We start from the raw sequence: 72,089 nt of genomic DNA on the forward strand, positions 1-72,089 counted from the left end.
GAACATCTCAAACCGATCTTGTTTGCTATCTCAAACATTGACTGAAAGTCAATCCATTGTAAGTGGTCAGGAAATGCTTTTTTTTTTTTTTTTTTTGACAGAGGTGAAAAGATGTATTACATAATGTTCAGGCTGTGTGAGCCTATGATACATCCATTATTTAAAACTAATACAGCATCAGTAGGACAAACTAAAGAAACTAAGGCAGTATGGGATTGAACGGAAAATTGGCCACAAGCGATTGAACCAGCTTCACCATCAGCAGCACAACTGACTTCCAGAAACCATTGATACATACAAGCCGCAGAGTGACGAAAACAAGGTGTACTTACGCTCTTACGAAAAGAACGTAGAAAGAAAGGGTGAAAAGTAAGACGACGAAGTCTGCCATCGATGGAGATAACTCTCCTACACCATAGAGATCGAACCCTTTGTTCATAAGACCAGCAATCCGAGAGAACCAGCATGCAGAAAGATGAGAACAAGGACAAACCCTCAACCACTCTCCTATCCACAGATTCGAAAAGGCACCGACTTTTAACGAATCCAACCCACACTTGACATAAAGGGGCCATACCAATTTTATTAATTCCATAATTGGTACAAGCACAGACATACAGCGACAATCCCGAAATAACATAATCTAGTTGGTTCCAAAAAGGAAGCAAACCCCAAATAGTAGAGGGACAGGACACCCTAGACCAAATGAGGAGACACTTCCTGAAGGAGGCCTTTATAGATAGTAAGTAAAGAAAACAAGTAAACAGGACACTTATAACCGATAACATGGAAATTAAGAGGAAGACAACCACCACAACCAACCTACCCAATCACTACACAATCCGGCCTATATTAATACTACCCAGACCAACACATTAAACACTGATTAAGACCAAGAGCAAGGATGAAACCCATGTCAATCAACAGATGAAAAAGTCCCTACCATGTCACCAAGAGCAGATCATAGCTCACCCCAATAAAGACATGAAAATGTAGCGTACCAGACTCAATAGAAACTCCAAATCCTCAAACGGAACTTAAAACAGACAGACACACCCAAAGTGACCGAGAACCTAAAAAGACACAAACAGACCCGACAATCAAGGGGACATGCAAAACCGAAAAGACACCCGTTTCAACAAACGACACCTCCCAGGACCACCGCCTTACAAGCAACCAGACCACGCTAAAGACGATACTGACGAAAACAAGAGAAAAAGAAAAAGGGACTGATTGGTGGGGGGAATGGGGGGATCACCAAATCTGACCCAAAACACAACCACATAGACACATACAGACAAAACCAAGAAACAAGGAAGCCAAACCAGGAGTGGGGGGAATGGGGGGATCACCACTTGGTTGGAATCCAAACCAACGGTGACAGGACAAGGGAACGGAGGGACGGAAAAGCCAAACGGCCAGATGCATGTAAAATGAACCATAGAAAGACCATCGACACAAAAACCGAGAACCACAAAGGGACATGCAAGACCATCAAGAACCCGGATGAGGAACGGAAACGGCAGCGGTAAGACATGCAACTAACAACAGACTAAACAAGGATCCGACATGGGAAAACAGAATCGGACGAAACTATGATCTGATCGGCGACGACATCGGAGAAACGAAAGCTCATCCGGAGAAGACAACTGGGAATCAAAAGATGAGAGGCCTAATCAGAAGTGAGGGTCTGACCTCCGGGAATGGGCCAAAGCGTGGCCACATCCCCGGAGAGGCAGTAGAAATATAGGGGAAGGTGAAGAGGTAGGCAGCAATGGTGGAACAATATGAAAAGGCTGGGTGTTTTGTGGGATTTTTAGGGAGAAAAAAAAGTTAGAGAGAGAGTTTTTGAACGTGATTTTTAGGGAAATGCTTTAAGTTGACGGAATTCGGCCAAAATGTGGTGTTTGACGAAAAAAGTTATATTAAAGGTTGTGTTTAACATTCCTTTTAAAAATTTTGTTTGAAAAAACCTTTTTTTTTCAAAAGTTGTGTTTGACAAAAAATCTTTAATAATGTCGGATGTATTCTCATGATGATTGTTGTTCTCATCTAGACATCAATTACAAAAGATAAAAGGTACCTGCTTTGTTATTGTTTAGGTCACTTGTATAGTTCAATGGGTATATTGGACAATTATCCCACAACGGTAGAATAAGAGTGAAGAAACTAGTTTATAAGTAAGTTGGTTACTCCTCTTATCATCAATTGGTTTTAAGGTTGAACCTCACTTGCTTGTGACGAGTGAATGTCAGAACCTCTAAAAGGATACATTTAAGCTTTAATTTAAATCGAAGATTAAATTCCTCCAAATTACTACTCATAATAAAACATCTTTTTTTTTTCCTTAAAAGTCTACTGTACTAATTAGAAGATCCTCATTATTACTACATATTTACATCATCCAAATCCCCTCATTTGAGAGTCGGCAGGACACTTGAAGCAAGCACATGACAAAATTCTATTTTCCAAATTTGACACTAATCTATAACTCTATAAAGTGGTCATTAGCTTGAAAAACAGAGCTAATGCTATTAATAAAGAAGCCAAATAGACGGTAGAAAGAGGACAAAGGAGGCAAAATGAAGTATAGTGGACCAATTGAAGAGGAATAATGATTCACGAGATGCCGGATTAAAGCGATTGGATAAGTAAACGAGCAACATCCTTTTTTACACTTTTTCCTTTCATCACAAAAGGCAAAGGGAGACAAGGCCCAACTCTCTTTTGTACCTCAATAAATAGTGACTCAAACCGGGATTGGCGTTCCACAAAGTGTCATCTAGCAAAAAAAAAAAAAAAAAAAAAAAAAAAAAGAAAGAAAAAAAAAGTGTCATCTAGCTTTGTACAATTGTACAAATCCAACAATTCATGAGCTTTCTTGTACCCATGATATGTACGTTTAGAAGTTAAGAACTCTTCGTGGTCACCCCTCTTAGTGTACTCGGGTCACGGATCATCCAACCTGTAGATGAGTGGATAAGAACCGAAATAAATTTATGATATGTACATTACAAGTTTAGAACCCTTCATGGTCGACCCTCTTAGCGTACTCGGGTCACAGATCATCCACCAATAATAGAGTGGATAGATATTCGAAATAAACAATGAACCAATCACATGTTATACTTCTTTTAGATAACAAAAAAAAAAAGAAAAGTAAATATAATACAGTACATAAACTAAATTGCAAACTACTCTACTACGGGTTTCTATCTCATTCATTCTTTACGGTTTTATTCACTGGTGAAGAGTATTCTAAAAAAAGGTCAAGAATCAAATTCAGACCCCCTCTAAATACACACTTCGTTAATATGAGTAGATGGGTGAAGTAAAATTTCATTTCAAAACAATAACACCCATGACTTAATAGAATTTTTAAAGTGAAAGTAATTTGAAAATAGAAAAAATAAATAATCAATTAAGGGGTTACCCAAGTGCCTGCGAATGGGGAAGGAAAATACCCAATCAATGAAAGCACATGAAACCTCAATCACTTGGTCGTTAACATGTCCACTGGTTTCATCCATCAAAGGGAATGATAAGCTATGAATGACGTTTGGTCACGTGAAGTTGTTAAGCGGTTGATAAACGTGGGTGAAGGCATGGTTTGAGACTATGTTACTCAGACTCGGCTGCAAGTATCAGATACGTGCTGAAAGTCGTGTGCCCACCAAAGTAATCTAATACCGTCTCATCAACACACGCGTCATGCGACCAAAGTGACATGTTGGAATAACATAGTTTTGAGACTTGAGGCTCAGACTAAATCACTGCAGCCTTGTAACCCACAAATGAGGCTGATATTGTTTCAAAATAAGGCCACAAAACCTTCAAACCATGATAGCACCAAACTTGAGATGGGTGAAAGGTTTACCTGATCGAAACACAAACACAAGAAGCTAATTTTCAACACGAAAAAGTCATCTCTACATCTACCACCCTCAATTCCCTTTGAGGAGATATACCGGACTTGAGTTTATTAAAGGATTAATTTGGAAAGGTACATAAACTTTCGGATTATTTGTGTGAAATTCAACTAATTACAATCTCAACAAAAATGATGCTCCTGGAGAAACCCTGCAAATTGCTTTCCAAAACAATCATCTCTTCTCCTACCACTACCTTTCAAGTCTGATTTTCTCCAACTTCATCTACTTGTCCCCTAATAATACTCTTCATCTCAAGTCTGGTTAACTTCTCTCATGAACCTGATTTTCTTCCCTCCACCTAACTCACATTTCCTGAACTTTCGTCTCTTAGCTAAGCCTTGACCCTTGACCTTCAGGGACTCACAGTAGGATATATGAGATCATCACTATTTTTACCACTTGAAACTTGGAGGGAGAGATGAACTAAAAAGACTAACGGAGTGAAACAAGTAAAGAGAAGACAAGGTTTGATGGAGTATGAGTCTATGAGAACAATAGGGAGGGGGAGGAGCATAGTTATTAGGGAGAGGCAGAATTGATGGTAAAAATGGATACAAAATTTAAAAGGTCAACAAAAAAAAGTTTTTCATAAGGTGTTTCTACAAAATCATAACCTATAATGGTTCTTTTCCAAAAAAATAATAATTACCCAGAATTTGATATCTTATCACGAGATACAGTGATACACCACATTTTCTGCTTATAAATAGTTATATACGGAGTACTTAGATTTCACTCAATTCTCCCTTCTCCACCCCTAATTGTCATCAACACCTAAGCGAAAGAGAAGATATATGGATATCTTGTGATCACATTCTACAATAATAAATACTCCGCATAAAACAAGGAAGACATGCTATAGAGTAGAGACTAACCACAAGTCAAGTTCAGACTTCCTCTTCTTGCAAAATGCCGGACAGCGCGTGGTCCGTCTCTGTGGTTAAAGTAGAAAATCAATTGCACATCAGTTCAGAGATTTAATCACGAAATTATACACATTCCCGTAATGCTCAAAGTTCTATTCCATAGAAGCTTGGTTTTATTAGTTAAATAGTAGGTCTAGATGATGAGAGAGCACCTTAGAAGAATAACATGGATTCCCATTTCAAAATCTGCACTTACTTCCCATCATTTCTGAAATAATTTTCCAGATATGCGCGGCAACTTCACTTGATTATGATGAAAATTGTTTAGCTGCAAGAGAAAGTGTCCCTGAATTAAAGAGTAATGCAGTTAAGTGAAACAACTGTCTAGACTTAAACATTGAAATGGCTACATTACCACTCAAATGGGAAGCTTTCTCAGAATAAAACGATCAAGCTGAATCCACACATGAGCCAAAACGCCACTAGACAAAGCATTGAATGCCTGTTCGGCAGCTGACTGGCGAGCTTCCAAGGTAACAGGATCACTTAAAAGTTCATGAAGCGCTGTTATTAGCTCAGATTCTTTGGAAACCTATTAGATTGATCGAATAGTGAGTTTAGTAACTCTACAACACATTTATGACGATCTCCATAACTGAAAACAAATATTTTCTATTTTCTTTCATCTTTTCTTCTTATCATAGTCCCTCTCCTTCTTTCTTCAAATTTTTTCACTGCCGTACCTCTCATCAAAGATTTCCAAGGACGATTCATGTCAACCAACCCTAAATCATATTGAGACTAAGACTTTGTTGGTGGTGCAGTCGATATCAACTGAGTGATATAAGATCAAACGGTTAAGGCAACAAGCCATTTCTTTGCTAACCTCTCCTCCAATATTTTCATAAATGGCCCCACAAAGGCATTCGCTACTTGCCTTATAAGACATTTAACTCTAAAGCACAATCCACATTTGACCCCATGAGTTCATTAAGTTGGAATCCAGATCTTGAGAATAATACAAAAATGTGAGGCAAGAATCATATTTCCACAGCCTCATTATTAATAAGACTCTTTGAGTTCCTTTCTCAGAAGAAAAGAAGGTCAACATGAATAAAAAACTGTACATATCATGTAAACATAACCATAATCAGCCAGTAACCTTAGATACCAATACTCCGTAGTAAAGTATAGAAGAATGTAACTAACCTGGAGAACAGATAAATTATTGAATCGCTGCATAGCAGATACCATGTGTGAAAAGTGTCCAATATGAGGTCCTGGCGTTCAAAAGGCAATAATATGTAGGCTAGAAAATGGACATAATAAACCACAAATACACAGATAACACAAAAAGAACCACTAAAATATTAACTAATTTTTACTCAAATCATTTGAGGTGGTCAGTAACATAATTGGCAGAGCACTATTTCTTTTCGGTTGAGCTAGTTTTGGGATCCATAAATGAACATCAGAGTAGCAGATAGAACCTGTCAGAACAGCACATCCAGACGCCATTGCCTCTGAAATATTATGACCTGCTAAATCAGGCAGGAATGATCCTCCTACGACAGCAATGGGCATCAGCCTATAAAATTCTCTTAGTTCACCTGCAACATCAAAGAAAGAGAAAGTTCAAAATACATGGCATATACTAGAAGACTAATTGCCATCATGGAAGATGAAAAATATCTGATGCACAATTTTTCCTTCACAAAAAGATGCATGAGAATATTGGTATGCTTCAAGGCTTCAAGCGTAGTATTAAATGGGTTTTGGTCGCGGTATGGGTTTTTGCAGCCTAGTCTAGCTAAATGCGGCTTATATCGTCTCCAAATGCGGTTGCAGTGACGTCCAAAACCTTCGATCGCGCATCAATATCGGGTCCGGTATTTAAAACCATGGCTTCAAGGGCTCATATAAAGGGACTGAAACCATGGTTTACAATTTGAATAATGGATGATGATGATAATGTTTAGCACACCAGACTCACTAGGATGCTTCAAGAGCTCATTAAAGGGATTGAAAACATGATTTGAAAAATGAATCTTATGTACCAACCATATGATTTTGCATAATAGCGTGTCAAGATACACTCTACACTCTACAGAACTTGTAAGTCCTGATCTATGTTACTCCGACACTTCACTTAGCTGCCGTGTCGAGTGTCCGACACCTATGTGCCCGACACCGACACGACACTTCAACACTTCATTTTAGACCTAAAATTTGAAATATTCGCACAAAATAGCCGTATCCGACACTCGACACGTGTCGGACACGACACCCGTGTCGGAGAGTCAGGGTAACACAGGTCCTGATTGTTAAAAATATTTCATGTGTCTTGATCCTCGAGTATGCCAGCTTCTACTTTCAGAATAATTTTCCGCAAGGATGTACTGCGAGGAAGTTCTACACTATTACATTTCCTCTGACCAATCCAGAGGTACCAAATAAACAGGATTGCTAAACTGTCTTTAAATTCAGTTTAAGTGTTCACAAATGCAATGCAGTTACATGTTTAAGAGCTTCTGGAAGCGCTTATTGGTGTACACTACTGATTCAAGTCTGCTATAAAACAGTCACACTTGTGAAGAATTGGGGATACACTCAGTTCTCATCTTTTGTTTTAGAAAACAAAACAGCATAGCTAGTACACCATTAAATTGGGAACTGCCCCAAGATTTGGCCAAATAGGATAAAGAATTTTGAGCAAAAGGATTCTAAAAGGCCTAGTCTAACAATCCTTAATGAGGATTACAATTGACTAACAATATCATGTTTACTCTTAAACTATACAGCAGGCTCTTGTACCTCCCTCCCCATATCGAATCATTCTCGAAAGTTTCTTTTATTTTTCACATTTTTAACCTGACAGCTAGGGCAGATACTCGTATACAGAAATAAGAGAAAAAATGCCGAAAAGAAAAAAAATCCTAAGGTGCTCACCTAATGTGTTGACCATATATACGTTTGTTGCTGATGTAAGCTTACCACCATCAGGCCTAACAGCTACATCAAATCCTTCTTCTCTCAGTCTCTACGCAATATCATAAAGGCATCTAGTAAATCACGTGAATGAACATAATGCTATAGGAACTCACACTCCACCACTTATATAAAAGTACTTTTTAATAAACCCAAAAAATTTATTGGGCTGATGTTACTGGAAAGCACCACACTGAAGAAGAACAGAGAGTATTATTCTGCTAGCAAACATAGCCATCTGATCATGAACTTATACAGGGACTTCAGTCCACAGTCCATTCAAGAGATAGATTTATCTAAGTTGTAAAGGTAAAAAAAGTGGATGGATGGGGTCCAAATAAATTTAAAGTGCTTAATTACCACCAAGTTGAAAGTCACTGCATTATAGAGAGACCTGAGCGAATTCGTAACCATGTTGTGGATGTCGTGGCACAATAACGGTCAGCAAACTGTTGTGGTTTTGTAGCAGTTTCTTATGAGCTTGGAGTATCACTGCAGAACAATATAGGATATTGGTCCAATTAACAAATGACTGAAGACAAAGGTCTTACGGGAAACGAAGAAGTAGCACAAAAGACTTGAAAAACCGTTGTAGCAAATATTGCATAGTTTGTTTGAAAGCTGATGCTAATGATATAAGTCTCAAACACTACCAACTTTCCAAATTTGACCTCATTTTAAGAAATAGAGCCGGAAGAACCCAAAACCATTTCTAGAGGAGCTAAAGATACACTATTCTTAGAATTTGGAGTATTGAATAAAGCAAAACGCCTTAGTTAATCATATGTGTTTCTTAGAATGTAGAGTAGCAGTTAGTGGACATAGTTGTCATCTACGATCATCTGATGAGAATGTCTTCTCAATACAGGGAATGTTTCATACATCAATCCTCGTGTAAACCCGCCAAAAGGCATATACAACATTACCCCAGTGCCACAATCGCTCCCGCAAATTGTGGGGTTAGAAGGGGTGGAACTTACGCAGTCTTACCCTTGTGTTAGCAACACAAATAGGCTGTTTCCGAATGACCCAAGATGAAAATTGCGTCAAGAACATCATCTATGGACTGCTACTTCACAATAGAGAAGAGCAGTCACTTTAGTGAGCCATTTTGATTTATTCCATCATAATCAAGAACCAGAGTAAAAAGTCTTTGGAACCATTGGAAATGGAAACAAGGGAACAAAGTATATCTGAAAAGAAAATCACCCTTCAGATGAAAAAAATGAAACTCCTGTTTCTGATTCCAGGGCAGGGCAAACCCAAATAAATTACTCTGTAATAGACCAGAAATGAAGTTATTACACCAACCTTCATGTTCTCCTTTATGAATAGAGGAAGCCATCCAAGACGGCCTGTGACTAAGTTGAAGCCGCAGATCTTCGACATCTTTGAGGGAATTCTTTGACATTGCACATCTCCCAACAGCTGGAAACAAAAAATTAACATCAAGTCGGTCCAAACACATTCCCATGTCAGAAATTAAGAGTAAAGTGATATTGGTAGGAGTAGTAACACTGATCAACTTTAGTGTAGCCATCTAACTTGAGAGTTGTCCCCGGACATATACGTCAGGTCTCACGTGTAAATAAAATGAGGAGACTAAACATGTCATGCTATTCTTATATTGTGTGGTTGCTCAGCTCTTGAAAGGCCTCTTTTTGGGTTGAAAGGGGAAACAATCATGATATCAATTATTGGTTTCATTCTTGATCACGAAATAGGTAGTTGCATGGCAAATACTGCCTCACAATGTGGTCCCAGCGACCCTCAGAAGCTTAACAAAATCGGCACTGTGAGTGCCGCGGTCCAGGTTAAAAAGCAGAGCAACTGGTCTGTCCAAAAGAGGACGTTAAGTCTTTATAATTTGTTACGCACACCTAGAGCCTTACAAGGATATAGAAACTTTGTGCAATAAGCTTGAGAGGCTATGTTTAATGCCTTCGGTAAGGGATAAAGTCCCACATAATATGCGAACTGCTTAACTTCAGTACCCATGTAGACATCACTTGAGATTTGTTGAAGTATCTCAACGGGCTACAGTTTACAGCATCAGGGGTCTCACAGATACAAGTTAAATAACTATCAGTTCATAACAGTTTTTTATTAATGTGTGAATTGTTTTCATTAGAGGATTCTAAATTTCTAACACCCCCACCCCACACATTAGAAGCGTACACTAAAATACTTGTAATGAATGGCATAACGGCACACCCGAAGAAGTGAACCCATACTAGAAGTCTTGATACATATAAATTTACTACAGATCGAGTTTTCAGAGAATGAAACAGAGCCAGTAGTCCAGCAAATAAGGTGAAGAGTGTTTTACCATATTTCAAGTCAGCAGAAGAGCTGATTATCAATGGTGGAGCTTGCAATAGCTGAAAACGAATGGACTCGGTGGTGCTCTGTGGTACAGAAATAATTCAAATACAAATGGACAGCAGACAGCAGGTACAAGAATGAAGCATGGCAGTTTACCAAAGGCGAAATCAAAGAGAACTTTGACAACATCAAGGTGATCAACGGAAGTACAGACGGTGCTGACCACCGTCTAAAAGACTTTTCAGACATTCGAGCATTCAGCAAAGCCAAAAATATCTGGACGATGAAAAGAAACAACCTTTCTTAGATATTAGGACAACCACCACAATCATGACTAACTGCTCAAAGAGAGTAAATATACACTTCTGAATGAGAAAAAAAGACATTTCTTAAATAACGTAGATGTTCTCTTACTGACGCCACAATTCACAAGGAACCTTTTGATAACGTTATGCCATTAAATTTTGATCCTGTCCTATTTAAAGTACAGAAAATTAATGTTTCAGAAGTAGGATCCAGAAACACCACTCATTGCTTTTTAGCACACTCCTTATGATCTAAGATACGGCATCAAGGAGACAATGATATTCTATAACAATCTAAATTCAGTCAAGGAATCACTGCCCCACAAAAGAAAGTCAATGCCACAACCTACATGCAAAGTTGCTGCAAAGAAGAAAAAGGAGACGACGACTTCCAGAACTTCTCAAACCCTCAACACAAACAAAGAGACAAAAAGCAATGTTAGAGGCAGATATCTTAAAAGTAGAATTCCCAAGAAAACCATTGTCCAAAAGAAGCCCCGAACTATGAGTGGATTTTGTATTCCATTTCTAACTGATAGCAAAACTAGCAGGATAAGCTGGCCTAGTTAAAGTCATTACTCAAAAAAAAAAAGGATTACGGTTAAAAGGTTTCTAAAGTATCTGGCTTTCAAAATCTTAGCATCCTAATTCTGAGATGATGGCACTGCATTAGGAGTAGCAATAAGCCAACAAGGCTGGCCAGGCAATCTAACTCCTACAAATAATAAGCCCTTCTAAAGTGAAGATTCATTCCCTCATAGATTTACAACAATCTACTCCTTAGTGACCACTACTTAGTCTACAACAAAAAACAACAGAGCCTAAGACCCAACATGATTTGGGGTCAGCTAATGATAGTAATGTTTTGTGTCGGTCTAAGAGGGTGATTTTATCACCCTCGTGTCTTTTAATATGGGTCTTTTAGTATGCTTTTCCTAGCATTTGGCAAACGGGTATGATGTGGTTGAACTTGTGTAATTTACCTCGGTTGGACACTTGATCTTCATGCACGGAACCCGGGAGGCAAAGAGCACCTTTCAAAGGTCAAGACAAGGCACAAGAGGTTCACATGTAACCTAGAAATCAGCTGGGAGAAGTAGGAGTGAAGATTAGAAGAAATGAAGGCTTTTGAAGAGGTCTAACTCTTGGAAATTAGAAGTCCAAAAATGCGAGCCTGTGCGCAGCCTGCGCAAACAGGCTCGCATTTTTGGACTTCTAATTTCCAAGAGTTAGACCTCTTCAAAAGCCTTCATTTCTGGTGTGCAGGCTAGAACAGTTTAAGCGCACTCCTACTTGTGAAGGTTGTTTTTGTTTGGTGCGCAGGCTAGAACAGGCTAGATAGGAACGTTCCCGGAGCATTACAAAGACCGAAAGGCATCTTTCTATAGGCAAACGTTCCAAAGGGACATGTGAAGGTTGTTTTTGTTTGGTCCTCGGGTGCAATTGGGATTTGAAAATAACCCGAGTAGCCATCCAAAAAACAATAAAAAGCTTTTCCCGCTAACCTTTCCAACATTTGATCCATGAAGGGAAGCGGGAAATGATCTTTTCGGGTCACGGCATTGAGCCTACGGTAGTCGATACATACCCTCCACCCATTTTGAACTCGAGTGGGGGTCAAAACACCTTCATCATTCTCGACTACCGTTAGCCCGGATTTCTTTGGGACAACTTGGGTTGGACTAACCCATTGACTATCGGAGATAGGATAGATCATACCTACATGAAGGAGTTTGAGTACCTCTTTCTTCACAACATCCATCATTGGAGGATTCAAACGCCTTTGTGGTTGTCGGATGGGCTTTGCTTCATCTTCAAGAAGAATCCGGTGCATGCATAAAGTGGGACTAATGCCTTTGATGTCGGCCATTGTCCACCCAATTGCTTCCTTGAGTTGCTTAAGAACCCGGATGAGAGCCTCTTCTTGCTCCTTAGTAAGTTTGCTTGAAATAATTACCGGCAAAGTTTCTTCACTTCCTAAAAATGCATACTTCAAGTGGCTTGGTAAGGGCTTCAATTCAACAATAGGAGGCTTGACAATAGAGGGAACGGGTTTCTCTTTTGGTAGCTCTTCTAATAATTTGGAAGAAAGGAAGAAAATCTCCTGGACAGCGAGTTTCCCATCCCCAGAACTCGCACGGTGCGAGTTCTCTGCTGCCTTCCGGATTTCTTCCTTTTCTTCCCATTCTTCCATTGGGGGATTTTCCTCTAAGTCCTTGATTGTTTCCTGCAATTCACAAGACAAAGCATACCCCGTATCCTCTCCAACCAATCCATTAGTCAAAACAACATTTAATGGATCAACTTTGCACAATTCATACACGGTTTGCACAATTGGCTCAAAAATTTCAAGAAAACACAAAGATGAAGTCTCGGATGGGTATTTCATAGCCTCATGTATGCTATACTCAATCTTTTCCCCCTCAAATTCCATTGTGAGGCGTCCACTAGATACATCAATCTTGGTGTTAGAAGTTCTCATGAAAGGCCTTCTCAACAAAATGGGAGTGGAGCCTTTCTCGGGTTCCATTTCAATCACATAGAAGTCGGCGGGGAAAAGCATTTCCCCCACCTTCACCAAGACATCTTCCACAACCCCCTTAGGATAGATATTGGACCTATCGGCCAAAGAAATGACCGTACGAGTCGGTTTCAAAGTCCTAACTTGAGTGACTCATAAAGGTAATTGGGCAAGACATTAATGGATGCACCTAAATCAAGCATAGCATGTTGACAATCCAAATCACCAATTTTACAAGGGATGGTGAACATGCCCGGATCACTACATTTTTGTGGCAAACGTTTTTGAAAAATTGCCGACACATGTTCACTAGCCCTTACCTTTTTCATGCTTTTTGCCTTGTTGGTCCTCTTAGTAGTGCACAATTCTTTCAAAAACTTTGCATGCTTTGGCAAAATACTAAGAAGATCAAGGAGAGGAATGTTTACCTCCACTTTACGAAAGATATCATAAAGGTTTGAAGTTTTCTTGTCAATTATCCTTGTATCATTCAAAGCACTTGGAAATGGAGCTTGTGACTCATATTCCGGAAGAGGTTCATGGATCCTCACTTGTTGAGGTGTAGATGTTTCCCCTTGTTCCACTACCACTTCAATTTCATCTTCAACCACATCCTCCACTTCATGAACAATAGGAAGTGGTCTTGTCTTCTTAGGACCCTTGGGTGCCTCTACCAACTCTCTACCATTCCTCAAAGAGACCGCTTTTGCTTGTTCCTTGGTGGGTGGAGGAATGGTGTGAGAAGGAAGGCTCCCTCCTTGGGTGGGTTGAGAATTGAGTGTAGTGAGGATTTGACCAACTTGGGTCTCAAGGTTAACAAACCTAGAGTCGGTGAGTCGGTTTTGTTGAAGCACGGCGGTTTGAAATTCCTTGGTATTTTGTTGCATTGCCATTTGATTCATGGTAAGAGTTTTCATCATTTCTTCCAAGGAATTTTGTGATTGGTTTTGGTTTTGATTTGGCTTTTGAAATAAAGAGTTTGAAGCCCTTTTTGATTTTGGTTTTGGTTATGATTTTTTGACATGGCTTACGGTTTTTTTTTTTTTTTCCGAAATGAAATACAATGCATGGAATTGAATATATAACAATATATACATGATACCAACTCATGCCCACCCCACACTTAAATCTTCACTTTGTCCCCAAAGTGTGAGGTGAACACCCTAAACTCACTCAAGAGTGTGAGCTTGAGGCACTTCCAAAGTCCGGAGGTCCTCCTCTTCTTCTTGATTCTCTTCTTCTTCTCATCCTAGCCCTTTCGGCTCTTGTTTCCTCAACCCTAGTCTCACTATACCCTTGGTATTGGGTGGGGAATTGTCGCATGAATTAAGCATTCATCGCGGCCACCATATCAAAAGTTGCGTTTGAAGAATAACGCATCTCTTCCAAATCTTCTTGATAATGGTGGTAGCGGTTTTCGGTGATTCCCCACCGAGCATTCTCCGTTAGTTGCATTTGGGAGAGGGTAGATTCAATGTTTGAGACACGGTTGGTGATGTTGGTTTGCCATGTGTTGAAGGCCGGATAGCCGAATTGAGGGCCCGGAAAAGGATATTGTGGTTGTTGTTGTGGCATTTGGGGAGGAGTGAAATGTGGCTCATCAAAGGGGGCATTAGGCATGGGTTCATCTAATGGTGCATCATTATGAGGCATGTCACCAAAAGTCAAAGCCCCCCCACTTGCGTTGCTCTCCTCCCTCATCCTCTTCCTACTCGACTACTTGGGCTCTATCAACCCAAAGGTACACAAAGGCGTCGTCGGGAGGCATGTAGAAATCTTGTGCACTCCCCAACCCATGGTGGTGAGTCGGAGGGACGGGGTAGGTACATGTAATGCTTGGAGTTTTGCCCACCCATGCACCAAATGACCAAGGGAGCGGTCTTGTCAACCACCTCAATCATTTTTGAGTGCTTGAAATGGAGGTCTATGCGACCACTACCCTCAAGTTCGAAAGCATTGGGTGGAAATGGTACACCCGTCTTTTGCACAATTAATTCGATCATGCCCCCAATAAAAATGGTTCCTTTGGGGTTCTTTTGTAGTTCAAGGCACCCACTCACAAATAAGTCCACCCAATCCGCAAGACTCCCCTCCCTTCCGGGGTCATTGACCAAAGACATTGAATTTGTTGGTATTGCATTTTGGTTGGTTCGGTCATGACCAAGAAATTTGTATTTATATGACGGCTTAGGAGGCGTAAGACCGGGTTGGGGATGGTGGTATTTTTTGAGTTCCCATGACGCACATCTCCCGTAATATCGTTCCAAAAAGCACTAATCAATTTTTTATCAAGGTTTTCTTTGACGGGGGCTTTGGTGATATGTAGGGCCTCTCGAACCTCATCATATGTTAAGGTATGGACAAGGCGACAAGCCCGAAATTTGATCCCCGGGACCTTGTCCCTTCCCACTTTCACTTTCTTCAACGACGAAAGAAATTCAAGAGTAACACCCGGGTGTATGCGGCCATGTGAGTGTAGGCCTCAAGGCCAACCTTTTCCAAAAGCATTCGGGTCAAGTCAAGCATTCCCAATTTAGAGAGAACGTTTTGGTCCAAGAATTTGGTTTGCACAATAGTTGACACCGAAGCAAATTTCCTCCAATTTGAGAGGGTCTTGTCTCGGAGGCCCTCCTTACCCGAATACTCACTTTCATCATAATCCACGGCTCCCTTGGATCCTTTTGAGGAGGAAGCCGCGGTTTCTTTGCCTTTTCCCATTGAGAACAATAGCTTTTCAGAAAACACAATCTTTTTTTGAAGAAAGTTTTGGGTGAGGCAAATGATCAAACACCTAATATGCACTACAAAAAATGTTGTGCTAATTAGCTATTTGCTAGAATAAAAACACCTCACTAGTTAAAGGGTTGTTTAAGGACGATTTCAACACAATAAAACAACTAAATTTCGAATTTGAGGCACTCAAATTCGAAATCTAGCAAACAATGAATGACAAGGAGAAGAATAAGGTGTTATACCTCCTTTTGATCCTTGCTTGTGTCGTGTGGTGAAGAATGCTATCCACAAATGCTCAAATTCGTCCCTTTAATCCATCTTGCAACCCAAAATCTTCAATTTCTTCAATCACTTGAAAACCCTAGCTCGAAATGGTGATGGTTGTTCGGATTTTCTGCAATTCACCTTACCCAAATAGATGTTGGGAGATAAAAGTTGATAAAACTTGAAGGTGAATGCTTGATTTGGGTGATTTGAGAAGGATTTTGATGGGTGATTTTGAGGGGTTTAGGGTTAGTGTGAAGAGAGAGGTTGAATGTTTAAGGAATTGGGGAAGAGCAAGTGAGTATGTCGTGGGAATTAGGAGCTGAAAATAGAATTCTTCAAAAACTCGCACGGTGAGAGTTATGCTCCCAAGAAAGTCGCACCGTGCGGTTTCTCTGCTGGAAGTGACATTTTTGTTGATTAATTCTCCACTTTAGCCAATCCTTTATGCATGGAATTGAATATATAACAATATATTCATTAAGGAATTGAATATATAACAATATATTCAATGCATGGAATTGAAATCGTCCTTAAACAACCCTTTAACTAGTGAGGTGTTTTTATTCTAGCAAATAGCTAATTAGCACAACATTTTTTGTAGTGCATATTAGGTGTTTGATCATTTGCCTCACCCAAAACTTTCTTCAAAAAAAGATTGTGTTTTCTGAAAAGCTATTGTTCTCAATGGGAAAAGGCAAAGAAACCGCGGCTTCCTCCTCAAAAGGATCCAAGGGAGCCGTGGATTATGATGAAAGTGAGTATTCGGGTAAGGAGGGCCTCCGAGACAAGGCCCTCTCAAATTGGAGGAAATTTGCTTCGGTGTCAACTATTGTGCAAACCAAATTCTTGGACCAAAACGTTCTCTCTAAATTGGGAATGCTTGACTTGACCCGAATGCTTTTGGAAAAGGTTGGCCTTGAGGCCTACACTCACATGGCCGCATACACCCGGGTGTTACTCTTGAATTTCTTTCGTCGTTGAAGAAAGTGAAAGTGGGAAGGGACAAGGTCCCGGGGATCAAATTTCGGGCTTGTCGCCTTGTCCATACCTTAACATATGATGAGGTTCGAGAGGCCCTACATATCACCAAAGCCCCCGTCAAAGAAAACCTTGATAAAAAATTGATTAGTGCTTTTTGGAACGATATTACGGGAGATGTGCGTCATGGGAACTCAAAAAATACCACCATCCCCAACCCGGTCTTACGCCTCCTAAGCCGTCATATAAATACAAATTTCTTGGTCATGACCGAACCAACCAAAATGCAATACCAACAAATTTAATGTCTTTGGTCAATGACCCGGAAGGGAGAGTCTTGGATTGGGTGGACTTATTTGTGAGTGGGTGCCTTGAACTACAAAAGAACCCCAAAGAAACCATTTTTATTGGGGGCATGATCGAATTAATTGTGCAAAAGACGGGTGTACCATTTCCACCCAATGCTTTCGAACTTGAGGGTAGTGGTCGCATAGACCTCCATTACTTGAAACACTCAAAAATGATTGAGGTGGTTGACAAGACCGCCCCCTTGGTCATTTGGTGCATGGGTGGGCAAAACTCCAAGCATTACATGTACCTACCCCGTCCCTCCGACTCACCACCATTGGGTTGGGGGAGTGCACAAGATTTCTACATGCCTCCCGACGATGCCTTTGTGTACCTTTGGGTTGATAGAGCCCAAGTAGTTGAGCCGGAAGAGGATGAGGGAGGAGAGCAACCGCAAGTGGGGGGGGGGGCTTTGACTTTTGGTGACATGCCTCATAATGATGCACCATTTGATGAACCCATGCCTAATGCCCCCTTTGATGAGCCACATTTCACTCCTCCCCAAATGCCACAACAACAACCACAATATCCTTTTCCGGGCCCTCAATTCGACTATCCGGCCTTCAACACATGGCAAACCAACATCACCAACCGTGTCTCAAACATTGAATCTACCCTCTCCCAAATGCAACTAACGGAGAATGCTCGGTGGGGAATCACCGAAAACCGCTACCACCATTATCAAGAAGATTTGGAAGAGATGCGTTATACTTCAAACGCAACTTTTGATATGGTGGCCGCGATGAATGCTCAATTCATGCGACAATTCCCCACCCAATACCAAGGGTATAGTGAGACTAGGGCTTAGTGAGACTAGGGCTGAGGAAACAAGAGCCGAAAGGGCTAGGATGAGAAGAAGAAGAGAATCAAGAAGAAGAGGAAGACCTCCGGACTTTGGAGGTGCCTCAAGCTCACACTCTTGAGTGAGTTTAGGGTGTTCACCTCACACTTTGGGGACAAAGTGAAGATTTAAGTGTGGGGTGGGCATGAGTTGGTATCATGTATATATTGTTATATATTCAATTCCATGCATTGTATTTCATTTCGGAAAAAAAAAAAAAAAAAAAAACGAAAAGAAAAAAAAAAGAAAAAAAAGAAAAAGAAAAACCCGGCTAGGATGAAAACCCGAAAGGGCATCCTAGGCAAAAATGGGAAAGTGGCCGAGGCCGGAGTGAAAACCCGAAAGGGCGCTCCGGGCAAAATGAAGAAAAGAGTGCGAGCCACGAGAGTAGAGGTGAGGAAACCGAAAACCCGAAAGGGCGGTTTAGGCAAAATGAGAGAAGTAGGAAAAAAAATTGAAAAATCATGTGACCTCTTTGAAGCCTTGAAATCATGTCACATACTTGACTATTTCCATTTGGAGTTGGTGACATAAGTGGTGGAGCTCTAGAAGGCCGGAAGGGTAGGATAGTGATATGCCAAGACTAGGAGGGGGATTTGGAAGCTTACTTTGTTACTAGTGCTTGGTATATTTGAAGTGTGGGATTGTGTTGACTTGTATTATGCATTGTTGGAGAGTTGTGTTTGGTTGATGAGTTGTTGAGTTGTTGTGAATTGTTGAAGAATGGAGGTGTTTGAGGTTGCCAAATTGATAGATAGGAGAGGCTTTAGTGACCATGGTAGCCTTGTATTACCAAGTGGAGTGATAAGGGGGAGTAATAAGGAGGAAGTGTTGAGTTTTGGGAAGGATGAATGGATGAATTGGTGGACTTAGGATCATCTTAGAAGAGGGATGACATAAGGAGGGGGAGTAAGAGAAGAGGGGTTCGAATTGGTGGAATTTGGGTCACTCACTCACTTATTGGAGCTATGAAGGAAAGTGACCATGAGCTTAGTTGAGGGATGACATAAGAAGGAAGAAGTGAGGTGAAGAGAGGGGGATTAGGAGTGCCCATACTTCTTGGCCTAGGTGGTGATTAGGTTCATTCTAGTTTGCTCGGGACGAGCAAAGGGCTAAGTGTGGGGTGTTTGATGAGCTCCTATTTCTACTACATTTTGGCACCATTTTGAGCTCATTTGGTAGCATTTGGTGACGGTTTTTGACGTTATTTAGCCAATTCCATATGTTTCACCATTTAGCGTAATTTCAAATGAAGATTAAGAAGCCAAAAGATCGAGAGAAGTGTCCAAGGAAGAGCCAAGAATAAGCTTGAAGAAATGCAACAAGAAAGCCTTCCAAAGGATCAAAAGAATCACGAAAGAAAGGCGAACTCCAGGAGCAAACTCGCACCGTGCGAGTTTTCGAGACCCAGAACTCGCACGGTGCGAAAAATCTGGGTTTGATGGCTTTTGTTTCCGTTTTGTATTACGGGCCTTCCCCTTTATTAAGCCCATTAATTACTAGGTTTCGGGGGATATAAATAGGAAGTTTGCAATTAGGTTAAGCATCTTTTGTTCACTTTAATTAATTAAGGTTGTAATTTGGGAATATTTTCATCTTTTGAATTGGGTTTTAGATCTAATTATGGAGAACTAATCTCCTATCTTAATCCGACTCAAGGCTTAATCTTTGGTTGTAAGATCCTTTAATCCTTCCTTAATTTTAATTATCATTGTTAATCCTTTTGTGTTTATTGTTTGAATTTTGGAATCCTTGTTTATATTGAGTAATTAAGTGTGATTTCCTTGTTGCTTAATTAATCAAGTTCCTTAATTTATTGTTGTTGGGATTATTAAGTGTGATTTCCTTGTAATCTCATCTTTGCAACACCTTGTTATTATGCTAATGAATGTGATTTCTTCTTGGCTTAATTAGCAAGTAAAGGATTAACTTGTAATTAGGCATTAATTGTGATTTCATTGTGTCTAATTACCCCTATTGAATCTCTTGTGCTCATATCTTCTTGTTAATTTGTCCAATGTATGTGATTTCTACTTGGTAGAATTGATAAGTTGGGTTATTTGATTAAGTGTGATTTCCTTGTCATTTGGCCATTATTAAGGAGATTTAGAAGATTTATCTTCACAATAGGGTGATAATATATAATTGAAGGATTGATTGAGGGGGTTTGTCAACTAAAGTGCCAAACTTTGGGTCGGGTTAAGTCTCTCTTAATATTGATTAATTTCCATCTTAAACTCTTGATTGTTTACTTGTCTTGCACTCTTGTTTGAATTTCCTTACTTTTGTTACAATTGAAAACTCAACCTAAACCCCCCTTTTTATTTATTTGTTGTTATTGTTGTCACAATTGTTCTAATTACTCTTTTAATTTCACTATTGCAAAACCCATCTTCTCTTGGGTTCGACCCCTTGCTTGCTATTTTACTAGTTTATAATTAGTGCTAATTAGTGTGTTTAGTGGTATATAAATTGTTAATTTGGCCGTCTTTTAGTGCGACATATTAGGTGTGTCAGTAGCCAAGAGCATTGGACTGATTGATTACCTGTTAACATAACTAGCTTTTTTTATAACTCTTTACTTGACGTGATCCAGTTATTTAATAGGGAGTATGTGTTAATGTGACTGGAAAGTTTCTACTTGATTCCCACATAAAAGAAAAAAATCTATGAAGATGAGAATCAGACCGTGACCAAGAGACGCACGGATACTTTCGCATTATTGCTCTAAGAAATTTTATGTTGTACGTTAAAAATTTTATATTTCCAAGCACACTCACATTATTTGTAATGGATTCTCTTAAATGTCTTAGCTTTGTTTTAGTGTAAAAATTCTTTTGACCAATGGCGAGGTGATTTGATAGTCAATATTAAGAATTTAGTAATATTTGTAATTAATAATTTTTGGAATTTAGCAGACGACAAAGCATATATATACTTGAATAACTTAGATCATTGTATTACTAACTTATTGTAAGAACACAAGTTGTAAAATAAATTTTCATAGGTATAACTTGAAACACAAATTCTCATTATAGACGGGGATATTCGTCGTCTATAATAAAAGACGGGTCAGATCCCTCTTACAAAGAGGCAAGTGGAAAACCAAGTGCGTTACCATTTGGCATCCTACTTGCCTCTTTGTGAGAGGGATCCGACCCGTCTCTCATTATAGACGGATATCCCCCCGTCTATAATTAGACTTGCTGAACTTGAAATGTTAAAGAGTAAAGATTGAGGGAAGCCCACTCTTTTTCAACAGAATTTTAATCACAAAGTTGTAAAACTTATTTAAATATGTTATTTATATATGCCCGTGCAACTTTGCACGGGCCCTAAACTAGTAAGAGAACCATATTGCGATACGGTAAAGGCCGAAGATCTATTCAGCTACTAGCCATTAGGAAAATTTGTAGGCGAAGATGAACCCTGCCGAGGAATGGCGAGGATGATAACCAAAGAAGATCAGGCAGCAAACTAACAATAGATTTCCAGGTTTCAGATGATGTCAGAATGAGACTAGATTCACAATAAAGAAAGTTTGTAGCAAGTAGCAACAATTATATGCAACATATGATTTACTAATACTAATGGAATATCTTCATGCTTGTAGATTTATCAAGAATTGTGGACTTACTTTATTGATTGCAGCCGACATTATAAGATTTGGCCAGAGTTCACTCTCCAGTAAAATAATAGCACTTGGTTTCCAGTAGCTAAGGAAAGCATCCACCACAGCAGGTATATCCAGAGGTGCAAACTGGTAGACAACACAAGTTCTTACTTTGCCAAGTGTCAAAAAAATTATCATCTCCAGATGAGATAGCAAACAGAAGGAAATAAACACATCATTTTAGACAAGCAGCGAAAACAGGAATGGCCAATGAGCGTCAATAAAAAATTACAAGAGTGAAAATAAGGTAGGAATCAGAGCAGTGTATCAACTCTTTAGAAAACAGCACGATCTTTCATTATTATCAATAAAAAGGATAGCATTGGGCTGGTCACATAACTGAATTGTTAACGTTATTAATATAGTTATGCCCACCATGAGCAGTGTCAAAATATAAATGATCTCAGCGTATAATAAATCAGATAAACATAAGATGAACTCCGACATTATTCATCCAGTAAAACAAAATGCAGCAGACCTTACCTGGTATATAACTGCGGGAGGAAGCTGATTCTTCAGAACCTCGCTATAACAGAAACAAAAGACTATTCAGTTGCACTTCCATTTGGTACCAAACAAATCCATTTGCTACTATATCACCAACGGCATCTTGTTTTACAGTTCATAATGTACTTCATAGTTTAAATGCAACTAAGTAAGGAAAAGTTTGTGAAAGTATAATCACCATATGAAATAGTACTTAATAGCACTGCATCAAGACAAAAACATGAAAAATAACATTCATGAAACTTATTAATCAAAATCAAGATACGACGCTAATTTTGTTCCCTCCTTACATAGGTGAGATTGTGGGAATCAGGCCAATCCTATTAAAGGCCGACTACACCATTTACAGTAGAATCTATTAAGGTATTTGATGTATGGAAAATGAAAGGGCGCCACCCTCTCACATAGGGTGAGTGGGGACCCCTACAATTAAAAACGGTTGTGAGAGGGTGGCACCCAATTTGGACGCCACCAGACTATCAATGTATTCCCACTATAGGTGTTCATTGACGGGGGAACAAATCCTCTTCAGTTTTCTTACTACTCGGAGGCTCAAGTTCAATAAAAACAAAGTCTCACAAATCCATTACACGGTCCTAGGCTTTCGGCATTTTAGTTACGAATCCAAGTTTCGAGCAACTAAAACAAAATCACGAGGAGGAAAGTACAAACTTCTGCATAATCGAAAATTCTACCTGATCATTCTAACGCATCTAGAATTATGATTACGAAAACTCAATAATTAATTCCACTCAATACCAAGTCAGATTCCATATATGAAAACCAATTAACATCAAAATCAACAAAAAAAAAAATAATAAACCAAAAATTAAATAAAACTCACAATCCAGAAACAGTGGTAGTAGTCATGAGAATGTTCAAATCCGGACGCTCAATCAAACATCGTCGAATCACCGGAATCGCCGCCATCCCTTCCCCTATCAAACCAAAATAGGGATCACTAACGTTATAATTTTAGTTAAAATTCGAAACACTTAGTTAAATTTCCGATTTTCTATTCTAGTTTACTAATTGCATTACTTGTTCGCCACTGGATCATTTATTTACCTTTATCAACATATGGTAAACAAATAATTGAAACGTAGGGAAGTATTAATCTAATTGACAGTGACTTTAAATCCTGGTTCCGCTACTAATAAGAAGGTATTAGAGTTACCGAGAGAGACGGCGTGAAACCAGAGGAGGAGGCCGGGAGGGCGGCGGAGAGACGGAATGCCGAGACGCTCGGGCCAGCGAGAGGAGTGTTCGAGGCCTCGGAATTTGCGGTAGTGTAGATGGAGGTGGAGGAATGGAAAAAGAATGGTGGTGAGTGATTTGTAGAGATTGTATAGTGTGTTCCCTCGCTTTCTCATCATCGTTGCCGTTGAATATGGCCACATTTTAGACTGCTGATATTTGAGAATTTGGTATGTGTTGTATTGTTCTGAGGAGTATGAGGTGACTCGTACAGTCGTACTCGTACTGACTAAATTGTCTTTGAATCACAGTCTGAGATCAGACCGTTGGGCCGTTGGCTTTGCTGGATTATGGGCTTATGGCTTACTTCGTACAAGTTCGGAGATACTTCTGAGGAAACTCTTAATCGAAAGTAAAGATTTTGATTTGATCACAGCGATTTTATCAATGTTTCAATGGTTTGGTGGTCTATGTCCTGATGAGAGAATTGAGTTGGAAAACTTGAAATTTAACTATTACAGTTTTAACACGTTCTAAAATGTCGGCAAAGAAGCTGCAACAACGTCAAACGTTGAGCTTAGGATGAAGAGCCCACATTGTTAAGTTGTGCTGGTCATAATAATAGTTACTCCGTATTATATTTGTACTCGACTTTTGTTATTGATCAAACAGGTGAGATTAAAAGTAAACGAGTCCAACTCGCAAAAGTCCCTTAAAAATTATTTTTAAGTCATCCAGGTCCCTTTGGCCTTTGTTTTGCTTTGTTCACTTGCTCATTATCTGCAACTACTGCAAGTCTTAAACAGTGTCTTAATCGAACTCAGTTAAAACAAGTTCATCAGTCTTAGGTTTATTATAACGACCACCTCATTGTGGAGCCACCCTCACAAATGCTCTCAATTCCTTGTACACTTGCGAGGTTAGTTTATAACAGCATCATTGGTTGGTGTATTATGCCATTGTACCTGACTCGATGATGCCCCACTTAAAGCAAGCTAAAAGAAAAATGTACTGTAAGATTTATTTTGCAATGGGAAACCTTTATAGAAATCCAGTCAAAAGGAAAAGCTATGATTCCTGTAGAGATATAATGTAATCGATATTCCTACATCTAACAATATGCAGACAATCATTATTGGAAAAACTCTCATCCACAAACTCAAAAAAAAAATTCAAAAGCATGAACTTTACACAAAAATTACCACATAATTTCCTCAAGGTCGCCGCCTACAGATTACATATAAGCAACTTTATCCATGTTAGGATGATATGACCACCTCAGATGTCCTCAATGGCTACCCTTAACAGTTAACCGCATTGTGACATTGAACAAGCATCTCATTTAAGCCATGACATATTCTGAACCCCGAATACACACTAGCCATATCAAAAGATGAGGACGACCACAACAACAGCAACAATGGCAGGAAAGTCTAGCATTGTATTAAATGTTACAATCTGAACCCAGTGCCTGCCCTAGTTATGCTCAAGACGTGAGGTAGCAACACACTTCAGCAGCAGGCAAGTCTCATCTATTAATCACATATTATGCAGATTCCATAGCATCGTATTAAACGTGTCAATCATATATATAAGCTGCTACGCTTTACAACAGGTTTACCACAATACCAAAGAGGGTACAACAGAACGTATATTGCAACCCAAGTAAAAATGCTTAGTTACAAGCAAGATATATTTATATCTTATAATGGTTTCAATAATTACCTCACAAACTGGAACTGCCAGCTCAGCAACCATGAGAGGTACATGCCCCTTCACATTCACGCATTGCAAGAGATAATATCGCTTTGGATAAGATATTCATCATAAGCTCGGGTATCATTTGATTCAGGCAGATCATTCTCATTCTCTTTATTGCCAAATCTATAGAGGTAGTTCAAACCCAGTAAAAGTTCTACAATAGCAGCTTCTGTTTTCGATTGATTTGCAAAATATAAAGTCTGTACTAGAAGAAGACTTCCTCTCAAAACAATATGATGCTTCTCATAATTCCTTTCAGAGTACCATCTAATCGTGTTATGGGCAAGAGGAGAAAGCCATTCCAACATTCTTGCAATAGCCATACTCCATTCCCCAGCTAGGCTAGCATCATAGGTCGAGGAAGCCAAGGATTTGGAATACAGCTGAAGTCTTGCCCTCAACATGCTTCTTATGCTTGTCGTTAGCATACTATACAGATCGTCTCTTGCATCGTGGGCTATCAAATGAGGACAAGTGGCAAGCTTTTCAACTAATATAATAAGATTAGCATAGTGGAGAGTTAACGCGGCACTTCCCAGCGAGCATGGAGGAGTAACAGACAGAAGACATTGAGAAAGCAAGATGGAGCTGCTTGTAGGAGACGTAGTGTCAAATGTAGGTGGGCCCGAGTCATTTTCTTTTCTGTCCACGTCGCTCAATGAAATTGCTGTTGAACATGAAGGGTCATTGTTTGTTGGCATGCAGCTGTCTATCACTGGGGAATCACTGCCACCAACCATGCATCCTTTGAATGGACCTGATTGAGTTAATCGTCTAGTTTTTAAAAATAAGAATTTTTTATGTTGGTTCGGTACATGTTGATGACTTTGACGTGGGTTTTTCCTGCTAGCTCTCTTGCTTCTTGAGGGCAAACCCAGTAATGAACTTGATCTCACCAGGGGCCCCGAATAGAAGATAGAGGCATGATTTTCAGAGGGATGAACAGAAGATTGTACAAATGAGCGGCTTCGAGGGAGAGATTCGGGAGTCATTTGAGGCCCGGGAACATGAGTTTTGTCCAAAAATATGACTTGATTAATTCCAACCAGATATTTCAGTCTTTCAATTATTGTAACTAGACATCTTGATAATAGTAGAACTATGTAATCGTATGTCCGGGACCAAGGGGACATTCCACGCAAATTTTTCACCTCCTGACGTTGCCATATTACTTTCTGCTGAAACTCGAGCAATTTCACCCGATTTGTCTCTGGATTGTATTGCATTCTCCGAAATGTTTGTTCAAGCTCCACCAATACATCCATCTCTTGATGCAATTGTGAAGTAGCAGCAACAAATTTTTCCATTTTCTTCACTTTCTTCTCCATCTTTTTCCATCTATACTCCCACCCAAACCATTCGACAGAATTCTCCAAGGGACTGTTGAAAATCTGGTCTAAACGATGATATATAGGATTAGAGCATCTCTTTCCCAGCCTGCTCACACACTGTGTGACATAACACAGATTCTCGACTATCTCAGCAAAAGCAAGATTCATAAGATAGTTTTCATCATCCGACACAAGTTTGACAATCCCAGGGGAGATAACAACATCTTTCTTTAGTCTAGAAATTTGAATATCGCTCAAGCAGTTCCACAAGTTGACGATCTTGGACATTAAAGTTGCAACTTCAAAAGCAAGAATTCCAACCTCCACCTTCTCAGGATGTGACCCATTTCTACGTGAAATTCCCCACAAACTACTAAACCAGGACTCTTTCATTCCATCAACCCCCATCCTACATATGACACCGTGGTAAATATCAATAATGAACCAGCGAATAATAATTTCTCACATCAGGAAACAGGTACATTTTATAAAACAAATTTGAATGATGTCTATGCTAATAACCCTTTCCTCATCTCACCCCTTCTCTCAGGCGTTAGAGAAGCGCTCTATTTGAAAATAGTTGCCAAAACTGTGTTTATTTGAGAATCATTGCTCATGTTGTTGTGTTGTCTATTAGGCCACTAAAAACACGTTTTAGAGTACAGAATTACATTTATTTTTGCAGAAACAATGCCGGATACCTAGACGTAAAATATATAACCAGATTACCTTAACAGTTTCTAAAGGCCACAATTATTTCAATAACAACAGTGTACAAACAAACGTATGTTTTTCTGTCAAATTTGATCTTATCAAAACAACTATTTTAAGAATACCCTTTTAAAAAAAGGTAGAAGCTGTTGAACATTATGAGAAATTTGTTGTCAAAGTTAACTGGTAACTGCCAAAGTCAAAAGAGTACAATATGAATTAGACGGAGGAAGCAAAAAACCTAGCGAAAAGCAATAGCGCCCCTAGTCCCCGCCCTTATGAATAACACATGTCAATATGCCTTAAATAATACTCCGTAAAATGATTCTACTAACTTAAAGAACTAGTAATAACCTTAATCATTCTACTTTCTAGATAATCATCACCAATACACAATTCCACCTCCTTTTTTGTTCTTTCCCTTACCAAACTAAAGTGAACTTATCAATTTATCTCATCAGAGCAATACACAAGCTACACTCTTAATACCTCAAACGCTCCCGCCTATGACTTCATAAAAAAAACATCAATAAGATGGGTAGCTTGCCTAAGGTGAAACTCGAAACGGTCTCAAATAATGTCATCCCAAAGAGCTTTTAACTTCATCAATCTTATAATAAATTGAATTTAGCTTCATTTTCAAGCAAGCTGGATACAAAATTCACATCACCTCACCTCAATTTCATATGATTGATAACAACTTAATCAAATAATCTAGATCCAGGGAAAAAAAAAAGTCACAATAATTGTAAGCTGAAATTTAGCGACCGCAAAAACACCAAGAATAACAACATTAGCCTAGTGCCAGACTGCAAATTGCGGGGTAAAGGGGTCGGATGTACGCAACCTTATTCGACAAAATACTAAAAGCAACCGAACTTATAAATTAAAAGACAAAAGAGCACAAGCATCATAGAAAAATTAAGCAAAGCATAAGATGAGAAGTAAAGTAGCTTAAAAGGAAGGTTAGAGAAGACTAACACTGAAACCGTCGGAAATGGGTAATAATGACGGAATTAGTGAACGTCGGAAAAGAGGAGTGACAGCGGAGAGAAGGTAGAGATCCGAAAAGCGACAGAAGCAAGGAAATTAAAGAAAGGTGACGGATAAATTTGGTTGTTAAATTGTTAATTTCGGTTTTGGAATTTGGTGGTTGTTTTGTTTTGTTTAGTTGAGTGTGGTCTAGTTGTAACATGCTAACTTTATTGGATGTTGCGTTAATGTGTTTGAATGTTGATGGAATTTTGTCGGGTTTTGTAGAATTGTAGACCCACTTACTCATCTCATTATCTCGTCTGCTTCTTTGCTCATACATTCCGCGTTTTCATACTTTGTAGACTTCAGTCAAGTCATCTTGTGAGCTTATGCTTATCCTATTGATTAGGTAGAAGTAAGGTTTATAGTACACTATAAATTCTCATTTAAGACGGATATACATCTAAAATTTAGACAAGTCAGATATACTTATGTGAACTAAATATGACAAGGGTTTTTCTATTATGTGTCCACTAGACACCTGGTAAAAAAACCAAATGAAAACAATTAAGTGTTTTTCTTTTAAAAAATAGGAAAAATAATTACATATTCCAATTTCCTATAAAAATATACTCAAGTGGTATGATATTTGACATGTTTTAAGCAAGATTAGTAGATCCTACATAAGATTTATTACTCCCTCCATTCAACTCCATTTTGCAGGTTTCTCATTTGCACACTATTCACAAGCGGACATTTAATTTCAATTTTCTCTCGATACATAACTTAAAATATATTCACGTGGGATCTTATTTCATTCGTCTTTAAGAGTACATTAAAAATTTCTAACTTTTATAATATTTGCAAATACGTAGCTAAAGATATTTACCGCGTAAAACTCGCGTTGGCAAACGTGATAAAGCAAACATGTAAAGTGGAGTTGAATGGAGGGAGTAGCATTTTAGAAACATTTTTTGAATTTTTTTTAAAATAAATAATGTTGAAAAGAATGTCAAGCTAGGTGGAATTATTAGTACTTTCTGTCTTGAGGTTACGTAGGATCGTGAATTCAAGAGGTTTAGGTACTATAAAATTAGTAGTACTTTTTGTTTTGAAGTTTACTAAGAGCACCACCATGGCGTGTTGTATCGTGTCGTACCGTATTAAAGTGTGTCGTGTCCAAGTGGGCCATAGCTTGTCTGGGATAGGCGTTTTTTTCTCAAACATCGACTTAGGCAAAACCTTATGGTGTGTGGACCGTCTCAATCTCGTGTTGTGCTAAAATGGATCCCGAGTCGCGTTGGGGCTTGCCAACCCAACGGCCTGCGCGCCCACATTCATCTCTGAAGAGTAGAGCCCACCACTCCCTATAAACTCGAACTAGAGGTGCATAGTTATCCCAATGGCCCATACCGGTTATCACTATTCAGTTCCCAAAGTCCATGGTATGATTTACCTTTTCAGCTAGGTGTAAGCCCAACGTTTGACACGATTTCGGCCTTGTTCTGAAATATATACTGTTCCGGGTGTAATTCCAGAGCAGTTATTTGTTACCACCCGTGCTTGTAGAATGACGTCCTTGGTTGAATCCTCCTTTCGGTCTCCTGAAACAGTGAACAAACTGAGGGCTCGGCTTTGGACCGAGCGATCTAACTCCGACGCTCAAGTCAGTAAACTTAGAGAGATAAGTTGTTGTTACTTGGCGAAGTATATATTGTAGAGAGATAAGGAAGATATTACCAGATGAATAGTGATTCTTAGGTTAAATTCTGGATCTCCTCCTCAATGAGAGTTGAGGAGTATTTATAGACTTTCACCTTTTGTCACGTAGTGGCCAAGTGGCCAAGTGGCTAGCAGGTGGAAAGACTGATCTACCCCTCGGCCGAGGGACCCATGGCAGGCCGGCGGGCCCTGTTGACTCACCGCCGAGGGGTCTTGGATATGGGTTCGCGGATGTGTGCCTCGGCTGGCTAGTTGCCCCAGCCGGGACCCAAGAGACAGCCGACAGTGCGTCGGTTAGTTTGTCTAAGCCGTTGACTTCTTGTGGATATCTTTGACCTTGCTCAATATGTTGATCGTCGTGGTGCGAAATATGCCCCATCAATTTGCCCCAGCGTAGTCTATGCCGTGGTATGGGCTCCGATGTATGTTGAGCGTATATTCTGCGTAAGACGAAATTTTTCTGCCCCGGCTTCTTCTACCTCGGCGTGGCTCTGCTTAGGCCGTACTATATCCCCCCTCCACATGGATGTGTAATGGACATCAGATGTGGAAACGAAAGTGGTGCTGGCCGAGACCGAGGTTGTGAGCGCCGTGTGCTTTTGATTGCCCCTAGCCGGTGCTGACAAACTTGGCTGATCATGTGGCCGGCGGAGAACAGATACTTAGGAGTTTGTTGAGGAAGATGAATGGGCAGAGAGATTTGAAGGGGCGTGTTGAAGACGCTTGGTCACTGTTGCATTGATTGACGTTCAACTGTTGCAACGATTGACATTCCGTGGTTGCATGTCTGACACGTGTCTGTTCGCTGATTGGCTGACGTTTCATGGGCTGTGCCCTGATTGGCCCTTCTTCATGGGCTTTCCCCTATAAATAGGGCAGTTAATCCCTGAAATTGGCCACTAATTTCATTTTCTCAAAAATTTTCTTCTTTCTAGCCCTCTTTGACGAAACTTCTCTCTAGCTTTCAGAATCATTACTCCGGCGTAGCACTTTTCTTCAAGGTAAACAAACAAATTTCTAACTTTTTCATTGTTAAGTTTTCGCTGTGAATCATGCCTTCTGCTGATGCCGGTCCTAGTAACCGTGCGCCGGGGGGTTCCCCGTCGCATCTTGATGAAGAGGAGGCACTGACCGCCGTCCCGCTAAGGTCCGGGGGTCCTAGGTCGCCTTCTCCCGAAGTTGATCCGAAAGTTCTGGAGGGTTGGGAGGATGACGATGAAGACTTTGATGATGACGGTGAGGAAAGGATTCCTTCTGGTGTTGAGAGGCAGTTCATCATGGATCACGGCGAGGCCTGTAAGGTCCGCCTTGACCGTGCTTGGACCCATAAGTTCGCCAGTTGTTCCGGCGAGACATTTTTCGAGGGCCATTTCTACTTTGGCAGGGGATACAAAATTGTTATCCCTGAGGAGGGTCAGGCCGTTTGTTGCCCTCCACCGGGCTGCACCGGCGTATACATCCGGCACTTGGAGTACGGGCTCCGGTTTCCGCTGAATGACTATGTTATGGCCATCATTAGGGCCATGAATGTCGCCGTTGCCCAACTGCACCCGTTGGCTATTAGGACCATAGTCGGCTTTGTCTGGCTCTGTCTCTTCAAGGGGGAGGTCCCAACGGTTAATTTATTCCGTCGGCTTCACCACCTTCGACCGTCATTCCCAGTCGCGTCGGATGGTACAAATGCGTGCAAATGGAGTCAGGTTATGTCTCCGTCGATAAGCTTACTTCTTGCAAAGACTGGAAAGATCGGTGGGTGTACGTTGAGGTGCTTGGATGACTATCCGCCGCCCCGTCCTTTCAAAGACGAAGTTAATTTGCGGTGCGAGACTAAGGCGGAGCATGACAAATGGGTCACCCGAATAAGCTTAAGATGGACGCCAAAGAAGGTCCCTCTTAATGAGGATGAGAGGTCAGCGATGAGGCTTTTTGAGGCGGACAAGAGTGGGGTGCCGAAAAGATGGATTCCCCCAACGCAGATCATTCTTCAGGATGAGTCTCTGCTCACACGTCGGCCTCATACCGGCCCTAGCACAGGGTGAGTGGGGTCGGTGTGAGGCCCATCTTGGCTCTCAATGTTTCTGTTTCTTGAATTTCGATTTACTTCTACTTAACTCTTGCTTTGTTTCCTTTGCAGACCACTTTGGACCGGACCTGTCTGAGGATATCCTCCGGAGAATGGGGCTGCACAAGGATAAGACCGTTGCTGATTTGCACCCTAAGGCTCGCCCGTGATCGCAGGACGTCGCCGAATGATCTGATGGATCAGCAGCTGAAAGGCCTGAATGTGGAGGCGGCCCAGGCGAAGGTTGCTAGTAACATGCCGCGCCGAACGCGGAAAACAAAGCCTTCGGCGGCGACGGCTGTGGACAGCGGGCCGCCCACGGGGGCGCTTGGTGAAGGGGCTCGAAAACAAGCGTTTGCATTTTGTATGGAGTCGCCACCAATTTTTATGGGAAATTGGAACCGTTCGAGTACCTCGTGTCATGTCAAGACACAAAGTAGTGACATGAACACTAAGCAATCGTTACCCTTAGCATTCTATGTCTAGAATGACTCTCGTGGATGCCAATGAACACGGGTGCTCACGGAGATCTGGAGTAAGGGGTGAGGGTACGTATTAGGAAGCTCTTTTGATCGAACACCTAATCCCGCCCGCCTCGATAGCGGCCTCTACTAATGATTAGGGAAGTTATTCGTACTCGATATATCGTCGGCTATATGCATGCAATGCAACATCCATAGATTAATCCTAGCATGTGAATTAAGACTAAGTCGGTTGACAATTAGTTTAACAAACAATTGGGTTGAAGTAGGATTTAATGTCGATTTACATGTGGAAAGCATACAAGTGATAAAAGAAATACAATAAATATAAATTACAATATTGAAAATTACAATAATTACATTTGGAATAGGCGATTTATGTCGAAAATACCTTTAAAACGGATAATTTGAGAAAAAGAATAAAATAATGAAAGAATAAATCAACGAACAAGAATCAGCGTGATATTACGGATATTAGTTAGTTAATACGTAAGCTAATTAACTAAGTCAAGGCAAAGACGGAGTTCGAGAGACGAACTCACCAGAAACAAAGCGCAGCAGAGAGCTGCGTCCTTTGGAATAGCGCAGACAGACGCGCGTCTTTCTTCTGGCTCGATTAAATTTGTGAAGCCGTATTTGCAAGCCGTTAATGTCAATTGATGAATTTAAAGGATGATTAAATTATTTACTCGGATGAAAGTTATTAATATGTTATTTAACATGTGAATGGGTCATGAAAACAGTAAAACATGAATAAGACGGAATTAAGATGGATTAATTTACATGAATGAACGAATAATTAACGAATAAATAAACAAACAAACTAATTAGATTAAACATGACGAATTGATGACGAATTGATGAAAAACAGGTACAAATATGTCAACGGTGAATTCCAGAGACTCAATATGAATGAATTGAATCTCTAAAACCCGAATTGAGTTTAATGACGAAAACCCGCAAATATGAGATTATAAGGGATTTAAGTCGGATTTATGACGATCAAAACATGTTAATGACGATGATTAATATACATATGAATTATTAAACTATCATGATAGAGAATTAACAGAAAACAAAACAAAAGAAATAAATTTGATACGAATTACAGAGGACGGAGGAGGAAGAAAAGAAACAGAATCGCAGGCCCTCACGAAGAGGCGCGGCAGTGCTGCGCTCCTTCAAGAGGCGCAGCGGTTGCTGCGTCTTTTCTCGACGTCTGTCTACTGGAAATCCGCAAAAAAAGGTTTTAAAGACGGTTTTAGAAATCGGTTTTAATGAGGTACTTTCGACATAAACCTTACAATTGATTATACAATAATAAAAAAACAATAAATAAAAGAGAGATTAATACACCCTCAGACTTACATGTTGACGGAACGAGAAGAACTAAGAAAATCGATTAGTGATGCTCGACGCGAATGCAAGGAAAGAGTGCCCTCGAAAGAGGAAAACGATTTAACAAGTTGATTAATTAGATTGATTGAGTGTAGTGGTCAAATTGGTCGGTCATGCAACGGAGAGGCTGGTACCCGGAAAGATCCGAGCTTACGTGGTCGAATGTTCAAGCACGTAGGCGCCAATTAGTAAGAACGAAGTCTAGAATGCAAAGGGAGAAGAGAAGGGCGGACACTCGCGTGAGAAATATGAGGAACGAAAGCTCCTATTTATACTAATCACGTGAAGGAATAGGGTTTCGGAGACTCTTTGGAAGTGAATCTCGGAAAGATATGAAAAAGATACGTAAATCATGCAAAGAAGGGCCTGGGAAGAGGCGCAGCAGCCACTGCGTCTCTTGGAAGAGGCGCAAAGACTGCTCTGCGTCTATTCCCAGGAGGTTTCCTCCTGTTTAAGAAAGATTTCCGTGTTTAAGTTATGGTAGGACGGAATTAATTCGATTATCTTTAATATCTTATGTAAATATTACGGGATATTATTTGCCAAAAGATAAAATTTGAGAAATATGGAATAGAAATATCCGGAACATTCCGAATATTCTTCGACTCGGGATTTAACGATTATCGAAAAATGGAGACGGTTTTTGACCGGACTCCGAATGTACTCTAATTATCGCAAAAACGACCGTATCGGGACGTAGATGACAACTAAGAGGTTGACATTAATATTTGAGCAATCACTTGACGATAATCTTACGAACTGTCACTAATCGTTCCGCGAATCAAACATGCGGCCCAATCATCACCGGGTGGTTTGCGGGAGGTGCGAAACGAGGTGTCTGAGCCCCCCACTTTGACCGAGGCTTGGACAAGGCGAAAGTCAAAGTATAGCCATCAGGTCAATCGAAGATTACAACCTGACGACTATGGCGACGCGAGGCGGCTCAAGGGGTCTGAGCCAAGGACCTATCGTCGGGAACATTTTAGAGTCTGTTGACTATCGGGGAGGGTCGTTTAAAGTCCATTAGACTACGTAAGGAGGCTCGCCAGCCATAAGAAGAGACCATACCTGAGACTTCTTCTCGAGATGCTTTCGGAGGTGCATAGGAGCTAAGGTTTGAGCTTGGGAGCTAAGGGTAAGACCTAAAAGTTATATAAGGATTGGTGTTTAGGGTATGGGACCCTAAAAGAAAGCATTGACGGGAAGGAGGCCAAATATGAGATCAACTTAAAGGTTCGGGTATAGGAACTTCTGGAGAATGACACCCTGTCGAACTCCGCGGGGAAACAAGAAACATTGAAAGCAGCAGGACGTCGGTAGAAACTGCTGGGGGGAATCCGCTTGCGTCGGTCTCAAACGAATTCAGGCAAGAAAACTTGAGGTTGAGGTTGAATTTGCTTGCGTTGGTCTCAAGCGAACTCTTGTTGGGGAACATACCGACGACTAGGAACATCTTGATCGTCGGGGGAGAAGTCTTGAGTGAGCAGTACTGCAAAATACTACTGCGCTGGGCGAAACAAACTGAGCAATACTGCAAAATACTGCTGCGAGTAGGGCAGAGCATGGATCGGATATCCGATCCGAATCCGTTTTTTGGATCGGATATCCGATCCGAAAATCCAGATTTTTACTATCCGATATCCGATTCGAACTACTTCGGATATCCGATTTTAATATCCGAAAATATCGGATCGGATATCCGATTATCCGGTACCTGATCCGAATATATACTAAAAAGTCTAAAGTTACCTTCAAATTCTGGTTTCTTTTTTCCACTCGGAATTTTATTTAGTTCGCCGTTAAAAATTACATTAAAATGCACTAAAAAAACCCCTAAATTTTATACTCCCATCATAATAATAAAAAATTCATCAGTTGGATGAACTGTTACATGTTAATTTTCATATTTCCAGATCTGTATCATACGCAACAAATATATACTTCTTCTGTTCTTCTAGTTACTTCTGTCGTTTTTACCAAAAAGCACAAACTATCCATCATCAAACAATTGTAACCACTTGCTTTTACTTATACTCATCAAAATATCTGAGTATACCCAGAATTAAAAACCCACAACCATGTTATAAGACGATTACGGTCACGGCAAGCACCGTCATATGACATGCAACACAATCAAAAACTGTTGAAGTTATAACTGCCATTAATTCCGGGCAATTTAATAACAAATGTGCAGTCTTTAAGGGATTTGTGTAAAGTATAGAGAGAAGAGTATGATAATGGAGTTAATGAGATTTTGAGAGTGCATGATTTAAGGGATCTTTGAAGATTTTGAAGAGGGAATAGTGTAAAAAACATCAAGGAGGAAGAGAGAGAGAATGTTGACGGCACATTGTTGCTAAAATGAAAGAAATATACTAGGGTAAAAGTCAGGTTGTCTATTTATATGATGGGCTATTAAGGTCCAATGTGTACAACTTTAAATTTCGATGAAAGAAAAAATAAATAAAAAAGTTTTGGATCGGATACGGATATCCGAAAACTTTTAGCCTACTATCCGATATCCGATCCGTATCCGAAATATTCGGATCGGGTATCCGATCCGAATGTACTTTTCGGATCGGATATCTGCTTTTTCGGATCGGATGCGGAGCGGATATCGGATCGGTTCGGATAATCGGATTTTTTGCTCAGCCCTAGCTGCGAGGGATAAAATGAATTTGGACGATACTGCAAAATACTGTCGCGCTGGATAAAATGCGGGCCGGAACGAAGGAAAATCGTCGAAACGGACCAAAATGATAAAATGTCATCGAGGAAGAGGCGCATCAAGGATGGGCCCACAAATAACGAACTCATAACGAATTTTTGAAAATCCGTATGGAGGGAACAATAGGAAGAGGCGCAGCAAGAGCTGCGTCTCTTGGAAGAGGCGCAGCACCTGCTGCGTCTTTTCCCCAATTCGGCAATTTCCGCGTAAAAACACGAAATCAGAAGGTTTATGTTTCATTATTTCGAAACTCAATCCCTTCAATATCTCTCTCAAATCTTCACCATTTTCGTCAAGGTTGGATTCAAAAGCTTGCTTTAAATATGACTAATCGAGGTATGTGTCTTAATCTTGCATTAATCATCCGTATTTGTTGAATTTTGAGCTGCGAACATTAGGGTTTTCGACCCTTTTGATCGAAAATTTGGGGCTTTTCCCCCAAATGGATTTGTCTTGCCAAATTGATGCTAGGAATGGATAGTAGGTAATGTTAGGAACATAACCATGTATTTGCTTTGAATTTTCATCGAGTTTTGAGCCCTTGAGCGAATTTTGAGACGGTTTCACAGCTAGATCGAAAATTGCTTCGAAAATGGCCTTAGGATTGCCCATTTGTGATGAAACTTGATATTTGGGACCCTTAAATGATGGGTAAACTTTCTACCATCTTGGAAATTTGGTTTGTGACAACTTTTTCAGGACACTCTTTTGGGGCATAACCGCCATTATAGCGAAATGCTGCCGAATTTTCGACTTGAACCCGGAACTAGGCTTTGACTTTGACTTGACTTGACCCAATTCATCACATGAGTGATTGAATTGGTGGGAATATGGCCAAGGATGGCCAGAAATGGGGAATTCCCGGGCTTTGAAGGCTCGAACACTTCTTAACAAAGGCTTGTCGTCATATGATGCGGCCTGGATTTGCTTTAACGTTGCAGGTGATGAGGCTTCCACTTCCGGGAGGACTCCCATGGATGTAGACGCCAGTGCGGTTGAGGAGGCTTTGGAGCAGGCTTTCACCGCTGCGGTGATGGCTGCTGCAGACGAGGTACACGAGGAGGAGGCCCCTGATGAGGAGGAGATTCCGAGACGGGCCCACCTCGGACGAGGGGGTCGTCAGCTGAGAGGAGCTCCCGCGTGGGCCGAGGCCTGGGAGAGTAGGCACCTTGTGTGGGCTGCAGAGGATCACTTGTCCTACAGGACGGTGAAGAGCTTGGTAAATAGGAATTTCCTAACTCATTACCTATCCCTTTCTATTTTTTTTTCTTTTAAAATTTACTCAAAACTAAAGATAGCTTTATTTCGAATCATAATAGGAGGCCGGGAACATCCGGTCGTTCTCGGGGTACACGACGGCGATGGAGCACTACGAGCGGCTGTCGGCGGAGGAGAGAGCCATGATCGAGCGTGGAGCGTTCGGTCCTGTGGTTCAGGTCTGGAGGGATATCGTGAAGAGGAAGTTGCGGGCCAACCTTAGCCTGGTCCGCGCTTTCTTGGATCGATTTTGGGATACGACTTCCACGTTTCACCTGCCTTTTGGTGAGGTGGGAGTCACCTTGGAGGACTACGGCATGATTTCCGTCCGTGTGGGACCGAGGAGATGGTGTGGCCGGAGACTGGCATGAGGGCGGATTCGGCCGAGGCGAGGAGGTTGATCGGCTGGAACCTGTCGCCGAAGGCTGTTGCGGTGCCGGGTTTGGTACCCAGTACCTACGTCCGAGATTACTTTGCGGGGAAGACCCCGGCATCGGTGGTGATCGATGGGAGGGAGGCGGCTCCTCCTCCTTGTACAGCTGAGCAAAGGGCTCGTCTGTGGCTTTGGTGGTTCTTGTCTTCGATTTACCTCGGATACAAGGGTGAGAGGCTGTCGACGAAGCTTCTTCCCTTTCTTTCTGACCTGAGCTCCCTAGGGCGTTGGGGCCGGGTCATCTTCTTGGTTTTGCGGTCCTCATCCGCTTTATGAGGGCCATGGTTCGTCCGGAGTTGATGGAGAAGGGGACTTCTCCTGGTGTCGTCGGACCTGTGCTACTGTTGGAGGTATGAACCTTCCTTTTAATAGCAAATTCTTTAATCGAATTACGGAGGACCGTTATTGATTGTTCTGTTTTGCAGGCGTGGGTGTACTCTTACTTTCCGGGCCTCGCGCCCAAGAGGACGGAGCCACTGGAGAAGGCCTATCCCGTGGTGAGGGATTGGGTGATGTGTAGGACGAAGAGCAAGCGTTCTTCTCACAATGTCTACCGGCGGGATGTGAACGCCCTTCAGCTGAGCAGCGTGAGTATCCCACCCGTATTTACATCTCTTGTACTCTGCTTTCACTTGATCATGGGAATGATCTTTGCTTTATCTTGTCGCAGTGGGTGCCTAGACCTTGGGCGGAGTATGCCGAGGCGCCTCCTTTTGTTGCTGAGGTCCTTCGACCTAGGAGCTCGAGTCGGCTGCTGTTGTGGACGTCGATGGGTCCTGTGTGGTATCTGGGCGAGCGGTTAGCTCGTCAGTGCTTTCGGGGCGCGTTGACGGTTCCCATCGATCCTCCTAGGACGATGTTTAGGGAGCCTTCCGAGGCCGAGAGGAGGCGGACTGGCCGGTGCCGGTGGCGACGACCTTCTTCTCCCCGACGAGGATTACTCGGCGTTCCTTTACGGGGAGGTTGGCGTCGGGCGGTAGTGGTGAGTATCTTTTGTTTCTTTGTTGGATTTTGATTTTCGAGAATCGCGACGAAAGATCATCGATTAACGAGAGCCATCTCGCTGCGGGAGGTTGAGGCGGCGGGCATCGAGCCCCGTGTACCCCGAGACCCTTGAGTATACCGACGCTGCGGGAGGACGACGATCTCCGAGCCGCGTGACTTTGACGTGGGCGTGACGGATCTTGGCCTAGATGATGGCGATCGATTCGGAGGGTGAGTTCTTGTTTTGCATAGTTTTCGTGTAAGAACACATTTGATTGGACTTGTTCAATTTACTGAGAACTCTTTTGAAACGCAGGTCGCGCCATCTCGGTTTGTGGCACTATGGAGGGTGGCCAACCGGCTACGAGCTACGGCCATCGAGGCACTCGTCGGCGGTCGAGGTCGTCAGGTATGAACCTCATTTGTTTTTCCTTGATCTTTGGTTTTTCGCTTTTGTTTGAATTGATTGACATGAGCCAATTTCTTGTTGTCCACAGCCGATCGTGAGTGGAGCGAGAGTTGACCCAATCTCGGGAGGAGACGGCTCGTTTGTCGAGGGAGCTCGAGTTTCGGGATGCCGAAATTGCCGCTCTTATGGCGAGGGTTGCCGAGCCGGAGGGTGCCAATGAGTCTGCGTGGTTTTGTAGACTTGATTTTGAACATTTTTGGATTTGTTTGGGGCGCAAGCCCCCAGTTTACTTGGATTTGGATTTGTTTGGGGCGAAGCCCCCAGTTGCACATTTGGACTTTTTTGGGGCGAAGCCCCGGTTGCTTGTACATTTGCTTTTTTGTTGTATATACGACGGCCCGAGTGCCTTTTTCTTTCTTTGGGTTGTGTTATTTGTACCTGCAGGTTAGCTTTTGAACAGGTTTGGTAGACAACGGTTTACACCGTCATGCTGCCGAAATTTACATAGAAAATAACGTGACACATACATTTTTATATACACATAAGGCCTTTGATTAGTGCAAAAATGAGACTCGAAAGGGCGTGAAAATGCAAAAAATTTGTCGGAAATGACCGGACGGTAGGGAGGGTTACCCCCGAAAAAAAAGAAAAAGAGAAATCTATAAGTTAGAAAATGAAAAAAAATAGAAATTAAGAAAATGAAATGACTAAGTAAATGATGAAATAAAAAAGAATTAAAATGAAAACTAAATATAAAAGTGTGAGAAAAATGGCGGAAAATGTCGATGTCGCCTCGAAATGCGCGTTTGCGGATCAAGGAAACCTGAAGCATGGTAAATTTCTCGGATTTACCAAAATAAAATCCCGTAGGAATAGGAAATTATTCGTTTATAGAATTAGGAAAGATCCAAACGCGGAAATCACAAAAGTGATGCTTTGGGGAAGAGGCGCGACATGAGTCGTCCCTTTGAAGAGGCGCAAGCAGTGCCGCGCTGTTCCCAAGCAGGTCGGTTCTAACGGATTTTTGGAAACAGCAATTAGTATAAATAGAAGCGTCGACGAAGCTTTAAATCATATAATTCTTCCGTCTCTTCTTCGTCGATTCACACATAAAAAAACTCCCAATAAATTTTCAAGAGGAAATTATCATCATGAACACCTTAGAAATTCGCTTGAAGGAATGGACTAATGAGTTTTCAAACATTGAGAAACATGACATGGGTGCTTATAACCTTGGGTCTTTGTTGAGTTTGAAACTCATTAAGGTTGTAAAACCGTTCTTGGATGCTTGCCTTGATTATTGGGACCCAAATTATCACGTTTTTGCGTTCCCAGGAGGTGATATTTGTCCTTTTCCGGAGGAAATTGCTGCTATTGGCGGGTGGGACCCCGAACATTTACCTGCCATCCCTTCTACTGCTCAAGGGTATAAGAGCAAGTTTAGAGATTTGCTTGGACTTACTAGACTTGAGGTAGATCGTCTCGTTACTCCGAAGGGCGTGAGGATGCTAGATTTTATAGACCGATTCATCAACAGGGCCGAACCCTCTGTCTCTTATGTTGCTAGGAGGAGAGCATTTGACTTTTGTTTGCTTCATGTTTATGTCTTTCAGGGACATGTTGATGAAGATTTGAGAGGTGATCCCCGTCTATTGGGTCTTATTGAGCAAATGGAGCTGCGCAGGAGCCCAACTTATCTATGCTTAGGGGAGATTATCTTGGGCTTGGACAATAGGAAATCCAACCGCGATCTTCCATTTTTGGGGAGTCCCGTTATCCTACAGGTAAAAGACACCCTTCTTTCTTCCTTTTTTTCTTTCTTTTTCGTTTTTTTTTTTTTTTTTTTTTTTTTTTTTTTTTTTTTTTTTTTTTTTTTTTTTTTTTTTTTTTTTGTTGGGTGTCTAATACCTGTTTTTTGGTAGGTTTGGCTTATGGAACGGCTCCGATTGCTCGAGCCCCCAGTTCATGCACTTTCCTATCATGCCCGTATGATTTCGATGAGGACACGGCTGTACATGGTGGACTTCACCCGGGTCCGCGATTATTGGAAAAACAAGTCAAAGAATGATGATGGCCCGCCGATCGGGTGGGTCGTTCCGTGGTGGCACCTCAAGTCCGTCACTTTGGAGTGTCTTCTTTGGATCCTACTAGGTCCGTGCGCATTCCCGATTGGAGTTTATGGTATGCATCTTTCCCGAGAGATTGATGAGGCAAGTCGGGTTGAAGCGGATGATCCCTAGGCTTGACACCGTTCCATGAGATCTGCTATGGCGCTTACTACAGAGAGCCGAAGAGAGTGGGCTATGAAGTGGGCCCAAAGAAACATGTGGTTCTTGAACTTCTCTTCCAATGCCTTGTGGGTGTCGGACTCTTATCTGAGGTGGAGGAAGGCCGCAACTTCGGAAGAGCGCGAAAGACTGAGGAAGCGCGAGCCCGTTGACTACAAGGTTCGCGAGGGAGAGAAAGAGAAGGAGAAGCATCTGACTGAAGGAGAAGAAGAAGCCGGGTTCCAAGTCATTCATCCTTCGAAGAAATCGAAGACTACTCCTGTCGCAGAGATGGTGGTTGGCAAGAATGGAAGAGTCAGGCCTCGAGAAAGACCGTTGGTGATTAGGTCTGAAGTGGTGCAAGAGCGCCCGGCTCGAGGTCGTGACAAGAAATATGACAAGAACGACAAGGGCAAGGGAAAGATGGAGGAATAGCCCAAGTCTTATTTATTATTTGATTATTATTATTATTGTTGTAATAAGAAAGGAGGGATTTTTAGAATCCTAGCCTAGTCTATTTTTATTATTTGCCGTATTATTATTATTAGAAATTGAATGAAATAAAAAGGTTAAGTGGTTATGAAACCGTTGTTATTTTCTTTAATTATTCTTGTCGAATTTCAAATGCAATGCAAATGTCCTTCTATTTACATTTTAAATATAATGGCGGGTTGAATCCCGTGAAGGATTGCCTACGTATTCACTTAAAAAAGCGAAATCAAACCCTTGCGCGTAGTTCGAGTAAATGTAAAAGAATAATTGTTCGAAGCAAGAGCTTGTAATGAACATAGAAAATAAGCATGAGCTTTTGCTTACTCTGGAGGTGCGAATTTAGTTTGTTTGATGATATGAGGATGACAAGTTTGCCAAGATATAAGAGCATAGTGACATTCAAATGGGCCAGGGGCCGTTTATTTAGTGCCGCAAGAGCGACACGTAGGTTTACGCGAGGCGCGTTTTTGTTCCTATTCTAGGCATAGTAGCGTTTCAGTTGGTCGAGATTTGTGGGGTTTGAGAACTCATTCCCGTCTAGGTCTGTGATTCTAACCGCACCCCCTGGGAGTATTGATTTGACTAGATATGGTCCTAGGCCCGATTAGGTTTGAATTTTCCCCTTGGGTCGACAGGTAAAAGAGCTCTGACCGATTTGAGAACTAAATCTCCTTCTTTGATGTTTCTTGGCCTAACCCTTTTGTTGAAAGCTCGTTTGATACGTGCTTGATATGTTTGGACATTGTGTAAGACACGAAGCCTACGTTCATCCAGGAGGATGAGTTCTTCGTATCTATCTTTCTTCCAATCGGCCTCCGGGATTTGACTTTCTAGTAGGATGCGCAAGGATGGTATTTCTAGCTCGACTGGTTGTACGGCTTCCATGCCGTAAGTCAAATAGAAAGGAGTAGCCCCGATGGGCGTCCGACGGATGTTCGATACCCCCACAAAGCGAAGGGTATTTTGCTTGGTCAATCTCTATAATTGTCAGTCATTTTCTTGAGGATTGTGACGACATTCTTGTTAGCCGCTTCTACCGCGCCGTTAGTCTGTGGTCTATAGGGCGATGAGTGATGATGCTTGATCTTGTACTTGGCTAGCAATTGTTCGGTTTCGGCTTGGAAGTGGGACCCATTATCGCTAATGATCTCATGCGCGCAACCATATCGGCAGATGATGTTATTTTGTATGAATTTGGCTACATTTTTTGCCGTAAGAGCGGTGTAGGAAGCCGCTTCTACCCACTTGGTGAAGTAGTCAATTGCTACTAGGATGAAACAGTGACCTCCTGTTCCGGCTGGGGTTATTTTCCCAATTATGTCAATTCCCCATGCGGAGAATGGCCAAGGAGACGTCATCGTATAGAGCAACGAAGGAGGGACATGTTGTACATTCCCGAAGATTTGGCAATTGTGGCAATGTCTCACATATTTGATGCAATCGGATTCCATTGTGGTCCAATAGTACCCTAGACGTGTGATTTTCTTTGCCATCATAGGTTCACTCATATGAGGACCGCATTCTCCGTCGTGGACTTCTTCCATCACCTTTCGTGCCTGTGAATGATCAAGGCAACGTAGGACTACACCAAGAGGTGTTCTTTTGTATAATTCTCCTTGCATGAGAACGTATTGTGAAGACAATAGGCGTATAGCTCGTTGTCCCCTCTTGTCCATATCTGGTGGATAGGTACCATTAAGCTTGAAGTTCAGGATTGCTTGGAACCAGGGTTCTTGTGCGATTTCTTCTTCATCGGTAATTTGATGGACATAAGCCGGCTCCGACCGTCGTTCGATACACAAAGGCATTTCCATCATGTAATCTGGCATGTTTATCAAAGATGCAAGTTTCGCAAGAGCGTCTGCAAATTGATTTTCTTCTCGGGGTAGGTGTAAGTAGGTTATGTGATCAAAGAATTGAGCGACTTGGTCTATCCTAGCCTGATAGGGTGCTAGGCTTTCACTTCGGATTTTCCAGGATCCCGTAACTTGGTTGATGATTAGTGACGAATCTCCATGTACTCGGAGGTTTTTGATGCCTAAGCTTACTGCCGCTTGTAGTCCAATTAGACAAGCCTCATACTCTGCGGCGTTGTTTGTCACCTCGAAGTCGAGTTTGACAGCAATCGGTGTATGCTCACCTTCAGGAGAAATGAGCAACACTCCTATCCCAAATCCTCTTAGGTTTGATGCTCCATCAAAGTATAGATCCCAAGAGTCTACGTCTGTTTGAAGTATATCCTCGTCGGGAAATGACCAAGTATCTATGGTTTGTGCGTCGTTGATGGGATTTTCTGCGAAGAATTCGGCGACGGCGCGACCCTTTATTACTTTCAGTGGCACGTATTTGAGGTCAAATTCCGAGAGCATCATGGTCCATCTTGCCAGGCGTCCGTTGAGGACAGGTTTCTCGAAGAGGTATTTGACTGGATCCATTTTGGAGAATATCTTGACGGAGTAGCTAAGCATGTAGTGACGTAGCTTCTTTGTTGCCCACACAAGAGCGAGGCATGTCTTTTCGAGTTGTGAGTATTTGCACTCGTATTCCAAGAACTTCTTACTTAGATAGTAAATAGCTCTTTCTTCACTTCCTATGGTTTGAGCTAGCATGGCACCCATGGCGGTTTCGGTTACCGTGAGATACAAACCAAGAGGTTGATCTTGTTGTGGTGGCATGAGCACTGGTGGTTTAGCCAATATCTCCTTGATTCGGTCGAACGCCTTTTGACAATCGTCATCCCACATGGTGTGGTCTGTTTTCTTGAGTTTCTTGAAGATAGGCTCGCAAATCATCGTAAGTTTCGATATGAATCGACTTATGTATTGAACTTTTCCCAGGAATCCTCTGACTTCTTTTTCTGTTTGAGGTTGTGGCATTTCGATCAGAGCTTTGATTTTGGAAGGATCTATTTCTATACCTCGTTGGCTAACGACGTATCCTAGGAGTTTTCCGGATGTTACCCCAAATGTGCATTTATGAGGATTGAGTCTCATGTTGTACTTTCGTAGCCTTGCGAAGAACTTGCGAAGGTTCGCAATATGTCCCTCTCTCTCCTTGGATTTGACGATCATGTCATCTACATATACCTCAACTTCTTTGTGCATCATGTCATGTAGGAGTGTAGTTGCGGTGCGTTGGTATGTAGCTCCAGCGTTGATCAATCCGAACGGCATTACTGTATAGCAATAGGTTCCCCATTGGGTGACGAAAGCGGTTTTGTGCATGTCTTCCATGGCCATTTTGATTTGGTTATAACCCGCATATCCATCCATGAAGGATAGTAATGCGTGGTCTGCAGTGTTGTCCACTAATATGTCGATGTGAGGTAGAGGGAAGTCATCTTTTGGACTCGCTTTGTTCAAATCCCTAAAGTCAACACAAACACGGATTCTCCCATCCTTTTTGGGCACAGGTACTATGTTAGCTACCCAGTCAGAGTACTCGGAAACTTTGATGAACCCGGCTTTGAATTGCTTATCAACTTCTTCCTTGATCTTTAGAGCCCATTCTGTCCTCATTCGTCGAAGCTTCTGTTTCACAGGCTTGAAACCCGGCTTAATCGGAATCCTATGTTCGGCAATATCCCTGTCGATCCCTGGCATGTCTTTGTAGGACCAAGCGAAAACGTCTTTGAATTCGTTCAGGAGGTCTATGAAATCGGCCCTTTCGGCAGAGCTCAAGGTAGTCCCTATCCTAAGTTCTTGGGGTTCTAGTTCGGTTCCTACGTTGATGGGTTCGGTGTCCTCTATTACTGGTCCCCCTTCCCTTTCCTGTAGTATTTCTTTGGCTACGTAGGGAGGTATTTCGGTCAAGTCTGGGTCTTGGTCATCCTCAGTATCATCATAAACAGAATTGCACTCAAGATAACGCAAAGAGTAAGCAGAACCTGTTTTATTCATATTAAGATTCGAGTAAAGTTGAAACAAAGAAGCCAATTGATCCATGGTCAGTGGCGGTAAAGGGACAGTAATTGGGGCATTTCCCGAACTACTGTGACTACTTGATGCTAGGCTAGGAGAAACGAAGGGAGTGGGGATGACAACAGGAGTAGACTCTCTAATGACTTCTCTAGACTCTGACTCTGACTCTGACTCCGACTCTGATTCGAACTCGTCGTCTTCTGGTTCTTCTTTGAACATCTCTCCTTCTCCAGTGGTGAGCTTGAAGAGTCTTCCTTGATTGTCGGTCCATTTGATTGATTTTCTCCATCCTTTCTGCTGCTTTGTGTCGATTTCTGTGATTAATGCGGTGGGGTTGAAGCGATCGTCTTGAAGTATCGTAGTAATGATCTCATCCTGCGCGGCCTTAACAAATCGGTCCTCTCCAAACAGGAGGCTCACAGCTTGCTCGTCTAAGCAAGGTGCTTGACGGGTTTTGACGGTAGGAACCGTTTCTGGAGGGATGAAGTAGCAATCGTGAAAGATCTCGATTCCGGCTAACTTCCTCTCAAGGTAATGCCAAGGTTCGGGAAACCCGTGAAAGAGTTCTGAACTTCCTTCTTGAACGAAGTATCCATTTAAGGTGGGGGGATATGGCTTCATTTGGACTCCTACATACTTGCGATTTTGGACTTGGGCAAGCATTTCGAGAACTTCTTCTGTTGTGGGTTTGTACCCTAGTCCAAGTGGTATTCTCGATGAGTTGCCTTTCTTGTATGGCGCGAAGGTGTTCTTCCGAATCGGGTTCAAAGGCATTCCAGGGAAGTATCCCTGATTTTTGAGTATGTAGTTGACCACCAAGTTAGAGTAGGGATTATAGTATAAAGGTGCCAACTCACTTTCTATGACATTTACACTTTGGAAGCCCCCAAGTTCGTGTATGGGATCCGCAAGGACTTGATTGTTTGATTGCTTCTCAATTATTGCCTTGATAGGCGACGAAGTGATCGTCACAACTTTGCCATTGAGTGGGATCTTAATCTTTTGGTGAAGGGTGGATGTTACCGCTTTGGAAGCATGAATCCAAGGCCTTCCCAGAAGTATGTTGAATGAAGCTTCGATGTCTACTATTTGGAAGTTGACTTTTCGCTCGATTGGTCCCGTAGCTATGGTTAGGTTAGCAAGTCCAACCACCTTTCGTCGTGTACCGTCGTATGCACGTACACCTTGACTTGTAGGGGTCCAGTCCGACTCTTTCATGCCTAGTTTGTATGCCGTTTTGAGGGGTATGACGTTGACCGCGGAGCCATCATCTACCAAAGTCATTGGCACATTCTTCTTTAGACAAATGACGGTGATGTATAGAGCAAGGTTGTGACTGGCGCCGAAAGATGGCAAGTCTTCGTCTGAGAAAGTAATAGGATTACTTAGCTTGGGTGATTCTTGGAAGACCAAGTTGACTACATCTTCAGGAGTAGAGTCATGCGCTACATTCAATTTGGCCAAAGCTTGCAGTAAAGCTTGGCGATGCGGAAATGAGCTTGCCACTAGTTGCCAGACTGAAAGATCAGCCTTGGTTCTCTGTAATTGCTTGAGCAAATGATCAGTGGGGTCGTCTTCGTTGTCATTTGGTGTGATGACATTGGTTGGACCATTTTGCGTGGTGCTTTGGTATGGACGACCCGAGCGAGTTAGGTGATCCACATCTTGGTCTTCGCCATTTTGGACTATTTCTTTGACTAAGGAGTTTTCGATGAGATACTCGTCCTCGTCGTCATCGGCCCAAACCCCATTAACTGCAGCTAGTTCCATCATTCTCATAATGTCACTTTCTAGTTGTATGATTTGATCGACTAGCTTGTCGACCACGGCGACTACTTCTTGCATAGTGGCATTTTGAGAGAAGGTCAATGGTACGCGTTCTTTAGGTGTTGCATTGGGATTGCGCAAGATCATTACCATGTTTTCTAGTTCCCACACTTGCCTATCTACACTCCTTGCCCATGCGATGAAGTCGGAAATGGTAGGGGAGATGGTAGAGTAGAGTCTTTCTTTCTCAATTGCATGAATTTCATTTTCGGTGGGAGAAATGAGATGTGAGCAATCTAAGGTAGATTCGTCACTTGTAATCACTAGAACTCCAAGAGGATTCTGAGTGTTGTTGGGCTTACCTCCCGGTGGAATCGGAAGTCGACCATCTTCAATCATATCCTGAAGCACGTGTTTTAACTTGTAGCATTTTTCTGTGTCATGCCCCTTGCCCCTATGGTATTCACAGTAGGAATTTTCATCCCAGAATTTGGACTTCCTTTCGGGTTCGGGAGTAGGTCCGATGGGTTGGAGTTTACCTTGCTTCATTAGTCTTTTCAGAGCGTTGGAGTACGTATCTCCAAGGTTTGTGAACTTCCTTGGTGGGCTAGTTTTCTTGGATGGCTCGAAAAGGTTAACTTCGTCGGTCTTGCTAGTAGAGCCGTATGAACGACTTGTGGACCCTTGGTATCCTCGACCTACCGTTTTGGACAAGAGTCCTTTACGGATGTCGTCTTCAATTCGTGTCCCTAGTACAGTTAAGTCCTTGAAGGTCTTGATGTTTTGATATCTCAAATGGTTGGCATATATAGGCTTGAGATTATCTACAAACTTTTCCACAAGAGTAGCCTCATCCGGGCGTTCAACTAGTTGGGTACTAGTCTTCCTCCACCTACTTAGAAAGTCGGTGAATCCTTCCTTGTCATTTTGGGTAAGAACCTCTAGAGTACGCATATTGACTTGGATCTCGGCATTATCCGCGTATTGTTTCGAGAACTCGATGGCGGCGTCCTCCCAAGTAGCGACCTTTTTGTGATCTAAAGTGTAGAACCATTGCTTTGGGATGGTGTCAAGAGATGAAGGAAAGATCCTTAAGAACATCTCGGGTTTGATGCCTTTGATGGACATGTAGTCCTTGAAGGCGCGGATGTGGTTCAAAGGGTTCTCATGTCCTTTAAACTTAGGGATATCCGTCATGCTAAAGTTGGTTGGCAACTTGGAATTGACGGCTTCATACTTACGATTGTTCTCCCTGTAAATGTCATCCCCCTTAAGGTACATCAATTGCTCCTCTAGGTATTGGAGTCTTTTCTCAGCTGCGGTTGTTCCTAGGACAGGATTCTCATCTTTAGACTCGTCATCGGAAAATTGTAATACTTCACCTTTAATGGGAGGCAACTTTCCCTCTACATCAAAGATACGGCCTTCGATAAGCTCAAGGCGGTCATAGGTTTGTTCTTGAGTGATTTGCATTTGGGTTATCGCGGCCAGGATTCGATCATTACTTTCTTGAATTTGCTGGAGGTTCGTATCATCACTTGACCCAGGCATCTTGGAAACTGGATAAGAGATCGGCGACGAATCAAAACACGATCGACCATTCTATCACACTTGCTAAAAGAGGAAAAGTTTTGACTCGTGAAGTGGGTGTGTGCCACTTGTGTTGAGTGAGTTTTGAAGAAAGACAAGGTCTTTGAAAATGTGTGTCCTAGCCAACTGTAGTGTAGTTGTAGGAGTGGACTCGAAGTGAGGTTTTGAAATGGGCTTGTGGCCCGAATTTTGACTTGACAAACGGATAGAGTTTTGACCGTATTTTGTACTAATTAAAGGCCCTGTTTCGAAATTCTTGATTGAAAACGGGTTTTGATTTTTTTTTGAAAATTCGTCATGATTTGTTTAGAAATGGTGATCACATAAGGTTTACACATTTATACAAGCATTATAACGGGATGCTGAGTGCATTTAGAAGGGTTTTGGTTTAAAAGGTGGGTTGCCATACCGAACCATCAAACCCGAAGTCTGTGGAGAGGCTCGTGCCAAACAAGAGTAAGGCCGATTCCTAGTCCATTTCCTCAAGTAGTGAAGGCCCTTGATACAAACAAGAGTAAGCATCATGGTATGGATGACGTCAATCGCTATCCATCCTTAGGCCCAAATAAGAATTAGGACCGTTTAGACGGGACGAATGGTCGAATGGGTTGGGTTGGGCCTAGGAAGGCCGATTTAAACGGTCTAGGAAGACCGAGTCATGAGAACCGACAATTGCCTTGTACAAATTATTCCCTAACCTTGTTCAAGTTTCACCCTTAGCTACACGTAAGTGTATATTCCCCAGCGGAGTCGCCAAACTGTGGACAGCGGGCCGCCCACGGGGGCGCTTGGTGAAGGGGCTCGAAAACAAGCGTTTGCATTTTGTATGGAGTCGCCACCAATTTTTATGGGAAATTGGAACCGTTCGAGTACCTCGTGTCATGTCAAGACACAAAGTAGTGACATGAACACTAAGCAATCGTTACCCTTAGCATTCTATGTCTAGAATGACTCTCGTGGATGCCAATGAACACGGGTGCTCACGGAGATCTGGAGTAAGGGGTGAGGGTACGTATTAGGAAGCTCTTTTGATCGAACACCTAATCCCGCCCGCCTCGATAGCGGCCTCTACTAATGATTAGGGAAGTTATTCGTACTCGATATATCGTCGGCTATATGCATGCAATGCAACATCCATAGATTAATCCTAGCATGTGAATTAAGACTAAGTCGGTTGACAATTAGTTTAACAAACAATTGGGTTGAAGTAGGATTTAATGTCGATTTACATGTGGAAAGCATACAAGTGATAAAAGAAATACAATAAATATAAATTACAATATTGAAAATTACAATAATTACATTTGGAATAGGCGATTTATGTCGAAAATACCTTTAAAACGGATAATTTGAGAAAAAGAATAAAATAATGAAAGAATAAATCAACGAACAAGAATCAGCGTGATATTACGGATATTAGTTAGTTAATACGTAAGCTAATTAACTAAGTCAAGGCAAAGACGGAGTTCAGAGACAGAACTCAGCCAGGAACAGGCGCAGCAGAGCTGCGTCCTTTGGAATAGGCGCAGCAGACGCTGCCTGCTTTGGCTCGCTTCTTCGATTAAAAAGAAGCCGTATTTGCAAGCCGTTAATGTCAATTGATGAATTTAAAGGATGATTAAATTATTTACTCGGATGAAAGTTATTAATATGTTATTTAACATGTGAATGGGTCATGAAAACAGTAAAACATGAATAAGACGGAATTAAGATGGATTAATTTACATGAATGAACGAATAATTAACGAATAAATAAACAAACAAACTAATTAGATTAAACATGACGAATTGATGACGAATTGATGAAAAACAGGTACAAATATGTCAACGGTGAATTCCAGAGACTCAATATGAATGAATTGAATCTCTAAAACCCGAATTGAGTTTAATGACGAAAACCCGCAAATATGAGATTATAAGGGATTTAAGTCGGATTTATGACGATCAAAACATGTTAATGACGATGATTAATATACATATGAATTATTAAACTATCATGATAGAGAATTAACAGAAAACAAAACAAAAGAAATAAATTTGATACGAATTACAGAGGACGGAGGAGGAAGAAAAGAAACAGGAACTGCGGCAGCCTCACGAAGAGGCGCAGCAGGTGCTGCGCTCCTTCGAAGAGGCGCAGCGGTTGCTGCGTCTTTTCTCGACGTCTGTCTACTGGAAATCCGCAAAAAAAGGTTTTAAAGACGGTTTTAGAAATCGGTTTTAATGAGGTACTTTCGACATAAACCTTACAATTGATTATACAATAATAAAAAAACAATAAATAAAAGAGAGATTAATACACCCTCAGACTTACATGTTGACGGAACGAGAAGAACTAAGAAAATCGATTAGTGATGCTCGACGCGAATGCAAGGAAAGAGTGCCCTCGAAAGAGGAAAACGATTTAACAAGTTGATTAATTAGATTGATTGAGTGTAGTGGTCAAATTGGTCGGTCATGCAACGGAGAGGCTGGTACCCGGAAAGATCCGAGCTTACGTGGTCGAATGTTCAAGCACGTAGGCGCCAATTAGTAAGAACGAAGTCTAGAATGCAAAGGGAGAAGAGAAGGGCGGACACTCGCGTGAGAAATATGAGGAACGAAAGCTCCTATTTATACTAATCACGTGAAGGAATAGGGTTTCGGAGACTCTTTGGAAGTGAATCTCGGAAAGATATGAAAAAGATACGTAAATCATGCAAAGAAGGGCCTAGGAAGAGGCGCAGGCGACCACTGCGTCTCTTGGAAGAGGCGCAAAGACTGCTTTTGCGTCTATTCCCAAGAGGTTTCCTCCTGTTTAAGAAAGATTTCCGTGTTTAAGTTATGGTAGGACGGAATTAATTCGATTATCTTTAATATCTTATGTAAATATTACGGGATATTATTTGCCAAAAGATAAAATTTGAGAAATATGGAATAGAAATATCCTAACATTCCGAATATTCGACTCGGGATTTAACGATTATCGAAAAATGGAGACGGTTTTTGACCCGGACTCCGAATGTACTCTAATTACTGCCAAAACGACCGTATCGGGACGTAGATGACAACTAAGAGGTTGACATTAATATTTGAGCAATCACTTGACGATAATCTTACGAACTGTCACTAATCGTTCCGCGAATCAAACATGCGGCCCAATCATCACCGGGTGGTTTGCGGGAGGTGCAGAAACGAGGTGTCTACAACGGCGTCGACATCAGTTCCGCCTCCCATCCCTTCAGTCCAGAAGGAGACGGTGGTGATCGTTGATATTACCAATGGGGAGGACTCCGATGCGGAGGGGTCTCCCCTTGTCCGTAAAAGGAAAGAGCCCACCCCTACTGCTGATGCTTCCGCTGCTACTGCTGCAACTGCTGCCGGCGAGGAGATGCGTCCTCCGAGCAAGAAGGCCAAGCATGGTACAGATATATCCTGTGGCTCAGACTTAGCCGGTTCATTAGGCGTTCCTGATGACAGACTCTCCGATAAGTCCATGTATACTGACACGGATGTTTTAATTGAATTTTTGTAGATCAACCGTCGGCAGCCGCCGTTCTCACTGTGCGGCAATTAGAGAAGCAGCCTGAGAAGGCGGGTGATAGAAATGTCACCGTTGACTCCTTACTCCAGAAGGTTTCCCCCACCGAGCTTGTGGCAGAGGGGATGAGAATATGCAAGAGGCTGGCGAAATGGACTCAGCTAGCCGGCTCCCACATTATGGAGCAAGAGAAGACCATGGCTGAAGTTGCCCCACAGCTCGAGCGGCTAAGGCTGGAACTCGACGCGCGAACAAGGAGGCTAAGAGGGCCAAGGCCGAGGTCAAGAGGCGTCCGTCTTTGAGAGAAAACTCGGGAGGACGCTGAAAAGGAAGTCCTTCTTTGAGAGAGCCAAGGCCGAGGCCGCAGCCGAAGCCGCTAAGGCTCGCTTTGGGAGATGCGTGACCTTATTCAGAAGCACGCCGACCTTTACCGTACGCAGAGGGACGAATTTAGGGGCTTGTTCCAGGTCCAGGGGAAGGTGGTTCGGAACAAGGATGCTATCATCACCCAAAGGGAGGAGGACATTGAGACGCTCCAAACCGTTATCCTCCCTAACATGTGCGCCCAATACCGGGACCTGGCCGAAGAAGTCGCCAGGGAAGTGATTGGGGAGCTCTTCCCTCTTGATGGCTCCTTTCCGTGGGACAAATTTGACGAGCTGTTTGATGATAAGCTCGAAGCTAAGGAGAAAGCCGCGGAGGAGAAGGCCAAGGAGGAGGTAAGGGTGAAGAAGGAGGAAGAGGCGGCCGCGGAGAAGGCAGCCCTTGCTGAGGAGGCTAAGGCGGCCAAAGAGGAAGCCGAGAGGATGAAGGCAGCTGAGGCTGCCAAGAAAGCTGAGGCTGAGGCTGCTGAGAAAGCTAAGACTGCCAAGACAGCTTCTGGGTCGCCCATCAAAGACGATGCTGCTAACGCTGCTGATGGCAAGCAGCAACAGGCATAGGGAGACGGGCGGTCGTCACCAGGCTCACCCGGCGTCTCGGATAGCTTCAGCTGTTCGGGAGCCAATTATTAAGCCTTCCCTCCCTGCCATTTTTTTGGCGCTTCAAATGATATGTCTGTAACCTTTTGCTTTTCTTTTCCTTATATTTTGTACAACTTTGGTAGGTTGTGTTTTGGCTTATCCTTATGGAGACGGCCGTCGTTTGTATTCTCCTTGTAACCTGTTATCATTTTTAATAAGAGTTTGCTTATTTTGCCTCTGGCTTGGCCGAGGTCTTTTCTTGTCTTCGTCTGAGTTGTCTTCTTACGTTATTAATTGAGCGCTTCTTTTGTTTAGGCCTCGGCCTGACCAAGGCAGTCTGGAGTGCGTATCTCAACTGTGTTTAACGTTTCTAAGGCATGTTCGATTGCTTTCGCGAGCATCAACAGTGCTGGTAGTGACTGCCGTGACGCCTGCTTCCTTATAGTGACTGTCGTGGCGTCTACCTCTTGGAGTGACTGCTGCGGCGTCTACCTCTTGGGGTGACTGCCGTAGCGTCTACTTCTTGGGGTGACTAGCCGTGGCGCCTATTTCTTGATGGTGATCGCCGTGGCGTCTACCTCTTGAAGTGATCTAACTGCGGCGTCTACCTCTTGGGGTGACGCCATAGCGTCTACTTCTTGGGGTGACTGCCGTGACGTCTATTTCTTGATGGTGACTGCCGTGGCGTCTACCTCTTGGAGTGACTGCTGCGGCGTCTACCTCTTGGGGTGACTGCCGTAGTCTACTTCTTGGGGTGACTGTCGTTGCGTCTGCTTCTTGATTGTGACTATGGGGGAAAATGAACACTTTGATGGAAACTTGGATGATTCTTCATTTAGATATAAACATGCGTCGGGGTGCCCACAGTTGTCTCGGGCACCTCCGCCGCTATACAAAATTTTCCCCGAGATTGTCCGTCCCAATGGCTTATCAAAGGCGCACCCTCCATGTCTGTCAGCCGGTGTGTCTTGAGAGAGCGTCGGACACGGGAATGTCTTCAGTATCTGGAAGGACTTCAATTTGGCGGTGTCGGCTTTTACCCTTTCCAGGTATCTTACCATCCCGTCGTCTCGAGCCTCGTACTCTCCCCTGATTCGGTTGGCCACCAATAGTGAGCATGTTTTTACCACGACGTGCTCTGCCCCGACAGCCCTAGCTAACTCGACTCCATTTATCACCGCCTCATATTCGAATTTGTTGTTTGAGGCCGAAAAGGTAAATTTCAAGGCGTGCTCAAACACGTCCCCATTTGGGCTGGTGATAAGGATGCCGGCTCCTGAGCTGTTCGCCGTAGGGGACCCGTCAGTAGTTATTTCCCATATGCCGGGATGCGGTTCTTCTTGGTCGGTCGGGGTTCCTTCAACCATGCTGACGTTGGTATTCATCGGATCGCCCTCCTGCTACAAGGATGGGCTCTTCCCCTTCTCTGACCTCTTTGCCATTTTGAGGGATTGCATGTTGCACCCTCTGGCGGATATCTGGGTGTTGACCACCTCGTCCTTCTCGTCCTTGGAGACGAGCTTATGCGCTTCCCCCCGGTCCGAGACATACATCAGTGTCAGGGCCCGGATGGACATCACTGCGTCGGCCTCGCTCAGAGTGACTCGGCCTATGAGAACGTTGTAGGCGGATGAACCGTCGATGACCACGAACTCAGCTAGGATATTCTTAGCCGCATCTCCCTCGCCGAACATCACTGGCAATCTGATCAACCCCAGGGGTACCAGGCCGGCCCCGAAAAAACTGTACAACGGATTGGTGCAGGGGCTCAAGTCTTCAACCTTCAGGCCGAGGTTGAGAAAGCACTCCCTGAACATGATGTTCGTGTAGGCGCCTGTGTCAATCAGGCACCTCTTGATGTAACATTCCGTTTGATGTTATGAGTATTTTGGTAGTGTATGGAGTTAGTGTTGAGAGAGATATATTGGAGTGGATACGATATCGTGAGCCATGTTGTGGAGGTAGGAATAGTTAGTGGAGTTGGTGTTACGAGTTCATGTTTGGGTTGGAGTTTTGTTTTGAGTTCTTAGTCACGTTGTTGTGTCTTGATCGAGTTAGTATGTTTGTTTTCATGTATGGGTTGAACTTCGGGGACGAAGTTCTTTTTAAGGAGGGAAGACTGTAATACTCCGTATTTATGAGTCTTGGGGTACTCTATCGAGTAGGCCTTACTCTGTCGAGTAAGGGAGTTTTGCGATATAAAATAGTTTCGACTGTTGGGTACTCGATCGAGTAACTAGGGTACTCGATCGAGTAAGGGGCACTCGATCGAGTACCTTAGCTACTCGATCGAGTAGCCCATTTACTGAGGCTGTTTTGTCGGGTTTTGTTAATAATGCGATTAAAGTATAAAACACTTCCGTCATTGTTTCCAAATCACTTTTCCAAAACCTAAATTACTGTTTAAGAGAGAAAGCAAACAAGTTCATCTTCTTAATCGCATTCTTAGCAATTCCCGAGTTCGGACGGTCGGTTCTTGTCGTTGTTTATACCGTTGAGTTCCTTGCGTCGAGGGTAAGATCTATGTACCCTTTTATTGTCTTTCCTTTGATTTGGTTAAACCCTAATTTTGGGATTGGGGGTTTTTATGATTTGTTATGGTTAGATTGTGATTATGTGATTATGTGATAGGAGAAGGATTTGTAAAGGAGAGGTTTTGAGACAGCTGCTAGATCGTCTGATGATTGTGTTGCTTTCCAGGTAGGATTTCCTACTCGGTATTAGTCCCATAATGGGATGATTGTTGATGTGTTAAGATTGATTGTTTGATATAGTAATTGTATTGTGACTACTTGTGATTGTGATTGTACACGTTGATAGATTCGAGACGATTGTTGATTTTGTGATTGTGATTGGTTGCCTATGGTTCTCGAGATGCGTTCTCGGCTGAGTGGAGTCACTTGCGGGAGTGGCTTCACGCCCTAGTTTCGCCCTTCGTGGAACCCGCCACGGAAGGGGATGTGCACATTAATGGGACAGGGTTATCGCTCGGTATGATGAGCGGGGCTTAGGTGGGAACGGCTGCGGTCCCCACTGGCAGGGCTGGTCCAAAGGGGACGATCGATGATTGAGATGATTGGAGTTGGTTGGTTGTGTATGTGTGACATTAAGTCATCGCTTATCTTTATGCGACATGTATATTAATTGTGTGATTAGTATTGACCCCGTTTAAATGTTTTAAAAACTGTGGTGATCCATTCGGGGTGGTGAGCATTTGCTTGCGGTATATCTTGAATACGCGTGGGATCTAGTGGGGGATGGAGTCATCACATATCAGAGTCTTTAGTCTTCCGCTGTGTTTGTTAGGACAGTTCCTTTCAGTTGGTTTATAGTTTGAGAACAGTTGTATTTTGCTTACAGTTGGTTTTGTAATGTAATCACTTAAACTTATTTAATAAAGTATGTTTCTTCATTGTCTTATGATTATCATGCCTCGGGTAACCGAGATGGTGGCATCCTTATACCTGAGTGGTCCTGGTAAGGCACTTGGAGTATGGGGGTGTTACAAATGGTATCAGAGCGACGATCCTGAAACCTGTAACCAATGAATCTAATGAACCTAGGGAGTCTAATTAAAATGAACCCGGGGTAAAGGTTGTAGGAGCTAATGCAAAGACTTGGGAGACGTCCTAAAGTCGCGAACTCGCCCTACGATTTTGAACCGGTCACCATGGGATATGAGTCGGGATCGCTATGTGTTTATTTTGTGAATTGTGTAACAATATGGTGATGTGTGGCATGTATAAGGGTGATTTTGTATGCTGTTGGTTGAAAGCATGTTGAATGATACTTGGTTTACCATGTTGATTGGAATAGTTGGAAAAGTATGTGAGAATGACGAATGATGTGGTGGAAAAAGGAAATAATTTTTATGTGATGAATAATGATGTGTAGGATGAATGATTTATAATGAGGCAATCCTAATAACATGTGGATAGGGGGTGTGATAAGATTTGTTTTCATAGTTTTGTTTGCGTAAAGCTATATATTAAGTTCGTATAATTGTCTACTATCGTATCATATGCGCTTGTTAGCTGAAGTATGTGATTGAACTAGATGAATTGATTGGAAAAGATGAAGTGGCAATTTCGTAAGGATATGAATTTCTTGATTACGGAAGTGTTTATGTGATGAAGTGGATTTGTAATGTTGTTGTATTAGCAACATGGAAATAGGATTTGTAGTGTAAGGGTGTGGTTTGTGTCATGAAAAGTTATGAAAATTAAAAGCATGCGGGTAATACATGATTGAAAGTTGAATGTTATATGAGCATGATAGATGGTAATGTTTGGCTTTTGGTAAGTAGTAACATGAAGAAGAGATGTTCAATGATATGTGTTTTGTATAACAAATTGGATGAAAAGCATGATGGTTGTTTATAACGTGGCACTTGATAACACGAAGTAGATTATTATGTTAATTGTATGAGGAGTCGCGCAGATTTGAATGCATAGTTGTAATCATAATGTTGAAATAATAATGAATGCATAGTATGTTGGGGGTATGTGAGATAACATGCGGGTAGTATTCACGAGTCTACATGATTCGATCGAGTGGGTATTTGTCGTTATTTTGACCAGAATCGTGTTTTTGGGCACTCGATCGAGTACCTCGGGCACTCGATCGAGTATGGGGTCACTCGATCGAGTAGCCTGGCTACTCGGTCGAGTAAGTCGAGATCGAAGGTCTGTTTGGGTTCTGAAGTCGGGGCACTCGATCGAGCATGTTGGGCACTCGATCGAGTAGCCTCAACTCGATCGAGTAGGTTCGTACTCGATCGAGTGGGTCTGTCTTGGTCATCATATCGTGTTTCGGTCATATGTTTATTTTTGACATTCGTTGCATATTACGTTTAATCCAAAGGTGTTGTATTACTTCTTTATGCATTGTTTTACGTATGTGTTGGTCCTGAAGCGTAAGTTACCCAATCTTAAGATGTAAAGAGTGGCACTTATGATGAATATGAATTCGGTGGGGAGGACATGAGTTATATGTGATTATGATAGATGGTGGAAAAAGAAAAGGAAGATTGGTATAGTTTATTGAGGCATAGAGCACGTTTTGCGAGACGGGATGAGTGATATGATTGTGTGTTGAGTAATGTAAAAGTAAGAGAATATGGGCAAGGGATGATGTGAGTATAATGAGCGTGAGAATAAAAAGATTGAAAAGTAAGGATGCGGATAGTGGCGACTTGAGATGTGTAACGAATTATGGAAGGAGATGGTTAGAAATAGAGTTGAGTAAGGATATATGTAGTGAAAGTGCGTTTTAAAGGAGTTGAGAAGAGTAGTATATAGTGAACTTTGTGGAGACATGTCGCGAGGTGGATTTGGGAGATTTGGTTTATTAAGAGATGAAACTACTGTGTGATTTCCTTGGGCAATTAATGGTACAAAAGGAATTCTGATTTCTAGAGAGGTACAAAGGAGATGCAATTGTTAGAACAGTGAACGTTGATTTTATGGATAAACTAGAGGCAAGAGTGATTAATGGCATAATAAGATAATATTTATGGTAAGAAAGAGTGAGATGATATCGATATGAAATAATGGGATTTGAGTTTTGGAGCAATGAAAAGATAATCGGAGCACTAAAGAGTTAGATAGAAGTAATAAGGAGCTGAGCTATTAATGATATTTTTGAGTATAACGAGAAAAGAAGGATAAAAGTAAGTTGAGAAATAGTTCACCGGAGTTATGTGACATAAAGTAAGGAATCGTCGAGATGTATGATACTATCAAGGGTAAGTAAGTTAATAGTTATACAGAAGTTTCAGGACAACATGATTAATCATGAGTTTCGAGGAATTAAGGGAGTATGAAGTTGGTGGAGTATTTGCACGATACGAGATTTTTGGTGGAGAGTTAGATGATGATACAATTAAGGATAGTATTGGGAAGAATGTTGAGGTAATTTTGTTAATGGATTGGATGTTCGTTATTTGGGATGTCAACCAAAGATAGGAAACAAATCGTGATGTTTAGAGATGAGTGTAAGAGGTTTGATGCCCGGACAGCGGTAGTGTTATGGTTTGTGACTAGTGGTTAAGGGTAATGGTATATTAGAAAGGTAACAATTCTAAAGAGGTTGATTTTGCGGGAGACCAGTTGATAAGTACAGTTATGAAAGAGTATAAGATGTGGTTATATGAGGCGGTTGTTAGTAGTTGAGTATTAATGGTGTGGCTACATTTGGCAAAGGGTGATGGATATGCGAAAGGGAGAATATGTTATGAGGTGTATACGAGTTAAGCTCGGGCGACTAGTAACCTATGTTGAGTGGTAACTTACGTGGTCGGGATTGACTAGTTGGTTGTGATTACGGGTCTATGATATGTGTAAATGTTTGTGTGAGGTTCTGACCTCACAAGAAGTGGTATGGTGTGATAATTATAAAGTTGTTTTATGAATGTTCTGTAATATATAGGTTGGACACGGTAATTTAATTGAATAATATCCAAAAAGGTAATAACTTGATTAATTTGACATGGCTAGTTATAATTTTATGTGTATTAATAACACATGTGTATTCCGTGAAATGGTAGAGATGATGTTCATGAGATGCTTATCTGTTTATCCATATAATATGTCGCGTGGTGATTTAATAATGTGGATTTGAGTAAGTTTTCTTGTCGAGAAGTTATGCTCGATCGGTGTTTATGGGAATCGTACGCGATTGTGATGTCTATCGGTGTGGTTGTGGTGCCTCGGGTGGTGATCCGGGCACGGTACATAATGTTGTGATGCGGGTATTTTCGCACTACGGTGTGGCTGTTGGTGGCGGTGTTGTGATACCGTCACCGGTTGTGGTGGAGTAGGCGGGATGATTATGATTCGAGTTTCGAAAGTGCATACCAGTTATTCATAGTTTGTTGTTTTGTTTGATGTTGCTCCCTGCGAGTTTCAGTTTCTGCAGATAGACAGTTGTCTTGTTTATTGATGTTTTCTTTACCAGGTTAAGTTGGGAATGAGGGTATAATATGATATGAAATAGAGTCGTATATGTTTTCGTTGTTGTCATGGTATAGTGATGTTCTATTGATGGGACACGGTTGTGAGAGGTTGTTACAGTAATTTTGATCTTGTTCTAGATAAGGCTTTAGTAGACATGGTAATGACAAGTGGTCCGTAGAACATGTGTGGTAATGATCTGAAAGCTGCAGGTGGCTCATAATCTTTTGTTGGGACAGTGAGTGTAGGGTGTTGGGGGAATTAGTGTCATATTAGGTTATGTATGATTCTTGCGGTAATGAAGGAAAGAACTGGAGGATCTAGTGTGAGTGTACGTAACGAGTGTGGATCGTGAGTTATGCGTTTGGGAGATAGGTGCTTTATATAGAGAGGTATGTCATGTTGCGGTAATGTGGAAAAGTTGAAGTTTTGGGTTAAGATAAAAATTTTGAGGTATAGGTTAGGTGGTGTGACGAATGAGTTGAGGTATAAGACGTCCACAATATATCCAGCCGGCCTGTCGTCGGTTTTTTCACAGGTTCTCAACCTCATGTGCGCCTTGCAGCCACACCTTGTCAGAGCATGCTTCTTTGGCTGTCTAATTCTTCGCTCTTTGTTCTCTGTTGTACTCAAATTACCAGCTTCGTGATTTGTTGCTTGAAGTCGCAGTTTTCTTTTCATATCCCTATACCCCTGTCTGTTACAGACCAATGATTTGACGCTGACGCCCCCCTTATACTTCGCATTTGTGTACCTTCTCACATCAAATCCGCAAGCCAATGCATATATGTTGTAGAACTGTACTGCATCGTCAAAGGTAAGAAAGAACATGTCACGTTTAGGTGTAAAATCACTCTCAACAGTCCTTACCCACTGCTCAGTACCCCCGGGTGTACTGCTGTAATGAAGAGTTGGAACAAACTCATCGTTTTCTTCGTCTGAACAGGTTGGGCTGGTGAATATATTGTTATTAGAAGAATCCCCAATAGCTAAGACTGCATTGTCTTCAACAATAGAGACAGTAGAAAGATCTGGGACAGTAAATTATTATAATGAGTACAGTCAGTGGACAACAAAATGACAATAACATCACAATAACAGTAGCATGGGGGAGAGATCAACATTGTAGTAATATGACAATAAGAGTATGATAACAGCAACTGGGAAACAGACGACAATCAATAACATCAGAATAATAGTAAATGTGTTTTTCTTATGCTACTCTCTTATCAGCGGTATATTTTCATGCTAGTGCACCATAATATCACAACAATAGGACCATAATATCAGAATAACAGTACAATAATATCATCATGTTTCTCTACTTTTTACAATAATAGTACAGTAATATCAGAATAATAGTACAATAATATCATCATATTTCTTCACTTTTTACAATAATATTACAATAATATCAGAATAACAGTACAATAATATCATCATGTTTCTCTACTTTTTACAATAATAGTATAATAATATCAGAATAACAGTACTCTTTTTCTACTCTAATACAAGATAGACAATACATTAATATCAGAATAACAGCTGAGAAACAGATAAAATTCAATAACAGTATTTTGAACAACTATTGATAAAGAGAGATAAGAATCAATGACAGTATTATAAACTACAGTTGAGAAACAGAGAATAATCGTTATTACCTGTTTCCATATTTACTGTCGAGTTGTTTTCTTCGCTACAATTGTTGTTAATATCGTTGTCCATCTTTTATACCTGAAAACAGTAAAATCAAGTATTCAATTCAATTAAAATCAACGAATTTCACGATTTTTACATTAATTACGAAAATACGATTGAATACACTAAAAATCAACGAATTTACATTACCTGTAATTCGATTGCAGCTAAAAATGAACGAATTTGTGTAATCTTATTAGATTTTTTTATGAGATTTCTATAGGCGGCGTTCTGATTTGTGTGTTTCTGTGTTTCTGATTTGTAGAGATATGTAGAGAGAGAGAGAGAATATCGTTTGAATGAAGTTTTTGTTTTCATGTTTCAGCGCTTTTGTATTTTTCGATTTTTCCTTTCTTTTTTTTCTAATTTATCATTTAATCTCAGCCCTTGATTTCTTTTAATCTCAGCCCTTGATTTCCCCAACTCACAACTCACCATAAGACCCCAACTCACGAGATCCCGCCTATATATATATATATATATATATATATATATATATATATATATATATATATATATATATATATATATATATATATATATATATATATAATTAGGATCAAATGAGTCCACCTCCCTTAGGTGAGTCCATAAGTCCTAATCTTAGCCCTTAGATTGTAACAAAATCAAGGGTTAAGATTAAATCTAAAAATAAAGATGCTATATAAAAGACAACAAAACCTAATTTCTATTCATTTCACTGCCTCTCACTTCTCTCTCTTCCTCCCTCTTTCTCTCTACGTCTCTCTCATCCCTCACTCACCAACCAACCCTAAACACCCCAAACAACCACCCTACCACCACCAACAACAACAACTAAAATAGTGCACGCCACTACAAGAAGTCGCTCTCTCCCTCGTCGTGGTCGTCCCTTCTCCTCTCCTCAACCGCCGCCACCAGACGCCGCATCTCCCCCTTCTCGTTTTTTTTTTGTTTTTTTTAATCTTTTTTCAGATCTTAAAAAGTTTGTTGTTGTTGTTGGTGGTTGGTGTTGCGGTGGGTATTGGTGTGGCGGTAGTTCTGCCGCCTATTCCCTCCTCCTTTGTCTTTTTTTTTTTTTTTTTTTTTTTTTTTTTTTTTTCAGATGTAGGTGTTGGTGTTGGTGGCAAACGGGGAGAGAAGGTGGTGGTTGTTCTGCCGCCTATTCCCGCCTCCTTTGTCTTTTTTTTTTTTTTTTTCAGATGTAGGTGTTGGTGGCAAACGGGGGAGAGAAGGTAGTGGTTGTTCTGCCGCCTATTCCCGCCTCCTTTGTCTTTTTTTTTTTTTTTTTTTTTCAGATGTAGGTGTTGGTGTTGGTGGCAAACGGGGAGAGAAGGTGGTGGTTGTGGTCGTAGTCGCGCGCGGTGGCTGTTTACCAATGGTGGTCTTTTTTTTCTTTTTAAGATCTAAGCAAAGGAGAGGTTTTTTGTTGGTGGTGACTGGTGGTTTGAGAAGCCAAGGGTGGTGGGTGTCGATGGTTGGAGACTTGGATGAGTCGTGGGTGGACTCGTTTTTCAGAGCTACTACATTTTTTTTTTTTTTTGGTGAAGTCAGGGTGGTGCTGGCGGTTGTTGTTATTATTGTTGGCGGTGGTGGTGGTTATTGCCTATATATAAAAGGACTCGTATTAAAGTTTCGACTCGCAAGAATTAAAGTTGTATTCGTTCACCATTAAAGTTTCACTCGTAAACCACTAAAGTTTCATTCGTAACTTCGAGAAATGACAAATTTTTACATCGTTATATAAATACAAACTTTTGTATTGAAAATGGCCTGAAAACCGTTAAAGTTTCACTCATCACCATTAAAGTTTCACTCGTTTAACATTAAAGTTTCATTTATAAATCACTGAAAATTAAATAAATATTAATTAAAGTTTCACTCGTCAAATGGCGTAAAAAAATTAAAGTTTCATTCGCCACCATTAAAGTTCCACTCGTTTAACATTAAAGTTTCATTCATAAATCAATGAAATTAAATAAATTTTAGTCACAATTACATCATTACATAAATTCAAATTTTTTTTTATTAAAATGGCCTAAAAAAATTAAAGTTTCACTTTTAAGCATTAAAGTTGAACTCGTATACTATTAAAGTTACATTCAAAAATTAGTTAAATTAAATTAATATTTATCACAATCACATAATTTCATAAATTCAAATTTTTATATTAAAAATGGCCTAAAAAAATTAAAGTTTCACTTTTAAGCATTAAAGTTTCACTCGTAAAACATTAAAGTTATATTTAAAAATACATAAATTTAATTTTTTATTTACAAAATGACTTTAAAAAACTAAAGTTTCAATCGTAAAGAATTAAATTTGCTCTCCCAGATTAAAGTTTCACTTTTAAAACATTAAAGTTTCATTTCAAAAATTGATTAGAAGTCTCAAATCTCAATCATCAATCTTACAAGATCTAATGGCTTAGATTAGGACTTAGGGACTCAATTATTTAGGTAGACTCATTTGAACTTCACTCTCTCTCTCTCTCTCTCTCTCTCTCTATATATATATATATATATATATATATATATATATATATATATATATATATATATATATATATATATATATATATATATAGTGTAAAGATCAAGAGAGTCCACCTCTTACATTTGAGTCCATAAGTCCCCCTTATAGCCCTTGGATGAGGAAAATGGAAGGCTGAGATTTGGTGGAAAAAAAAGGGGATTAAGGCTAATTAAACCCATTCTCTCACTACCCTTCCTAATCTACATTAATCAAAAACCTAATTCACTATATAAGATTATTTTTCCACCCACTTTATCTCTCATCTCACAATATAACATTCACCTCATCTATCTAAAACCCAAAAATTTCAAAAAAACCTATTAAAAACACCCAAAAAAAACCTATTAAAAACACCCCAATTAATTTACCCCTCTCCCACCCACCACCAAATACCTCAACCCGTCACCCACCCACAACCCCACCGGCACACCCACCACACGGCCACCCTCCTCTACAGCCGGCACCACCCCCACGCACCCACCAGCCGACACCACCCCCACGCACCCACGCACCCACCAGTCGACATCACCCCCACGCACCCACCGACAACACCCCTACTGCCGCCTCTTTCCACCTCACACCACCGACACAACCGCCTTCCTCCTCCCTTCTGTTTCTGCCGCCTCCACCAACGCCGCCACCCTACCCTTCCTCTTCTCCATCTTTCCCTTTTTCCAGATCTGGGGTTGATTTGGTGGTCGTGTGTAGGTGTGGTAGTCGGGTGTAGGTGTGGTGGTCGGGTGGTCATGGCGGTGTCGGTTGTGTGGTGGTTGGGTGGTCACCATATGCTAGATCTATTTTTTTTTTTTTTTTTGCTTTTTTTTTTTTGAAATTATTATGGTGGTGGTGGTTATTTATTATTGATATTTCAAATCTACATGTGAGTACTCCCTCTTACGTGTGTAGATTTACCTCAAAACAGTCATTGGCTAAAACAAAAACATAGCTTACAAATTCTGTTCATACCTTTTGGTCAGTGGGTGTTTGGCATTTTCTCAATTTTTTTTTTCAAATTTGTTTTTTGAATAAACTTCTATTTTTGAGTAGATCTAACAATTTATTAGAATAAAAACAAAAAAAAGTTAAAAGCCCTAGCCCTTCAAATCTGACTTTTTTTTTTTATTTGGTATCTAACAATTTCATAGAAAAAATAAAAAAACAAAAAAAAATTAAACCCCCAGCCATTTCGGATCTAACTAATTTTTTTTTTTTTTTAGTATATGCTGTTATTATGAGTATATTACTATATTTTGATGTTCAAGTTTTAGATTTAGTTTTTATTTTTTGGGTGTTGGGAGTCTCTTTTTTTTAGATTTATATTTTTATAGTTTTTTGATAGTGGAAGTTTAAGTTTATTTTTAAAAAAACAAATGAAAAAGTTAGATCTATTTTTGAAAGTTAAACATAGATCTATTCTTAATTACCCTTTTCTATATTAAAATTATACTTTTTCCTATTAAAGTTACACTTTTTTCTGTTAAAATTACACTTATTTTCATTAAAATTACACTTTTTCCTATTATATTTATATTTTTTTCTGTTAAAATTACACTTTTCTTCATTAAAATTACACTTTTTTCTGTTAAAATTATACTTTTTTCTGCTAGAATAACACCTTTTTTTGGCTAAAATTACACTTTTTGTTGTTAGAACTTAGAACTACACTTTTTTAGCTTAAAATTATACATTTTTCGGCTAAAATTACACTTTTTCTCCTAAAATTATACTTTTTGTTGTTAGCATTACACTTTTTTCTGTTAAAATTACACTTTTCTTCATTAAAATTACACTTTTTTCTGTTAAAATTACACTTTTTTCTATTAAAATTATACTTTTTTCTGCTAGAATAACACTTTTTTCGGCTAAAATTACACTTTTTCTGCTAAAATTACACTTTTTGTTGTTGTTAGAATTACACTTTTTTTCATTAAAATTACACTTTTTTCTGTTAGAATTACACTTTTCTTCATTAAAATTACATTTTTTTCTGTTAAGATTACACTTTTTGTTGTTAGAATTACACTTTTTTCTGTTAGAATTACACTTTTCTTTATTAAAATTACACTTTTTCTGTTAAAATTACACTTTTTGTTGTTAGAATTACACTTTTTGTTGTTAGAATTACACTTTTTTCTGTTAGAATTACATTTACGTCTATTGGACTAATGTTACACTCTTAATGGACTTGGTCATATTCTCATATTCTCATTGGACTAATGTTACACTCTCAATGGACTATGGACTGTGGACTAAAGTTATACTTTTCTGGACTAAAATTACACTTTTCTGGACTAAAATTACATTCTCCTTGACTAAAAATAACAATCTCATTGGACTGAAATTACACTTACCTGGACTAAAATAACACTTTTTGTCATTAAAATAACACTCGTAAAATGCTAAATTACAATAACTTGTGATAAAATGACAAAAATTCAAAATATTATTCGTTAAAATCACTCGGAAAAGATTGAAGTTAAACTTGTAAAACGCTAAATTCTCGAAAATATTTCTTAAAATTACACTTTTTGCTGTTAGAATTACACTCGTAAAATCCTAAAATGTCGAAAACTTGTCTCGAAAAAAAAAAAAAAGAAAAAAAACGAAACAGTCGAAAACTTGTCTCGAAAAAAAAAACGAAAAAAAAACCGAAACAGAAAAAATGTTAACAAAATTTTCATAAACTTTGAAGTATAAGACAAAATATGGTGTTAATTGTGTATGATAATGAATTAGTGAATGTATTATTAAAACTAGAGAGAGAAGTGAATTCATTAGTGTTAAGTGTTTTTGCTTTCAATCTCAACCTTCCACCATGCATGATCCAAGGGTTGTGGGAGGGACTTATGGACTCAAAAAAAAAAAAAGGACTTAGAAGAACTTTGCTCTATATATATATATATATATATATATATATATATATATATATATATATATATATATATATATATATATATATATATATATATATATATACTCCTCCGATCCACCAAAGGTAACACTTACTATAAACGGACGATCCACACCAAAGGTAACATTCCTTATTTGGCCCACAACATTACCAAATTATCCTTATACCCATTTGATATTTACACAAAATGCCATTACATACCCCACCTACCAACATACAATTAAACACAAAATTACATGGCCCACCTATTTTTTCCTTCTTTACCCTTACTTTTTCCACCTTTTCTTAAATACTCCATTTTTTCCCATGTTACCTTTGGTCTGGATCGGAGGGAGTATATATATGTGTGTGTATATATATACATATATATATATATATATTATTGTATTAGGAATGATAATATGATATATTATTGTATTAGGAATGATAATATATCATGCTTTACATAGTGTTTTGGTAAAAATTTACCGATTACGAATTAATTATGTGAGTGATAGTGATTAATCTATGGCCAACGACGGAATGAATGCGACGAATTTAATGTACGAAAATGCAACAAAATAAGAGAGTGACACGAGGAATTTTGGTGACGCGGAAAACCCGATGTGGGAACAACCGCGGGGGGAGTCGGAATCCCACCAATTTGGCACTATAATCGAGACGGTATTATGTAAGTAAGAAAATACAAGGATTAATTTGCTAGCGGGATATTGCTAAATGAAGACGGAATGTCGAGTATGAGAGTGTTCGTGTGTGGAATGAGATGCCCCTCTAATTATGACTTGCTTCCCTTTATATAGTTGTTGTCTTGCTAGGGTTAAGTCCACAATATTTTCCTGCCTCTGCTCCTGGATTCCTGCGTCTGCTCCTGTAAAGTAGGGGGTAGTTGCTTGATAATAGGAGGTGGTTGGTTGACTTTTCCTCTCCTTTTGTGCGTGAGGTAACAAACACAAATGTGTTTGTCTATCTTTTAATCCAATGGTCCCTACTTGTCCATCTCATAAGAATAGGGAGTGGTTATTGAATTGGTCCAAGGTCTCCACTTCCCTCCTACTTTTGCTGCTGTGTACTTGGTCAACCCCACAAGAATAGGAAATGGTTGTTGATTTCTTCACGTGGGTTTTGACAAAGTAAATACTTAGGTTTATTTGCCATCTTGATCCTATGGCTCTCAATATGCCACGTCACCGGTCCTTTTTAATTGCTCTCCTCCAATCAATGTCGGCCACGTCATAGGTAATAAAAAATGTAGTTTTTTATCCCTAACAATTGCCCCAATTTTCCTTCTCACCTCAAGATGAGGAGGGAAATTAGTCTTCTGGTTCCGGATGCTATGTCGTCGATATGTTGCTCGTCGCTTTATTTGCAATCTTGCTTCTTCTGCTGTTTCTTGACTTCTCACCTTCTTCCAGGATCTGCTAAGCCTAAGGCTACACTTGCTGCGGTTCTGGCTCTGAGGGAGAAAAAACGTGCTGAAGATGCCTCCAAGCCAGCCGAGAAGAGAAAAGGCGGCCCCGCTCTGCTTCTACGCGACCCCGCTTCGAATCTTACCCTGCTTCTGAGTCCAACCTGCTCCTGGGGGTCCCTCCGAAGTAGCACTCGGATTTCCAGAAGATTTCGGATGGTCGAGATCTACACCAGACCTGAGTCTGCTTGGTCGGATGCTGTTTCCTGCTCCTAGGTCTCGCCGAGATGAGAAAGCGGTTCTGGTTCGCATATGGATCCAGCGCCGAAAGAGGGTTGCTACCGCTTCGGCCGTAGTCTACTTCTATTGAGATTACTTCACTTGCAACCATGCCCCCAATCAGGGCTGCTCCACCATTTGGGTGTGTTTCTGCTTCTGGAAATGCTTCTGTTTCTGGATATACTCTGGCATCTTGTTCTGCTGCTGAGTTTCCCTGGAGCTTTTGGCAAGTTCAGATTCTCGAGAGATTTAAGTTTCTATGATGCCGAGGGTCGCACTTCTGATGCTGAGATTCGCCTCTCACAGGCTCTGGATACCGAAGCTTCTCTAGCCTTCAAGGTGCAGGTGCTGGAATCCGAAAGCAAAAGAGATAAAGCCGCCGGGCAGAATTTCTGAGGGTCCGAACACGGACGTGCTATCTGGTGCGGAGGGGAAGGTGCTCCTGTTGACGCGCCAGTGCCGAGGAAGAAGTGACTTCGCCGCTCTCCCGGTATTCGAACTCACGCCTCGAGACTTTCTTTTCGGGTCTAACTCTGCATCTGGATCTCACGCTGCTGGTGAATGATGGATCCAGCTCATGGATGCTAGGTCCAGCCTCCTCCTCACTCTACTGATCTGCGTCTGGTTGGCATAGGTGCTTCTGGTGCTGAGAACCTCTGTCAAAACTTGCTTACGCAGTTTATATGCAGCTGGTACCCGAGAAATGTTAGTAATCTGACCTAGGTGTATGCGATGACCTTCTAATGCATGATCTAGCGATCTAACCAATGTAGACACGTTATGAACTTATATGTCGGGAATGCAATGTTTATCAATGTGTCGTGAGAATGATCACGTTTGAGCGTGTGTTGCGAGTGTCGCAGGTGTTCTATCGTTTGCTTTATATCTTGCCGTTTTCGCGTACTTTTGATTTGTGCATGCACGTTTTACGCTGTATGTTTGGCCATCGCTTGTTTGGATGTCTTTGGCTAAGGGGTCTAGTATGCCCACTCGTTCAGAGGAGCCAGGCTTGCGTGGGTGCTAATGCATCGCGGGAGGTGGTTTGTCCCGGTTGTACGTGCTTAGCCACGGACACACGCCTTCGTAGTGAATACGGACTCTGCCATTAGTTTGCATTTTTATTCACTTGGTCATTTATTTGAAAGATATTTATAAAAAGGAACTTCTTCACTTAAAACATTAAAGTGGTTTACTAACTTGAAAAACTTTCGAATCGGAAATATCGTGGTCGAATACATGTAAGGTCTTTTCGAACCATAAAATGTTGAGATTGAAATACGTGCGGAAATTTTCGAAACTTAAAATGTTGAACTTCAAATATATGCGAAAAATTTTCAACCGAAAAATGTTGAACTCGAGAATATATGCGAAAATTTTCGAACTTAAAATGTTAAATTCGGAATAGATGCAAAAAGTTTTCGAACCATAAAAATATTCGAGAGCGAGAAATATTCAAAGCAAAATCTAGAACCTGGCCGAGTCAGATCCGGTAGGCCGAGTACCCGATTCTTGACCATGCTGGTGGTCGACATGTGCGTGCCTCGACAAAGGCGTCACACCTTTTTGCAAATTCTACAACATCTTTGCGCACCGTGGGCTAAAAGTATCTCTACGTCGATTTTTATTGACAGGCTCCCCCCCTGCATGGTTTCCACATTCTCCACTTTGTGGAGAGCATGCAAAATAGCTGAGACTCTTCCCGATCCGGGCATCCGAGGTAGGGTCCAACGAGGATTTCCTCCTTTTTATCTCATTGGCGGTGTCATTCTGCGGCCGGTCCGTGCGGTTTCCTCCAATCTGGAGTATCTTCTTCACTTCTGGTGCTGCACAACACTCCTGCTTCCTGCTTAGGTTTTAATATCGCTGGCTCCAGCACGTGGACAATTGGTATTGTGGAGATGGCTCCTGCTTTGAACGTTGCCCCCAAGGTGGCTAGCACATCTGCTTCTGCGTTCTGGTCTCTGGGGATTTGTTCGATGTTGAACTTGGCAAATCTGAGGGTCAATTCCTTTGCAATATCTAGATATGCCATCATCCTGGAGGTGTCTGATTTTCAGATCCAGAGCTAGCTTCAGAC

General features: G+C 41.2%; 2 protein-coding genes across 9 annotated transcripts; both read right to left on the bottom strand.

Moving 5' to 3' along the window:
• Positions 1-2,513: 2,513 nt before the first annotated feature.
• Positions 2,514-24,034, bottom strand: LOC141600373 (putative 3-deoxy-D-manno-octulosonic acid transferase, mitochondrial). 8 transcript variants are annotated; one of them, XM_074420637.1, is made up of 16 exons: positions 23,462-24,034; positions 23,129-23,222; positions 22,261-22,303; positions 21,742-21,864; positions 10,268-10,387; positions 10,116-10,194; positions 9,098-9,214; positions 8,181-8,278; positions 7,748-7,838; positions 6,289-6,408; positions 6,008-6,078; positions 5,214-5,390; positions 5,055-5,126; positions 4,808-4,866; positions 3,434-4,282; positions 2,575-2,965 (listed from the first exon to the last, which is right to left on the bottom strand). In XM_074420637.1, the coding sequence occupies exons 1-12, from the start codon at positions 23,682-23,684 to the stop codon at positions 5,217-5,219; spliced, it is 1,353 nt and encodes a 450-aa protein (XP_074276738.1). In that variant the 5' UTR covers positions 23,685-24,034; the 3' UTR covers positions 2,575-2,965; positions 3,434-4,282; positions 4,808-4,866; positions 5,055-5,126; positions 5,214-5,216. The 8 variants fall into 8 exon arrangements, with proteins under 8 accessions (XP_074276709.1, XP_074276723.1, XP_074276714.1 ...); XM_074420629.1 differs by lacking the exon at positions 3,434-4,282 and having other exon boundaries at positions 5,011-5,126; XM_074420608.1 differs by lacking the exons at positions 21,742-21,864; positions 22,261-22,303; positions 23,129-23,222; positions 23,462-24,034 and adding an exon at positions 12,140-14,439 and having other exon boundaries at positions 2,514-2,965; positions 5,011-5,126.
• A 1,035-nt stretch (positions 24,035-25,069) lies between these two features.
• LOC141600421 (protein PSK SIMULATOR 1) lies at positions 25,070-28,654 on the bottom strand. The gene is made up of 2 exons (XM_074420659.1): positions 28,266-28,654; positions 25,070-26,982 (listed from the first exon to the last, which is right to left on the bottom strand). Exon 2 carries the CDS (start codon positions 26,979-26,981, stop codon positions 25,263-25,265), a length of 1,719 nt encoding a protein of 572 aa, XP_074276760.1. The 5' UTR covers position 26,982; positions 28,266-28,654; the 3' UTR covers positions 25,070-25,262.
• Between the last annotated feature and the right edge of the window lie 43,435 nt (positions 28,655-72,089).

The sequence above is a fragment of the Silene latifolia genome, chromosome 1 (assembly GCF_048544455.1).
Source record: "Silene latifolia isolate original U9 population chromosome 1, ASM4854445v1, whole genome shotgun sequence".
Lineage (NCBI taxonomy): Eukaryota > Viridiplantae > Streptophyta > Magnoliopsida > Caryophyllales > Caryophyllaceae > Silene > Silene latifolia.

Coding starts and splice junctions, on each gene's coding strand:
- LOC141600373 (XM_074420613.1), bottom strand. CDS start 12,979: ATGCTTTTCCCCGCCGACTTCTATGTGATTGAAATGGAACCCGAGAAA. Junction 10,195..10,267: donor TCTCTTTGATTTCGCCTTTG/GTAAACTGCCAT, acceptor TCTGTACCACAG/AGCACCACCGAGTCCATTCG. Junction 5,391..6,007: donor ATAATTTATCTGTTCTCCAG/GTTAGTTACATT, acceptor TCAATCTAATAG/GTTTCCAAAGAATCTGAGCT.
- LOC141600421 (XM_074420659.1), bottom strand. CDS start 26,981: ATGGGGGTTGATGGAATGAAAGAGTCCTGGTTTAGTAGTTTGTGGGGA.